The 71,044-nt window shown below is 41.7% G+C and overlaps 2 protein-coding genes and 1 long non-coding RNA gene across 6 annotated transcripts; 2 read left to right on the top strand and 1 right to left on the bottom strand.

The window, feature by feature from the left end:
• The first annotated feature begins 23,559 nt into the window (after nucleotides 1-23,559).
• Nucleotides 23,560-55,935, top strand: NAP1L1 (nucleosome assembly protein 1 like 1). 4 transcript variants are annotated; one of them, XM_090138964.1, is made up of 16 exons: nucleotides 23,560-23,714; nucleotides 37,693-37,725; nucleotides 38,358-38,446; nucleotides 40,725-40,827; nucleotides 43,135-43,276; nucleotides 43,702-43,782; nucleotides 44,026-44,154; nucleotides 44,663-44,734; nucleotides 45,382-45,521; nucleotides 46,765-46,910; nucleotides 47,023-47,042; nucleotides 47,680-47,802; nucleotides 48,744-48,776; nucleotides 49,150-49,200; nucleotides 50,928-50,999; nucleotides 51,826-55,935. In XM_090138964.1, the coding sequence occupies exons 2-15, from the start codon at nucleotides 37,709-37,711 to the stop codon at nucleotides 50,961-50,963; spliced, it is 1,182 nt and encodes a 393-aa protein (XP_089995090.1). In that variant the 5' UTR covers nucleotides 23,560-23,714; nucleotides 37,693-37,708; the 3' UTR covers nucleotides 50,964-50,999; nucleotides 51,826-55,935. The 4 variants fall into 4 exon arrangements, with proteins under 4 accessions (XP_089995090.1, XP_031445550.1, XP_031445548.1 ...); XM_031589690.2 differs by lacking the exon at nucleotides 51,826-55,935 and having other exon boundaries at nucleotides 44,029-44,154; nucleotides 50,928-51,650; XM_031589688.2 differs by lacking the exon at nucleotides 51,826-55,935 and having other exon boundaries at nucleotides 50,928-51,650.
• A 260-nt stretch (nucleotides 55,936-56,195) lies between these two features.
• On the bottom strand, nucleotides 56,196-58,667 carry LOC149919517 (uncharacterized). Its single transcript, XR_016465968.1, has 3 exons — nucleotides 58,374-58,667; nucleotides 56,840-56,949; nucleotides 56,196-56,278 (listed from the first exon to the last, which is right to left on the bottom strand). It is a non-coding gene; the product is annotated as an uncharacterized LOC149919517 (long non-coding RNA).
• Nucleotides 58,668-58,868: 201 nt separating this feature from the next.
• On the top strand, nucleotides 58,869-62,714 carry PHLDA1 (pleckstrin homology like domain family A member 1). Its single transcript, XM_031589691.2, has one exon. The coding sequence runs from the start codon at nucleotides 58,959-58,961 to the stop codon at nucleotides 59,433-59,435; it is 477 nt and encodes a 158-aa protein (XP_031445551.1). The 5' UTR covers nucleotides 58,869-58,958; the 3' UTR covers nucleotides 59,436-62,714.
• The last annotated feature ends 8,330 nt before the right edge of the window (nucleotides 62,715-71,044 follow it).

The following is a 71,044-nucleotide window of genomic DNA, read 5'->3' as shown; positions in this document are numbered from 1 at the left end:
GCCATTTACGTGATTTGCAGCCTTGTACTCAGCCCAAAGCCCATCTGTCATCCTGCCTGTAATTTAGTCTTGCTCTGAAGATGAAACATCTTTTCAAAATTCATCACGGTTAGTGAAATGGAGATAGCTACATTTCTATTTGGCCTTTTTTAAAATACTTTGGCTTTTTCCCCTATATGAGAGCATAATAACCACTAGGAAAAGCTATTTCAACAAACAACTCTTGATTCTCCAGTGTTCAGTTAGGACAGACCTCTGCTATTTCTTTCTCTTCCCTCTCTTGTGACCAGATGAAGCACTTGATTTTAGTACGGTTTTCTACAAATTTGAGGTTTCTCTTCAGCACTTTTAGCCTTACTAAAGGTGGAGGTAGATGTTTACGTGGGAATGATTTTTACTGAAAGGTGCTTTGTAATTGAGAAAAATAAAACTGGTGCTTATTCAAGAAAGGATCCTTCATTTGCTCTCACTCCTAGGGACATTATAAAACAATAATAGTGTAATCCTACTTATAGGCCCAAATATCTTTTACTAACCTTGGTGGAGCTCTGCATGTTCAGCATGGATCTGAAGCCAAAAGTAGGCACAGATTTTGCTTGACTGGAGCAGGAGAACATGCCTCCTCTCCTTTCATCTATCCATTTTTGCCTGCTGTTTTCTGGCTGAGCTCTGGAAACCAGCAGCACTTGGTTCACCCTCTCAACAGCCCCTCTCCACTGCCCACCACCTGCCCTTGCATGGACCCTTTGCCACCACCTCCATCCTCCAGCAGCTGCCTCCTGCAAGCTTCAGCTCTGCCCTTCTCTCTGGTGCAGCCTCAAAGAGTTTCCATGCCAAGTTTTGTCAAGGTTGTACAAGCACTCTTCAGTACAACTGGAAACAGAACTTGATTGTGCTGTCCTCAAGGTCCTGCTTTTATTTATTATTAGACTCTGCTAACTGTTTGGCTGCAGGGTTTGAAATGTGAACACATGCTAGCTCCACTTCAGCCGTGATAGTACACAAACCAAATGGAAATCTACTGATCAAAGCTCCTATCTATTTCAACCGGGTTAGGATTTCACCTAGGTGTCTCTTTGAAATAACAGTTTTGGTACTGAATCCTTGCCTCAAAGCTCAGGACAGGTCGGTCCTTGGGTAATGTCACTGGCACTTTTCACCCCACCCACTCTGTTGTGTTTCTCAAATCGGCTTTGGACAATGCACAAGAGTATGAAGATGACTTTTGTCTTCAACCAGTATCCTGCAGAGAAACTTTGACTGAGGACGTATCACTGGGTTTTAGCATGGATGGCATGTATAGGGAAATTCCCACACGAAAGTAATATATAAGTGCAAGTTTAAGTGCTGAAGAATGTGGCACTTTTTGAAGACGTCTTTCACAACCTCAGAACCTTTCCTGTTAGCGCAGCGGGCACCAACGTCCTCCAAGCTAGGTGAGAATTTTGCTACATTCCACTTAGCTCTGTAGCTGCGACGGTTTGGAAAGATCTGGGTCAGAATCAAAGACAAAGCACTTTTGCAGGAAAAGCACTATTTTTCTTTTTCCAGAATGCGCTTGTAAAAACGAGACAGAATATGCAGCTAAAGGAAGCTCCCTCTCTGTCCTCAGCAGAGCACACAGACCTGGGAAAGGTCTGCCTTGTCAGGGCACTGCAGCTCTGAGCCACCCCAAGAGAGGGGGATGCAGAGATCCAGGTGCTTTTCCCAGCACACCCGGTAACCTCAGAACCCCTGAGTTTCTTTCCTCTTGGTAGCAATGAGGCTAGCACAGCCCCTCACCAGGTGCTGTGGCTGCTTCTGATACTGTACAGTCACAGACCTGCATTAGCCAAGGACTGTTGGTCTGAATTAATCATCTGCCTGCATTGTTCCTATGGTTCCTCTCCACTTCTAGGTCCTATTTCCTTCTACCCAGTGTCAGCAGCTTTTGAAGTTTATGCAGCTACTGAAAGAGCGTTGGCCTATTTTATTTTGTCAATATGAAGATAGAGGCAGTGTTTATTATTTGAGCTGCAGCAGTGCCCTCTGAGATGTCTGTGGGAAGGAAGACCTGGAGTCTCATGTTTTTGTACCCACACAGAGATATAAAAAGGAAAGTGCAAGTCCTAGGAAGCAAGGGCACAGTGTGAACTAAAACTGAAGTTTGCTCACCAAAAGTTAAAATCTTAACTGTACAATGACACAAAGAAATAAATAACGATGTAGGATGTTTTGTACAGTGAAGCTGCATTAGAACAGTGCTCTTCAGAACAGCCCAGAAAAAAATGTGTCAGGACAGTAATTTGTTTGGGTAAGATCAAGTAAGGACATACGGATCAGGATCCTGACTTTGCAGGTCATGTCCAGCTCTTGGAAATACAGGCAAGGAACACGACACCTGGCTGACTCATCCAAGCCTGGGATGAGTCAAAGATAAAACACCTATTTGTCCAGAAAGGACAATTTCTCTTTCCCCCCACTCCCAGGAGAAACATGGTAATTCTGTAGGGAACACATACACCTGTGGGCTCGCAGGTCTGGGTGGGCCCTGATGCTTCTGCCTGTGAGCTGAGGGCTGCAGCACTGAGCAGATCAGCCAGCAGTGTAAGAAATGTAGGGGTTTGCCTCCCAGGGAAAAGCAGATTTTTAGAATTGAGGTCCAAGGAGAAAAGTGTTCTACATAAAAATATTTTCATGAAAAGTCTTTTATTCATATGCTGCGCTTCTTTGAGCAGCCCACATTTTGCCTTTCCTATTTGCTTGCTTGCCAGGTTCTATTAGTTGTTAAAAAGACCTTGCCTCTAAGGCTTTCTGTGGCCACTACACTGCTGCCCAGAATAGCAGTACTCTTTCTCATTCCTGAAATGTCAAAATGTATTTTTCTCCCTGGGATAAAAAGCAATTTCTGAAAAATAGTCTCTTAAATTCATAGCAAAAATGAGCATTTTCTTCACGGTGACCAAAACAGACTGTGATCTCCTATTCCTACTTTTATTTTCATGTTTTCATATTGCATATCTTTATGTAGCATTCATAGGCACAGCTCCAAAATATCAACATGAAAGTCTGGTTTGTAATTGAAGACAGTCTTGTGATTATTACTTACTCTTGATAGCATTTTACAGTCAGTTTTTCTGGAAATTTATTAGTGCAAGAATCTTTCAGTCCATCTTCTGAAGAACTGTTGCTCACAGTTCATGTTCTGACCTTCTGTCCAGCCAAGCTCCAAAGTCCACCCAACTTCTAAAAGTTGCTCTTTCTGGACTGCTGTTAGGAAATCAAATGGCCTCTACAAATTCAAATATAACCTCTTGGAAACAAAAGAGAAAACAAACCCACTTTCCCTCCCACAGAATAAGAAACCCCCTAAGCTCTGCAATGTCTTATTCAGTGAAACAGTCTGGAAGATGGGACAATATCTCACTGGAAAAATTTTTACAGAATACCAGAAAATAGTTTAACAAACCAGCTTACCATTATGTGTGGCATTTTGTCTGTCTTTAATTCATTTGCAACCATTGTCATAGATTTATACCACAAATCTGCTGTCAGAACAAGCACTGGAGACATGTACAGGGCAGCATCCTGCCAGCTGTGTTTTTGTGTTTCACAGCACAACGTGCAAGAGCAGAACAAGGCACCTCTGTAAGGCAGCAAGGATTAGAATAAGCTGCAGCATGGATTTCATCTAGTATGATAAGGAAAAAGGAAACAAACAAACCCAAAAAGGTGGACTATTTCTAAAACCAAACTGTCTCATATCAGAAATGTTGGAATAGTGCCAAATACTTTAGTCCCATATGTGCAGTCTGATATTCCTGTGCCCCTCAGTGTCTCCTCTCCTCTGCAAGTTGCACACAGAGCGGTGCATTTCTTTCATTCTCATCTACAGATGCTTCTGATGTAATTCTTGTGTGAGTGAAGAATAAGAAACAACAGCCGTGGTTTTGACAGCTTTGTCCTTCTGAGATGCAAATTGCCAGGGAGAAAACAAAATTCCATCTTTTCCACAGCTGTTCTGTAAAGCCATCAGGTATCAGCACACTTGGGGGCAGAGCAGCAGGCCTTGGTGAGCTACAGCGAACCAAGCTGGCAGGAAGCAGTCTGGCAACTACAACATGGCACTTGGCTCACATTAATTTGTCCTGCTGAGAAGCATGCATTATATATAAAGCCAAGACAAGACAAAAAAAAGAGTGGTTCTGAATGCCTTCTCACTTTGGAAACTCACCACCACATCAAGGCAGCAAAATTCAGTGGAGCTTTGGTATGGATTATTGCTTTCTCACCCTCCTCCCCATTCTGCCTCCATCCGCGGAGGTATTCAGGAAACGTGTAAATGTTGTACTGAAGGACATGGTTTAGTGGGGAAATACTGGTGGTAGGTTGATGGTTGGACTGGATGATCTTGGAGGTCTTTTCCAACCTTGATGATTCTATGATTTTATCTGTCTTTACTCAGAGATTTTGCAGGAGGAAACAGTCTTCACTTAATCGAAGATGCTCATTACAAATGTCTAATGCATATGGTGCCCTACCACCTATGAACTTTCCCAACAAATTCCTACACAGTAGTGCTGAAAATGCAGCCTTCAGAAAAAGAGTGTCTAAATTTCCAGTGCTGCCAGTCTGGCACCTCTTCTGAGCTCTAAATTCTGCTGAGGATGTAAATGGGGGTGGTGAGTGGGAGAGCTAAGTGCAAAACTGGTATCTTTACTTCCCATCAAAATGCTAAAATTAAATCTTTTTAGTAAGAACTTCCATTCAAGAATAGTTTCAAACATGAGAGACAAGTATGTTGTTACTAACAGAATAATTTATCATGTTCTTTATTTTTTTTTCTCTCAGTAGAGAAAAAAAACTGGTGAAGAAATTCTGGGATAATATGTGTATTTAATTCAAATACAACATTCCAAATATATTTTCTCTCTCTCTATTTATCTTGTAAGATGTGATTGCAATGTTTCCATCTAAAAGTTTAGCAAGTTATAAGTAAACAGATTGTGGTGTTGCAAACATTTTCTTTCCTATTGAGAATATGAATAGAAAAAGCAGTCTAAGAGGGAATGGGGACAGAATGATCTCTACAGCTGCTGCAAAGGCTGCCTGCTCAGAGTTGGAAGCATGTTTTTTTAATGCAACATCCAATCTTAGGCACTGAATGGATGAAATGAAGCAAAAAAGGAAGATAGAATTTGCTCACTTATAACAATTAATAATTTATAGCAACAGCATGCAATGTGTGATAGTGTACTAGCACAAGTTGAGGCACGTGATGTTTGTACATGGTGCAAAGGGTTGGGTTCTTACCTGGGAGTCCTCCTGCTGCTGTGCTTCCTCTGGGTCTGATCATTGCCTGGATAAGGACAGCAGAACCGAGTGACTCACCTTTCTACTCCTCCTTGCCAGAGAGGATTTTTCCCAATGTTTGGAAATCAGACCTCATAAGACCTACTGAGTCTGTGAAATCTTAGCCATTACAGTCTAGATGAAGGAAAGGTGGAAGAAAGGAAATTTAATCATCCCCATTACAGAGACAAGGAAAAAGAGCCCTGAAGGATTCGGAGCAGGCAAAATTAAATCTTGACTATTCGAGTCCTGTCCCATTGCTAAAATACCCACTCAGCCTTCCTCTCCACTAAAGCTCTGACTGTTATTCTCAACTGTAAGACAACTAAAATCTGACAAGGTTTTGTGGTGTATTTGTGTGTGTATAACAGATAATATGCCATGAGCAGAGAAAAGAGGAAGGAAGGGAATGAAGAGAGTAGGAGACAGATAAGGAATTCAAAACAATGTATGTCATTGCCATCAAAATACAGAATTACAGTATCAGATCTACACATTACATTTTTCTGTATGATACAGGAATTTGAAGGAGGATTTTTGAACCAGCACAGTTAACACTGAACTTGACGAGCTTGGTTTCCTATGGACTCACTGTAACTGAAGACACTTGCTGAAGGTTGTCTCAAAACACAATCATTCTCAAGCTTTCTTCTACTTGGGATGTTACCTCACCTGATCTGAGAGATGGCTCTTTCCCTGGTCTTGCTTATGTACCCTCCTGTCTGGTTTACAAAGCTGGTAGGAACTATACAGCATTTTTTGTTCTCCTTTTTGCTTTCAACTGAGCTGAAATCCACCAGTGGCTTACAGCATGGAGTGGGAGGAATGGCACAGGCAAGAGACAGACTGGTAGGCAGGCAGACAAAAAGTATGAGCTCATAAGTATGATTTTCTTCAGAAAGGAAGCTAAGGGTGTCTGGATTATTTCCCTAACATTATAGATCCTGCAAATTAAGATTTAAAATAATTGACACGAATATCACACCTAAGAAATGGTATAACATTCTTTCATATATCCCCTTTTCCTTCTTGCCCTCCCCTCCCCCTTTACCTCCTTCTCTCCTTCCTCCCTCCCTCCCTTCCTTGGCTGAAATAAATTAAAGGCAAAAATCTTTACTGGTTAGAGTTATTTGTTGCTTCTGCAGATAGCTGTTACTTCTGTAACTCATCTTGCTGAAGTTTCCTCCTATAAGAATGGATCGATTATGCAAGCCACTTGCAGTGTGGATCCCACACTTGGAAGTGGTTTCTCATCTGGGGATATGTGGATATGCAGCTGTAAAAAAAAGGAAGATAAACAAAACCTGAAAGTCCAAGAAATTCCTCTGTACTTAATTTTCAGAAAATTTATAGCTGTGGATGATTATGTAACAGAACTTTTTTCCATTGACAAGGTATAAAAAAGAACTGAAGGAACATGAGCGAATAGCAAAAGCACTGACCTGTGAGAGTTAAAAGGAAGGACCTGCTCTGTGTGATGATATCCTGACTTTAAGGACTAAATGCCCATTTTATTTCAGTTGCTCCATTTTTTTTTTCTTAAATAGTTCTATTGCAAATCCTTGTTCTTAGCTTTCTTTAGTTCTCACATAACGCTATGAATTCAATTATATAATTAGGAGGCTTTTTATTTCCTTATCCTTTCCAGGAAAGGATGTTCCTTTGAGCAGAAGCAGGTATCACATCTCCTTTCCACAATCCCTGTTCCTGTCAACTGTTTTTTAAAATATTTAGGGGCTTGGCTTTCTAAACCCTGCTTAAATCAAATTAAATTAAAAATACATGTTGAATAGTATCGAAATTCAAAGTGAAAGCAATTCATTTTCTCCTACTCCCCCAAAACCAGTTATGTTTTTGCCTTGAGTGCCTGAGAGGGGATTCACTCCAGACCCCTGGGGAGTCAGGCCATGAACACCAGCTCTCAAAGAGCAATTTGAAGGAGGGCAGAAGAGGTTTGTGATGTGACCATCCCCCCAGAGAGTCTCTGTTGTTGAGCTGGGAATGAAGATAAAACATTTGCACTGAGGATCCTTCCCGCATCAGGAAGAGTCAACACCTTGTGTGGCTCACCCCACCGAGAGTCCCATCTGCTGCAAGGCCTAGTGGCTCAATGCATCTCATAAACAAAGCGTTTCACTGGCAACATCAGGCCTCGTTTTGCTCATCAGCAGGTTAGTGGTATTCGGTAGCCAAGTATAACCTCTAAGAAACCCAAATTTAAGTTACAAAAGACAGAATCTGATGTTGGCTTTTTTGTTTGTTTGTTTATTTTTATAAAAATAGCTAATTGTAATCCAGCTATAAACCATAGGGTTATTTTAGAGGGTTTATAACTTCATGGAGAGGTTTATTTAGCAAAAGTAAAGACCCTCCTCCTCCTCCTCTCTGTTTGGAATCTGAAAATTACTAATCCTGAGAATTTTGAAGGAGGTGAAAAAAGCAGCCTGGGGAAGAGAAGGGAATTCTCACATTTGATCAACCCTCATAATGCTTCATTCAGATAACATCTGCCTCCAAGTCACTGTACAAAAATTAATTTTCCCGTAATCTTTGAATAGAAAATGTGACACATCTTAACAACTAGAAGGGATAACTGTTTGATAGATTTTGGTCTTTAAAGCCTTCTTGAAGTTTTTATGAGACTTCTGACCCAGCTCCTCACACTGCTAGCAATATTGTCACTAAGGAAAAAATAAAAGAAACAACAGCAAAACCAATAGCAATGATAATAGCACTAATAACAATCAATAACAGTGACAATGCCTGACATCTCTCAGTCTAGAAAACTAGATTTCAGTTTTCTCTTTTTATTTTCACACTTGCATTGTTTTCTGGCTTTTCATCTATTTTTTCCTCACCCATCTACATACTACTCCATTTACCACCTCTTCCTAGCACCTTCATGTCTCATTTCACTTGTAACTCAAACACTGGTCATGTAGTTGCTTTCCTTGATCTTTGCTTTTCACACCAGAAAGAACAACGTTTTTGTTCTTCTGGAACCTACTGAATCATAGAATCATAGAATGGCTTGGGTTGGAAGGGACCTCAAGCATCATGAAGCTCCAACTCCCCCTGCCGCAGGCAGGGCCACCAACCTCCCCGTTTAATACTAGACCAGGCTGCTCAGGGCCCCATCCAACCTGGCCTTGAACACCTCTAGGGATGGGGCATCCACAGATTCTCTGTGCAGCTGTTCCAGCACCTCACCACTGTCATAGTAAAGAATTTCCCCCTGATATCCAACCTAAATCTTCCCTCCCTCAGCTTAAAACCATTTCCCCTTGTCCTACTCTTTCACAGAGCTGATTCCCCTCCTGCTTGTAGGCTCCCTTTAGGTACTGAAAGGCTGCAATGAGGTCACCCCACAGCCTTCTTTTCTCCAGGCTGAACAAGCCCAGCTCCCTCAGCCTGTCTTCACAGGGGAGGTTCTCCAGCCCTCTGATCATCTTTGTGGCTCTCCTCTGGACCCTCTCCAAACAGCTTCCTGTCTTTCTTGTCTTGAGAGCCCCAGACCTGGACGCAGCAGTCCAGACAGAGTCTCACAAGGGCAGAAGACCTCAGTATGCTCATCTTGGATGCAAAGATGAGTAAAAACTTTGATGATGACAAAGCCTGAGTTAGTACTGTCTTGGGTCTGTGTGTTACTTCCCAGCAGATTTTCCCATATGTAATATAGGAATGTAACAGTTCCTGTTGAATTTGTAGGAAGAGCAGTGATTTAGGCAGGGGAATGAAAAAATGAAAGGAAAAACAAATATTCTTTAACAATGAAGCATGTCAGTGCACACAGAGAACTGTGTTATTCCAAGATTTACTATGTCTTAGTGGGATTTTGAGAAGAATGTGTTGAACCAGATGGCAGTGCTAGATTTTTAAGTATCTTGAAAGGCAGTTATCTGAAGACTGAATTCAATATTTGGTTGTGCTGATAGTGTCTGAAGGTTGATCACTACAGTTTCCTTCTTATCAAGTTATGAATCTTGCAAAATGTAGCAAACAATTATGAAAAAAGTATGACAAAAACTGATACAGTTTCCCTGTTGTCTTTTTAAAAGACTTGGAGTTGTCTTATCTGCTATACTTTTTTAGCTCTCCTTGCAGAAAAAACATGAAACATCTTTCTTATCCCAGCAATTTTTAACTTTTTATAAAAATGGGATCTATTTTCATTCTGGGCGACCAGACTTAAAAAAACTGGACTTAAAGCTGAGTCAGCCTGAAATGCATGCAGTGCTAGGGTTTCCTTATCCTCCTTCCTGTCACTGTATTTGAATTAACAAAAAGATGACCTGGTTATCATCAGGGCAAAACCTCCTCGTGGGTGTTAGCCATAGTTAGGCCATGTTAAATCCACAAAGATATTCTCAACAGAAATATATGAAAAATATGTATATTTATTAAAAAAGAAGAAGAAGAAGAACAAGAAAAAAAAAAAAAAAGAAAGCAAAGATTTTGGAGGATTCACATTTTCTAATGAACAGTTGTTTCACTGGAAAATTCCAGATCAGTCATAGCATATGGAAAGACAAGGTCATCATGACCCAGTGTTGTCATCTCCTGCTCTTTGGAGGATTAATATGGATCAGTAATAACTGCAGCAACCAGAACAATTAATAATTGAAAAGGTGCTAATGAGCGCACCAATGAAGTCAGCAGAGTCAGAAATTTCTTACCCATAGTATTTTGGTCTCTTTTTGATCCTTCTCACACCACGTGTTTAGAAAAAAAACCCTGAATTTTACTGCTTATAAGTTCCAACCATGCTTTAGTAAATGGAATTACATTTGATGGTACTGTGACTGCAGGTATCTGCCTGGCCATTAAAATCCTTCCTGAATTTCCCATCTAACTGCAACCTGTGCTTATCTTTTGAAGTTCCATGCAGTTCTCACTTAGGGACCTGAGACCATCTGTAGTCTGGGCATTACTTTATCCATGAACTATTCAAGTCATCAAGGAGGAATAACTGCACTTTCACTGTACATGACTTCCTTCTTCCCTCAGGCTGAGCAGTGCTGACTGGCTAGCTCTCTACAGGGTTTGCATGGCATCAGTAAGATCATGAGCAGACAGAAATCCTACACTCAATGCTCATTTACTAACTTCATCTCTGATGTGAAGTTGGCTTGAGCTGTAATCCAGAAAATCCTTGCTAGATGCTCAGACAGATGCTTTATGTGGTCCTCTGTTGAAGGCTCTGGGCTGGATGCTGTCATAATGAAATGACTGTGCTTAATAGGGGATCTCCTACTTCTCAGATTCATGCTGCAAGGGGACAGAATAAGCTACATGACAAGCATCGTATTGCTGGTTAAGGGCATAATAAGGAATGATAAGGCATAAGAAAATCAAGAACAAGGATGCAGTTTCATTTTCACAGCAGCTTCATCCTTTCCCTCTAGAAAACCCTTACAACATTATTCTTTTTACCCAAAATATCTATAGGGTTTTACTGGTGATACCTTAAAATAGAATTTGGCTCTTGTATATTTTTCACCATTGTACATTTCATTTATGGCACCTGCAAACGACACATTTTTCACAGATAGTCTGAATGTAAAGTACAGATTGAATGCAGGATCAAGAGACTTCTAGAAACCAAACAGTTCCAGGAAACTGTTGAAAAAGCATGTAATGCTCATTAAGTTAAGAGAGGGATACACAGCCTACATACCAAAAATTAGTGTGGCCATTAGTAGCCACTTGTCTACCTGACAACCTTCTGAGGGATACCAGGATACTGCAGAAAGGAGGAGACAGAAGCAATGTCAGCTGAAGTCAACAGAGCTACAAGCAGAAATTCTTATTTCCAGCAGGAAAAAAGCAATTTTTTAAAATAAGCTATTATATAAGATAATACATAATGTCTCCTGCAAGATAGAAACACTGGAGCAGAGCAGCACTTCTGATCTCCTGCCCATGAAGACAAATGGATCAACATAGTCAATATGGGAGAGATCTGGGAAGGACTGTATGTGAGTAGTTGATGGCATGCCATTACTTAGTAAAGTGCAGTGCATTTCTGCTCCAAGTGACCCACTTAATGACTGTGTACTGCCAGCAAACATGACTAAAGCAGATGAGGCAGATAAAACAAACACAACCATACTATGTAAGAAGATACTTCAATGGTATTGTTCAGTGGGATTAAACAATGGCTGCATATGGCTGAGCACCACACAGTTGTTCACTCATCCCCCCCCTACCCAGTGGGATGAGAGAGAATGTAAAAACAAATTAGAACTCATAGGTTGAGATAAAACTATTTACTAAGATAGGGAAAATGAAAAGGATAACAATTATGACAAATATGTATAAAAATATATATAACAACTTTTAGGACAAGTGATGCACAAGCAATTGCTCACCATCCCCCTGACCATTCCCAGCTAGAGGACCCAAGCAACAAAAGAAAGCCAGATGAACTCCCACCCCTTCAAAACTCCTTCTGCATGATATTGTATGGTATGGAATATCCCTTTAACCAGTTTATGTCAGCTGTCCCAATTCTGCTCCCTCCCAGCTCACTGGGCCCTCACTGTGAATAGCCTTGGGTCTATACAGCACTGTTTAGCAGCAGCTATAAACATTGGTGTATTATTGATGTTGTTTTTCTCCTAGAACCAGAACATAGCATCATACCTGACATTCTGAAGAGAACAATTCTGCCCCAGCTGAGATTAAGACACAGCTGCAAACTAACAGGATGAAAAATCAAAGCAGGGAACAATTCTAGCTATCACTGAAAGACAATGAGCTGTTCAGTTCAGCATCTATGCAGGAGTGCATCTAAGGACCAGGGCAAAAATGCGTCACTCTCCTTTGTGAGGCATCCTCTGCCTCCTGCTTACCGTCAGCCTGACAAATTAAAAATAAAGTTCCCTTTAAAAATTGTTGCTGTCCTGTGCCGTGTGTGTTTACCTGTGTAAGAAAGTGCACACTGTCAAAGTGAGAAAGTGCCATGCCGAGTCCCCAGGCTCCTGGGTGAGCTTTAATCCGGGAGGATTTTTAATCCCTGTGCAATGGCTGTGAGGGATGTTTGGCGCTGCTTTTTTCGCAGGTTCTCTGGAGCATGCAGACACCTCTCCCAGCCCATCAGCCAGTCTTGACAGTATCACACTAGCTGAAAGCAACACGTTAACAACATTTTACAGTTCAGGAGCCAGCTTCATTAATTTTTTTGCTGAGTAACGTACAAAGAAGGACAGCAAGCCTACAATCATCTATCACTGCCTGTGCTTCACAATTTTTTCCAGAACACTCTGAAGGCAGAAGGACAACAACAACAAAAAACAAAACAAAAAAAACCCCACAAACCTCAGTGATGAGTCAGGTACTGAGAGTAAAGAATGTATTTTTATGCACATAGGGTACAAGTAGCAAGTTAGTTGCAGCTAGTGAATTAAAATTCAGGTGGCCGCACATTTTTACTTCCAGAGAAGCTCTTCTCCCATTTTAGTTAGGTCTAAAGTATCTTTTATTATGACTACTGAGGTACCAGAGTAATTTCCAATATTGAAATACTTGTGCCACTGTATGACAACATGTGGGAGCTTCAGAAGTTTGGGCATTTTCCTCTGGAATCATTTCTTGTAAATACCACGTGTGCTGCCTGCTGCCAACAGGGAGTGCTGGGAGGGGTTGCTACCTGGTCATGTTGGTTCAATGGCAGCAGAGGTGCTCCCTGGACAGCCTGAAGCTCTCAAGAGAAAATAATTCATGTCCTGTGAAGAAGTAAGCACTTGCCTCCGTCGCAAAATAGGAGACAAAGGGCAGGAAAAGAGATTCAAACAGAAGACAGTTATTGTTTTCATGTTATTTAAAACTGCACATCTTTGCTCACAGCCCACAAGTCCCTGAAGATGCACTTCAGTGCCTCAGCCTTCTCAGCCTCCATCTAGCAGATGTTTTCAGTTTGACTGTAGGACTATAAACTATGTGTACTGGTAATGAGGAGGTCTGACCTTGGAAAACTGATCTGTTATTGATTACAGGAACTGAGGGCTAACCGTGCTTGGAGCTATGTATCAAGATGGGCCCGAGCTGCAGTGCAGAGACAATGCCAGCCCCGTGGGACAGAGGTTTTAGCTGGCTCTCGGCTGTGGCCACACCACATTCAGTGGCATCACTGATCAAGAGCAACGCTCTGAGACTGAGCTCAGAGGCCAAGCCAAGATCTGGAGGCGCAGCAGTCCATGTTGCACATTTTGTTCCTGGACAAAACACTGCCAGGGCTGGGCTCAGAGCACTGGTTAGGAGTGGGAATGTGAGCAAAAAGAACAGGAAAGTGGCTGGTGTGCTCAGCAGCTAATGAGATCCTCAGAGACTGGGAAGCGTCCAGGTGGCGGGCTATTGCCTGCCTGCCTCCTGGGATTTGGGAAGAATAGCTGGAGATTCAGATATTTTTGGAGTAAGTGATAGCAGACTCAATTTAATGAAGCAGGATTCCTCCAGTTCACTGAATGTCAAGAATGTACATTCGCAAAGCAGCGTTTCGTCAATTAGTATTTTACGATTCAGATTGAACTAGGGCTGGGGGCATTCTAGACATCTATAAATATCAGGAGCAGCACTTGCCTATGAATTTATATCCCATTAATATATGATTTAATTATTGTATTGCTATCTCTCCTCTCTAACACAAATAATTCCACTTTGATGTAATGAACTGTTCTGTAATGTGTAACATCTGCAATATTCATGACTAAATATCAATAGGGAACAAGGTAAAAAAAGTACTGGAAGGTAGCATGATAAAATGTAGAAGTTTATAGCAGTACATGCTTATGTTACTATTTTATAGTATCCAATATATTGATATATGGAATGCTACTGCTTGCATAGTTACAGGTAAATTTAAAATAATATGTTAGTCTAAGTGTAACAGCTCAGGAATACAATTTATTTCATAAACAGATTAATAGATTAGAAACTAAAAAAAAAAAAAATCTTCTCTATATTTCTGGAATTTACTGAAGACTTGTCATATAATTCATTTATATAATCCTGCATTTACAGAGAACATATCACTTTTATAGAACAAATTTCATTATGCCTGTCCCTTCCTAAATTGAAGGTGGGAATCATTCTTAACTACATCTGTATTGCTAGTGATGGCTGGTGCTTATAAATTATTTATGTTGAAATCGTATTATTATTCGTTGTGCATTAGCAGTGAATTCATGACCGGCTGATCAGCTATTAGGAAGTAATCAGAGAATTGGTACTTGGGTCTTTGACACAAAGGAAAAGTTTCTTTCAGAATCTCTTAAGGGATTTGCAGAAAGCCACTTTTCACCACTTTTGAGTTCCTTGTTATTTTACCCACAATCACTTATTCCTTTGGAGTTGGAAAACAAGCCTCTGCAAAGTGATTTTTTTCAGTAAGTTTTTGTAACATGTGCCTATTTGGATTATCAAGTCTGGTTTCTGTCCTTTCTTTCTGCATGGCTTCACTGCTGGATCAGATCCCCTGTTCACCCCATGGCATCGTTTGGGTAAATTCTTCATGCAAGTTCCAGCAAGTGAGTACAAAGCATTTTAAGAAGAAAGGACCCAAGTGGCCACTGAAGTCAACCAGGTGATCCTGGGAGCAGATGTCACCTTGACAGGTCCAAACCTGAGCCAAACAACCAGATGCCACATATTCTCCTTGCATTTCAGATCCAGGCACCACTGTGGAAGACGTAAAGGAAAAAACAGCGCTAGCAAGTAGCACACAAAATACAAATATGGGTGATCTGAAACAACTGTGTTCCAGATGCTTCGTGGCACCACGCTACGGACATGAGCTCTGACAAGTACAAACCACCCAGCCTATTCCTGCTTTTTGGCTTCCTTTTCAGGTGCTCAAAATAGTGCTAGAGAATTTGTGTAAATGTACACAAATTCAGAGAATTCAGTAAATGTACACATTTACTTTTGAGTCAGTCTTCTGTATTGTTAGTAGATCGAAGGAGGCATTTCTAGGGCACAAGTCATCTCACCTTCAAATAGACAACTAAAGCAGGTCAGGTGAATGGCACTGTACAAGAGCTTATCTTTGTCCACTATTAAGACCAGCCAAGGAAGCTTAGATACTGTAGCTAAGGACATCTGAAGTTAGGTGGAATTAATTTCACTCTTCATTTTTAAGGCTTTGCTTACTGTGGGTAGCAAATCCCACAGATCTCATCAAACTTCCTCTCTTTTGCTCTTCATCCATCCTGTGTAACTTCCTTGTATTTCGCTGCCCCATTTCTGCCCTTCATCTTTTTTAATCTAATGTAGCAGTATCACAGAGTTTTTAAGACTGGCAGGTCTGTTTATCGTAGTGGAAGACAGAGAAAGAAGAAAAGTAAAAGCAGCAACATTAGGCAACAAAACAAGACCACACATAAACCAGTTTCATCAATACTCTCAGCTTTTAAATGGTTATGCTTTGTAAGAAAATTGCCAAAATGAGCCTGTGTATATGACATGAAATGCATAGAGATGATAAGACTAAATGGTGCAGAAGCAATCTGCTCTTCCACAGAACACAAAAATGCTATATTTCTAACTAGAAGCCAGCATGTCCTTCTTTAAAATAAATAAACAGTAGACAACATAGCCAACTTTCACTTCCCCAATAGGAAGACTTTTTTTTCTCCATGCAAATCTGCCATGCAAATCATGGAGAATAATTTTGGTCTACCTTTTACATGAACATTTTGTAATTAATCAGGCAGATGTGTGAGTGCTGTTTATGTTATACATGTTGTGCCGCTGTTCTAGTAGTTTTAAATTAATGGTATTATATTGCATTTTTCATTGCAATTTAACTGGGATGTTTTTCATGGCTTCTTAACCTTACCTCCCCATACATCAAGTGCAACAAAGCTTTTCTGTAAATATCACAGAAAAGTCAAGTCTGGAAGGGAACTCTGAAGAGTTTCCTCAAAGCTGGAACAGCTAGAAAAGGCTGCTGCAGGCTGTGTCCAATTGAGGTTTCAATATCTTCACAGATGGAGACTTCATGATCCCTCTGGTCAACCTCTTCCAGTGCTTGATCATCCTTAGAGTGAAGAAGTTTTTCATATGTTTAAGTGGAATTTCCCTTTTTTCAGTTGGTGCCCATTACCTCTTTTCTTTTTACTGGGCAGTTTTGAGAAGAGTATAGTCTATTTCCATCTTATGTTCACAGACTTTGATAAGATTATTCCCAAGCCTTCTCTTCCCTAGGCTACGCAAACTGAACTTTCAGCCTTTCCTCCCAGGAGAGATGCTTCAGTCCCTAGCCTTCTTCATGTCTCTTTACTGGACCTGATCCACTATGTCCATGTCCTTCTTGTACTCGGGACCCCAGAACTGAACTCAGCACTCCAGCTGTGTCTCAGAAGGGCTAAGTTGAGAGGAAGAACCACTTCCCTTGACCTGCTGGCCATATTTTTCCTAATGCCATGTGGGAGGCTGCTGGCCTTTTTTTGTGTGGTAAGGGCCCACCAGGACCCCCAGTTCCTTTCCTGCAAAGCTGCTTTCCAGCCTGCTGTCACCAGTCTTGTCCTTGCACATAGGGTTGTTCCTTCCCAGAGATAGGATTTTACATCTCTCTTTGTTGAACTTCACAAGGTTCCTGCCAGTCCATTTTTCCTGCCTCCCAAAGTCTCTTTTAATAGCAGTACTACCATCTGGTTTAACAGCCAGCACTCTGAGTTTTGTATTAAGATTTGCAGATTTCCAAGGGTGCATTCTTTCCTGCCACCCAGGTCATGAATGAAGACATTAAACAGCATTGGCCACAGTGCTGATCCCTGAGGTTCACCACCAGTGACTGGCTCCTAGTAGGACTTCGTGCTGTTTGCAGTCTTCTGGGTCCAGCCATTCAGCTCATTTCCAGTAAACCTCAATGTCCATGGATTTAATCATCAGTCATCAGCTATCAGCTGTGTTTACAAAACACTAAGTATAAACAGACAACATACACTACTCTCCCTACATTCTCCAAGCCAGTCATTTCATCATAGAAGGCTACTGGGATGGGCAGGCACAATATCTTTGTAAATTCATGCTGATTACTTTTAACCACCTTCTTGTCTTGCATGTTTGCAAATGGTTCCCATGAGGATTTGCTCCATTAGCTTCCCAGGGAACAAGATGAGGCTGACTAGCCTACAGTTCCCTGCATCTTCCTCCTTGCCTTTCCTGACCATGAGTGACATTTGCCTTCTTCCAGTCCTAAGAAACCTTTCCCAATTGCCACAGCCCTTCAAAGATGACTGAGACAGGCCTCACAACACTCCACTAGGGCCCTCATGCCCTTGTCCAAAGCAATGCTTGATAAACTCCATGTCTCCCCAGTAACATCACTGATGAGCAACAGGAAATAGTTTGACCGTCGGACCTCAACAACATCCTGGATCTGAGAATCACTAAGCAGCAAACCTCCCTAGACATGAGGTCGGGTCCCTATGTTGGGCCTTGGTACCCAAGGGTTGAGCAACAGAGTGGGGTGGATCAAGCAGAGAGAATGTCAGATACTGCAGTGTTGACAAAAACTCTTAGATCTTTAGCTGAACACTCTTCCCTTTCCTCTTTCTACCACCCCACTGTAGCCTAAGGTCAATGATATAGAGGAAGCTGTGCAAGATTAAAGATAGAAAATGACGTTACAAAGAAGATTTAAATATCCACCTTCTCTTACAAATTTACTTCAGCTAGTTCATATCTCTTTTTTGACATTCTTCAGACAGCTTTAGGTATGTGAGTGATCAGTCTTTGAATGTCAGCCACCTGAAGTGCTGCAGTGTTTCAAACTATAATTTTGAGACACTAAATTATATAAAGCCTTAAGATTTTTGCTGACTGAAGTTGAATAGCTGCAATCCTTTCAACCTGTACTCTGTGATGTTTTGTGATGTTAAGTCTTCAGGCAAAAATATTGCCTATGTTGATGAAAAAACCCAAAGTTTTAGAAAAATATACTGGGAAAAGTAAGTAGCCTGCTTTTGTGTCTGTTTGTTCACCATCTTCTGAGAAATCAAGTTGCCGGGGAGGAAGGAACTAACTCTCTTGTGTCAGATCACGCTGACTAGAGCTGCTGAAAATCTTTTTTTTGAAGGGCAAGGTCAGAGATTAAACTGGTAATTGCCAATTCTTTGAAAATGAAATTGCTCATTCAAAAGAGTTAGTCTTGGTGAGTGTTTCAACTGTATTTAAAAAGCAGCATGGGACAAAATGTCCTGAAATTGTCAGGGTGTCATTTTGACTTTTTAAAATAATAAAATGCAAGATTTTAGATTTATTTTGATTTTTAATTGCAAAAATAGAATTAATACAAGTGAAGGCATACTGAAGTGGTAAAAAAATCAAAATAAAGCAAAGTTTATATAAATAGAATATTTAGATTTGTACCATCTGTGATTTCAGAGAGAGAAAAGGAAGAGAAGGATCTCAGCCCATGGATTGGGATATTGTCTTCTCCTCCCTTTTTGGAAAGCTACTTTTTCCATAGGGCTCAGAACTGTTCATGGCACAGGAAAGCTATTTCTTGCCCAGACTGGAGCTGAATATATATCTCATTCCTGTCAGGGGTGCTTCTGTGGGCATTTTTAGCTGTAACAGAGAGTTCTGGCAGTGGATAGTACACTCTGCTACCCTGGAAAAAAGAAAAAAAAAAAAAGAAAAAGAAAGAAAAAAGAAAGAACTCCTAACCATGAAATCTGCAAATGCCAAAGAACCAGAGAACTTTAAGGGAGTGACCTTGATCTTTTCATCTATAAGGTAACCATGAGGAAGTTGTGCAGCCTTTGGAGAATATATCACATCTTTACAAGACCACAGCAAAATAATCACTATATGAGATTTCATGGCATTTTATTGTGTGAAGTGACCAATGACAGTGGAAACAATCACCTGCCTGTAAAGAGTTTCTCTGTCATGTTATAGTTAGATCTGTTAAGGCTGATGACAAGCACTGCGTGAGATACCACATTCTTCTACCTAATGTCTTTTATGTAACAATTTAACTACTTTATATGCATTATGAAAAGATTTACTCCAATGTAATAAATTAATAATTTACCAGCTTCCACATACAACTTGTTTTTAAAAAGTCAGTTCTACAGTAATATTTCAGTTAGCACCACTGCGTATTTTTATCTTTTCCTTCCCCCCTCCCCTCCCCTCCCCTCCCCTCCCCTCCCCTCCCCTCCCCTCCCCTCCCCTCCCCTCCCCTCCCCTCCCCTTCCCTCCCCTTCCCTTCCCTTCCCTCCCCTTCCCTCCCCTCCCCTTCCCTTCCCTTCCCTTCCCTTCCCTTTTTCTGACAGAATTATTTAATGGTGAGTAAAATTTAAAATTAAAATTAAAAATAAAATTAAAAAAGCAGTAATTTTCAGCCCCCCAACAAAGGCCCTAAAAACACCAGGTGCACTGTACTCAACATTTAAACTTCTGTAGTACCTCTGAAGTACTTGTCCATCCATATTGTCACTGATTTCAATATATCTCTACCATTTACCTTTTTTTCCACAGTATCACTCCACACTGTACCCCTATTTCATCAGCTGTCTTGTAGGTTTTTTCCTGCTGCTTTTGATTTATACCTGCTGGATCTATGAGCAATCCCTATAATGTAAGACGAGTCACGATTTAATCCCTGGTGAGTTAAAAATATTAAGGAATGAAAGGTGCTGAAGGTTTATTATGTCAAAAAGTGTATAATCACATTTCAGCTTTTGATTTTTTTCCAAACCATGTCAGTTTTTCTTTGCCATTTATTACAGTATCTCAAAGGTTACCTACAATGGATTTCTTCAGTTTGCTGCTACCCTGCCGGAAAATACGTTCCCTAGGGAAAAACTTGCTCTCATTTCACAAAAGCAGAAGCAAGTGCAAAACAGAAATCAGTAAGAGGTGTTCATTCAGCTCTGTGCAGGGATTTGCATGACTTGCCATGTGATAGTTCAGCAGAACTTTCTATGCTGTCTGTGGCACTGTTTAAAAGCTATCACTTGCTTTCTGGGATTATGTACTTTCCTTTACAGAACAAGCAGTTCCTCAAAAAATAAAAAATACATGGAAGAGAAAACCACAGCTTTGTACTGTATCATTTATTGGCTAGCCATGTAATTTGGAATTGTCATTCTGTAAGAGCTGAAAAAATGCTTCTTGCAATCCAGTGTTTTATAAGCAATATTTCGGATTCACTGTTTTCATTGTGCACCAGTAATTCTAATACTTCTGCACTGAATTTCATTGGGTTTGAAATGGTACTGAGGAAAAGGCATTTCTTTGTGGCTCTTGGGGGACCTTAGGCTTTTTGCTCTGTAAGTAGTTCAGTGAACACGTTCTCATTTTCAGTGTCTGATGATAGATTCCGTGGTGATTATAACTAAACTGGCTACCACAGACAGGAGCAAAAAAGGAGCACTCACACCATCCCTCACTGTAACTCAGTGCTCACATGAGGTGAACTGCCAGCTGGTTTCCAGAAAGAGTAATCTTGGGCAATCAGTGCTGTGAAGAACTGTTGGGGTGAGCTGACCTGAAATCAGCTAAGGTCAGAAGTGAACATGTGGTCATAGTCTTTCCTGTGTCAGTGCTGAGAAGGGCCCGAGTCCTGTAAAACTGAGCCTTTGGTGGGTGCCAGGTGAGCTTAGTACTCAAAAGGGGTAACAAGGTATCCAGGTAATCAGGTTCAGGTCCATACCAAAGAACTTGGCATATTTCTGCTAGCATGAGGGGCTGAGAACAGATTAAATAATAAACAGGCCCGTGTTACAAAGGAATTCTTGATCAGAAGCATTCCAAGCTCCATGACCTACACATTTTCCTTAGCTATAGCAGTGTAGCTTTAGCTTTGCTAGAGCCTGACTGCATTTCAAGGACGTAGGATGCACGCTGTGCTCGGAAGGACTGAGCCTGGATGCGAGTGTCAAACCCATTTCTAGCGACAGGCTGTTACACAAATACTGATGGCCTTCTGCAAAAACTTCAGAGCTCGACACTCTCCAGGCCCCTCCAGGTACAAACCCACATTCATGCTCTGTCCCCAAGAGTTCTCATGGTCTCTGTCTAGAGACAAGTGCTGCTCTGAGCCTCTACCCACAGCAAACATGCAAGTCAGTGAAGCAAACTGCAGAGGGAAGGGCTCAAAAGTGAGCACAACTGATAAGGTCTGTGTACTCAAGGGACATATCAGATTCCCTGATATTTAATAGCTCCATGAGTAAGATACTCAAGCAGCGTGTGGATGAGACAGTTCAAACTCCTCTTCTGATTTGCACCAGTGATTTCACCTCACTGATAGTGACTGAAGTCACTATCCCCAGGAGTCCTGCCCTAGCAGCCACACTATAGGGAGTGTCTCTTAAAAAACCTTTTTGACTCTATGAAAAACAGTGTGTCTGCATTCAATGTCCACACCTGCATGTTTCTTACAGATGTGTATTAAAGCTTTAAAAAAGTTTACTTACAAGGCATAAGAAAACCTGCACTGGCATCTAATGCATTCTCAGGTGATTTCCTTTCCCTTTTTTTGTTTTTCAATGCAATACTGAGGCCATATTTAGCACTGAGTTTTGGATAAAAAGGCCGTTCCCTCCATCCTGGAACTAAGTTTGAATCTCTTTTGAGGGCTTATCTTACTCCTTGACCTCTGCTGTCAACTAGCTTAACCTCTGCTCAGTGCTTTTGGCTTTTGTGCATCTCATCTCTAATGTACCCCACTCCTCTAGAGGGGTCGCTGGGGCTCACCTCAGTGCTCTGCAAGTCATGAGGTGCAGGCTGCAGGAAAACAAGCCAGGCCAGCCTTCCTGTGAATCTAACCCTTCTGCATCGCTTGTTTACAGCTGATTGCCACTTTAGCTGATTGCATAAAGGGAATGTCTGCAATGAAACATAATCAGTGTTGCAATAAATACCAATCAATTGCTTGTTTTTATTAAATGCCTTCTGTACATCTTTGTTCACTTCATATTAACAAGCATTGGACACCTCAGAAAAGCAAATTAGCAATTGGTATGATTTTGAAATTGGAGCTACAAGAGGCTACAGGTACTTTTATTTTAGAACCACATGTTATCTGAATCTGTCTCTCATTTAGACTACGCTGCACAACCTTTTGCCTGGATCCTTCCTCTGCCTCCTTTCATTTCTGCGGTTTCTTCCTATGGCAAATTGCATGCTGTTACTCCCCTCCCCAAACTCAGTGCGCTGTGAAGCAGCATATCCCTGCATCTTCTGCACGAACCTTGCTTTTGAAGATTGGATATGTATTTTTTTATTTTTTACCATCTGCTTTTGGGGCCTGAGATTTCGCTGGAACATACTTCAGCAAAACTGGTGTGGCACTGTACAGCGGAGAAAGGATCCTTTATCTTTTGCAATCGTTAACACAGATGGCACTGAACCTATCAGGCAGATCCATGACTTTCTCTTCTTTTGCTGTCTGTTGCAACTTCCATTATTTACAAAGCTCCGTTTAAGACTGCAAACTAGACAGGTGCCAGAATTCAGTACAATGTAGGGACTCCACGTTAAGCAACCGATAAGTGATTTATCCCTACAGCTCTGTGCCATCGCCCTGCGTGTCCATCCATCCCGTCTGGCCCTGGTAATGGCTGAACTCCTCCGCTCGTCCCAGCCGAGAGAAGTTAAGAGGCTCATGGACGACCAGTTTAGAGCAGATTATGGATGCATCCTGCAAGCGTGCCAAGAGATGCTGTTGCTCAAGCCCACGCACGTGGAAGAGAAGCCCTAGAAAGCATCAGTTTCCATCGAGGCTCCGCTCGGAGTGAGGCGCCGTAGTAGCGCGGCAGCGGGGCAGGTTAGGGCCGTTGGGCCGCGCTCCGGTTGCCCCCGGCCGCCCAGCCCGTCCGAGGCCGAAACCGACGGAGCAGCGTTCGCGCACCGCAGCTCCCAGCGCGGCCTTTCGAGGCGAGCCGCTGCTGGCTGCGGTTTGCGGCGCCGCAGCCTTTGTGTTCGGGCTTTTACCCGCTCCGGCGAGCCCGCCCCGCGTGACAGAGCACCGCTCCTCGGTGCCTTCGGACGCCCCGAGCCGGAGCGCAGCGGCACAAAGAACGACGCCCGCTCTGAGGGGAGCGCCGCGCACCCGGCATCTCCTCGGGCCGGGCCGAGGAGATCAGAGCAGGGCAGCGCAGGGCAGGGCAGCGCAGGGCAGGGCAGCGCAGGCCCGGCCACAACCGCCTCGGCCAACGGCCTGCGCGCGCCCGGCGGGCGGGAGCGCGAAGAGGGCGCGCGCGCGTTGCCAGGAGACCGGGGCGCGCGGAGGAGGGGGAGGGGGGTGACGTGGTGACGTTAATTCTATATGAGCGCGAGCGGCGGGAGCTCGGGTCTTTTTACCGCCAGCCGCGCGGCGCCTCCGCCTCGCTCCTGAGTCACCGCCGGTCCCGGCCGCGCAGGTACCGCGTGGGGGCGCGGGCGGGGGGCGCGGGGAGGCCGAGGCCCGGTTCGGCGCGGCGCGCTGTCGGGCTCAAGGAGCGGGTTGGCGGCGCCGGCCCCGCTCAGAGCGCTGCCCGCCGCCGCCCACGCCTAACGCGCGTGGCTCCGCGGCCCGCGGTGAGCCCGGCCGGGCCGCGCGGCGGGAGGCGGGACCGCGGCAGCACGTGGGGCGGCGGGGCGCCGCGCGGGCCGGGGCCGGCCGGGAGGGATGGAGGCCGGGAGGGAGGAAGGGAGGGAGGCAGGGCGGCGGGCGCACATGGCGGCGGCGGGAGCCGGGCCCGCGCCGGGGCGGGGGCTGCCGCGCGGTGTCGGGCGGGAGCCGGGGCCGCTCCCGCCGCTCGTCCGCGGGCCGAGTGCCGCTGCTGGCCGTGCTCGGGGACCGCCGCCTCGGCCCCGTGCGCCCGGCGGTGTCGGCAGGCGGGTGGTGGCCGCGAGGCGAGGGAGCTGCCGTGGAGAGTGAGGAGCCGCGGCTGGGTTGCGCTTTGTATTCGTATCTGTCTGCGTGCCACGCGGGTCTGTCCGCTCTTGCGGGACGCTCGCAAGCGAGGCTTTCATCATTTCAGCTTTTTTCCCGTCCGCTGCCCAGAAGTGGGCGCAGACCCTCTGCACGCCGATACACCGATAACATGGCAGCATCTGCGCGGTTCGTCTCCAGGCACGCTGCAGTTCTGTGCGTGTCCATTTGGTGCTTGGAGTCCCGTGCGGTGTGCCGGCAGTCCCTGCTCTGCCTTCCCTCGAGGAAGGTGAGAGTGGAATGGAGCTGTGTGATGCACCGTGCGCTCACAGCTTGGGCTGGAGTTGGGTTTTGGCAGTGGGCACTGTGAGTTAGCGCCTGATTTGTTTTCATTGCAGTCATGAAATAAAGCTTGAGAGAAGAGCGAAGGCCGGAGGCTGTGTAGGGCTGTAGGTGTGTTCTGAGGGGAACATTAGCAGCTTCTGCTGTAACCTTCTTGGTGAACTCCTTAATGGATGAGAATGGTCTCCATTCTCTTGTAAATCTTCTAATTATCCTAACTTTTGGGGCAAAATAAAATTTGGAGCCTACACACGCTGGAATTGGGTGATGCAGGTGCCTCTGCCAGGCAAAAACTTAGGACTCGAGGCTTTGGGGAGCTGGGAATGCTGTTACCAGTGCCTAGCACAGGCCCCAGCTGAAGCTGCGTTTGTGTGCCCTCAGTGCTGTGTGGGAGGTACGTAACAGCAGTCTCCCTTCCTGTACTGTGCACACTGTGTGCTTTGGCTTCTGGTGATCAGGGACTGTTTATCTGCGTATGCAGGAGGGCCTTGTGCACGTCGCTTCTTTAAGCCCCGATCCTTTTACATTTTCAGGACAGCAAAGCGTTGGGACTGCTGCACACGTGCGGAAGTAGCGTGCTGCGGTTGTGCCGTCAGCCTGGTGCTACAGGAAGCGCTAGCAGCCATGGGCTGGCTGTGCTGCTGCTCAGACTGGGGGCTCCTGGGAGCAGGCAGGGGAATTGTTATGGAGATCTGCTTAGCGAGCGCCCTGAAGTGGGTGGTCTGGTTTTTCTTGGCTCTTACCTCCCATCCTCATTGTCAGCTGTGCGCAAGTGAAACTGAAAGCAGAGCATTGTAGGGCATTTATTTATATTGTGAAGCTTTTTATAAGAATTTCTACGACACTGAGGGAGACCCAAGTCTTCCAGGCAGACACCATTTCCTTTAAAGTAACAACACAGTTGCAGATCTCTAAGCAAACTTTGCCTTACTGTTCTGTCGGTAGTGTTGGCATAAAATCATTTGCTTAGCTCCCAGAAATTGAAGCACTTGTAACAGGGAGAATTTAATTCATTGTGACAGAGATTATATCCCTTCAGGGGAGTGAAATAGCTTGAGGGTTTGAGTTTCAGTAGGGGAAAATCTCAGGGGAAGTAAGACAAGTATCTTCTGTCTGCAATTTTTGATCAGAACCTTTGGTGAAAGCCAGTTTGTTCCAGTGGGCCAACAGGTATAATGGAGATGTCTATAGTATCTATTTGTTTTTATTCTTATGGCAGTAACCCAGTTCATCTTAAGAGTCCTTTTATCCAGCTGCAAAGATGGTGTGTCTCAAACAGAACTGTCAAAGATCTGATTCTACTTTGCAAAGCTTTAGGAGCTGGACAGATTGCTGAAAGTGGAGATGTAGGTGTTTTTTAAATACCTGTTTGTTTTTCTACATTTGTAAACACATTCTGTGTAACTTCAATGATGTTTTTTTCTTCCATGAATTAATACTGCTTTTGGATTTGTGGTATAGTAGGCACTCATACAGAAGATTCTACTTTGTTGCCGGAAGCAAGACTCCTCAATAGTGACTGTGTTTTGCTGGAGCTGTGGGGTCTTCTGAGTTGGCTTCTGGCTGAGGGCTGCCTTCTGTCTAGCTGCTCCTTAGGAACCAGTTAGTAAGTAACAGAACAGAACTGTGTTGTACAGGAAATGTTTAATCTGAGAAATGACTGCAGTGACTAATGTTTGTAGGTCAATTTTCATTTGTAAATTACTTTGAGCTGAGAAGTGATTATAACATAGTTAATGTAGTCTATCTGATCCTCGCTCCTCTCAGACGTCGGTGCACTTCCTCATCACCTGACTACGTTAACCTGCAGAGTAGGGTCAGTGCCTTGATGTATTTGTCTAGAAAACCAGATGTGCCCGGAAGGTGTCACAGAAGTTGTTGGGTGGTTCATTTGAAGACCTTCTGAATAATCAACTGTTTAAAAATAATGCAGGAAGTTCGTAACAGCATAGAATCATGAATATTTGTCTTTTCTGAATATGCAGTAACATGTGTTTCAGTCCACTGCTTTGTTCTAGATGGCCTTTAATACTATATTTAGAAATAGTGTTGGTTTTTCTGTGCTTCTTTGGGGATGAGTTGCCCTTAAGGGAAAGCTTCCTTTTAGGTATGCCTCTAGTTTGAAAAGCTGGCTTAAGCATTGAGAGATTAAGTTTGGGGGTGGGGATGGAGGAAGAAAAACCCTGTCAAGAAGAAAAGAAAAAACAAAAAAAACCCAAAAAACACCAAAAAACCACCAAAGACATACCCACAATGCTTATTTACATCCAAAACAGTTTTCAGTCTGTTTGCTTTTAGCTTCCATGTGTATTTTTATGTCACTTTTCATTGCTCACCTCTGAAATGCTATTAATGTCAGATTCCAACTATTACTTTTCTTTAGATGTTCGTGTTGCTAGGCCTTGAATCTCTGACACAATGTTCAGCAGCAAATACAGTATTTTTATGAAGGATATATTACAGAAACTCTAACGACCGTGGTTTTTATTGTTTCTGTCACCAGGCATCCAATTCAGATCTTGCCTGCTTTTGCATGTTGAATAGAAGTCTTTAGTGGGCTGCATGCCATTATACTTGAATCTTTGCAGAGCAATTTCTCAGCCTTTTGAATAATACAATTGTTTGAATTGCTTCTAATACATAGTACTTTAGATTTTAGTACTGTTTCTTTTAACTAGCTTACACTGCCTTTTTAAACAGTTGATAATTCTGTTATATTGTGCTTCTGGAAATTACTGATCTCAATTTTGGATGTGAAATATGTGCCAGTCAAAGCACTTCTGTTCCATGTATGTGCTAAGCAGTGCCACCAGGAATGTGCTTGCTTTTGTTGAACTGGTGAGATCTTCATGACTTGGCCTCTTGACTATTGTATCGCCTTGTTTGCTGTTATGAGTTGGTTGGGTACTCCTACTGCTGCCGAGATCACAGTTAAGTGAAATTCAGAAGAAAATGTTTTTGAAAAGTTTGTAAAAGTTTGTTCATGAAGAAGCTGGCTGCTGACAGTTTGGATAGGCGTACACTCTGCTGGGTGAAACACTGGCTGGATGGCTGGGCCCAAAGAGTTGTGGTCAATGGAGTTAAATCCAGTTGGCTCCCGGTCATGAGCGGTGTCCCCCAGGGTTTGGTACTGGAGCTGCTTCTATTTAACATTGTTATTAATGATCTTGATGAGAGGATTGAGTGCACCCTCAATAAGTTTGCAGATGACACCAAGTTGGGAGTGAGTGTTGATCTGCCAGAGGGGAGAAAGGCTCAACAGAGGGACCTAGATAGATTGGATTGATGGGCCAAAGCAAACTGTGAGTTTCAATAGGGCCAAGTGTCCAGTCCTGCATTTTTGTCACAACAACCCCAGGCAACCCTACAGGCTTGGGGAGGAGTGGCTGGAAGGCTGCCTGATGGAAAGGGACCTTGGTGTAGTGATGGACAGTTGGCTGAATATGAGCCAGCAGTGTGCCCAGGTGGCCAAGAAGGCCAATGGCATCCTGGCTTGTATCAGGAATGGAGTGGTGAGCAGGACTAGGGAAGTCATCCTGCCCCTGTTTGGGGCATTGGTGAGGCCTCACCTCGAGTACTGTGTTCAGTTTTGGGCACCTCAGTACAGAAAGGACATTGAGGTGCTGGAGCAGGTCCAAAGAAGGGCAACAAGGCTTGTGAAGGGCTTGGAGAATGTGCCCTATGAGGAGAGACTGAAGGAACTGGGGCTGTTTAGTCTGGGGAAAAGGAGGCTGAGGGGAGATCTTATTGCTCTCTTCCAGTATCTGAGAGGTGCTTACAGCAAGAGCAGGGTTGGTCTTTTCTCACTGGTGACAGGTGACAGAATGAGGAGAAATGGCCTCAAGTTGTGCCAGGGTAAGTTTAGGTTGGATATCAGGAAACACTTCTTTACAGAAAGGGTTGTTAAGCACTGGAATGGGCTCCCCAGTGAGGTGGTGGAGTCATCATCCCCGGATGTGCTTAAAAACTATTTGGATGTGGTGCTCAGGGACATGATTTAGTGGAGGGTTGTTAGTTAGGGTAGTATGGTTAGGTTGTGGTTGGACTCAATGATCTTTAAAGTCTTTTCCAACCTGAGTGATTCTATGATTCTAAGTAAGCTTTAAATTCCTTGGCCTTCTACAGGTGTGCTGTATGGTTACAAACGTTTTTTTAAATCCTTCACCTGTATTCTTTTGCCCTGTCATAACCTGTTGTGTGTATATACTACTGTTGTGTCAGATGTTACAATCAGTATTGAGACCCTTAGCAGCCACCAGAATGTATCCAAGTTAGATTATTGTCTTTCTTCTGTGAGTGCCAACTTGTTCCTTGAAAACTGGTTGTTTGGGGGGTTTGCAGTGTAGCAATGGCTTCATTTCCATGGGGAGAAAAATGGAACTGAAGGTAGCAAGAAAGTTGCTAAATATATTTTATGAATTCCAATGACTTCTCAGAGAGTGAATGAATTTTCTACACTGCATTCATCAGATGTTCCAGCAAAAAACCAGCAGTGAAACCGTAAGGAAGTGGTTCCTTTTTAACTTCTTGGATAAGGCTGGAAAAACATGTGTTCTAAATCAAATTTGTTAAAAACCCAAATGTTGTAGTGTGGAGTCTTGCAGATAGCGTGACTGCCAATATGGTTGTGTTTGATTCTGTTTGCTGTCTCAGTAGTCAACTGACCCTCTCCTTTCCTTCAGTTAATGCTTTGATGTATGTAGGTTTATCTTGCTCAGCTGTTAAAGCACTTTCTGCCACAAAAATGCTTTGTTAAAACCTGGTTTGTGTATTACTTGTTTGGCATTGTTAAGAAATTGATATTTGTGCCAACATAAACCGCATAGAGAAGTACTCCCTTTGGAATCATAGAATGGTTTGGGTTGGAAAGGACCTTTAAGATCACCTGGTTCCAACCCCTGCTATAGGCAGGGACACCTCCCTCTAGACCAGGTTACTCACAGCCCCATCCAGCCTGGTCTTGAATGCTTCCAGGGAGGGGCATCCACAAACTCTCCAGGCAACCTGTTCCAGTGTCTCGCCACCCTCACAGTAAAGAATTTCTTCCTGATATCTAGTCTAAATCTACCTTTTTCCCGTGTAAAGCCATTTCTCTTTATCCTGTTGCTACCTGCCCTTATAAAAAATCCCTTCCCAGACTTTCTGTAGGCCTCCTACAGGTGCTGGAAGGCTGCTATAAGGTCCCCCTGGAGCCTCCTTTTCACTAGGCTGAAGAGCCAAAACTTTAAGAAGCTCCAGATCTTTTCATACATGAAGTTTCCAATTTTTGCACTTCAGTATGGGAGGTGTTTCCCCCTTATCAGTGATGGAAGAGAGGATACTGCAATAGGCCAATAGTTTGTTTAGAGTAAATCCACGTTTTGTTTTTGCAGAGATGAATTTAAACTTCTGGATTACTTTTCCAATAAGGGAAGATTATCCTAAACAGAAATCGGTATGTTTTCTGCTACAGTATCTTGGCATCCAGAACAAAGACCATATTGTGTGTTTAATCGCCTTTTTGAACATGATCAGGGAGTTCAGATCAGTAGCAGAGACAAACTTGCGGATATAATACAGTTCTGATTTCAAATTGTAATTCTGTAGTCTGTTTTCTTCTTGTGTAGACTTTTTGGTTACTTGTATCTTTTCCTGCAAGAATAAAAATGCAGTATCTTAAACAACAAAATGCTACAAAACTAGAGAATTTCAGTGTTTGTCTGCTAACTCTTCTTTTGTTTCCTTATTTAAAGACTGGCTAAGGTAAAAGCTCTGAGAAGTGTTGCACACAAACAAAAGCAAGCCTTGCAGTTACTAATAACAAATGAGTTACGTATGTGATCATTCTGCTTTATGTTGAGGAATTAATTTTCTCATCATGTAACTGGAGTTCACATTGAGAACTTGAAGTGGAAATCTGCTTGCATGCCACAACATGTATTGTGCAGGGGCTTGTAAGTACTAGTGAAATAGTTGCAGTGGCAAATGGCTGCAACTGTTGCCTTCACTCGAGTAGTTATTAGAGCAAAAATGGCAGGTTGAAGGGCAGTGAGCAGGCCTTTGCAGTTAATTGGTTAACAATGCTGTGCTACTTGGGTCAGCAGTATCATGAGTATTTTATTCTCTTGTGCAGAGTTCCAAATCTTGCCATGTTAGTCAATCAGGAGGCAAGATGCTGTAGTGTATGTTTTCACAGTAACTCCAAACTTGTCTTACCCGATTCCTGAGTTCTTAAAGGTATCTCACTTGTGTGTCCTCCTTCTGACCCTGCTCATGCACATCTTGCTGTACAAGAGAAATATCTGTCACTTCTAATCTTCCAGTTACTCACCCATTGCTCATGAAGGGAAAGGGGTATGCACAGCTGAAGAAGAACCAGAGCCAGCTTTTCTGGCAATATTTGCCAACTGTATAGCTTTAGCTGACTGGAAAATTGTACTGTCAGCAAAGAAACTCGTTTCTGCCATTGACAAAGACATGCATCTCCCTTGGGGCGACCTGAGTACTTACCATGTTAGTGAGCATAGCAGTTATAAGTTAAAAGTTCTAAATCTGTTTTGTGAAACACAACTGCTCATTTGAATTTCTTGCCCTTTAATTCTGACTGGTCTTACTCAAGGTTCTGCTAACAGTTCCCATCTATCCCCGTGGCAGTGAGTGTTTCTGGCTAGTGGCTGCGTGGCTATTTGAAAGTAGTGCATGAGCTGATTGTTGTACAATAAAATAAAACAGAACAGATGGGTTTGGTCTGACTGCAAGGGTCCAGTGGCACCTTGTTTCTCTGAGGAACGTAGATACCTTGCACTGACCATTACATCCTTGGTCCCTTCATCACACATTGATTTGTTATATGCTAATGCTTTCTTAAGTGTTATCCCATACTCTTTGTTTTTTCTCTGCTTGCATTTGGGTAGGCAATCTTAATTATCTACTCTAGCTTTTGGTTTAAATTTAATTAAATGTATTAATTTTTATTCTTCTACAATAACAATCAGAAATCTTTTGTTAGCAGAAGAAATACGAGGCACTAATAACAGAAATATTCCCTAGAGAGCTCAGTGGCTAGTAACATCTTTCATCAAACAGATGTGTTGTCTTGATGTTCTAGTGCAGGGCTCCCCGTCTCAGTTGAGACTGGTATTTTTTTGACCTTCAGCTTTCCCAGGAAGACATTTTTCTGTAACATGAATAATATCTATTTGTAATAAATCTGTATGCCATGTTAACAATGTGTGTAATATCCTCTTGTTTCATCGCTACTTTCCATGCTAATGAAAAATGGATAATAAATACTTCATGAATTTGATCACAGAAGTACAAAGAAAATATTTGGTCTTCTGCTTAATTCCCTTTTGAAGCGGCTTTTTTTTTTTTTTAATCTTATACATTATTCAATTGTTCCTTTTTGAAGGAAAGCTAAATGCTCCCTCAACTGCTCCTAAGCTGTGATCCCTTCCCATGTAACAGCTCTTCTACTTGGCAGTTGGTACCAGAGCTTCTACTAACACTTGTGAAATGAATGATATATATGTATATATATCTCATCTATATATAATATAATCTATATATGTATATATTTAGGTCTTGGTACCTAACATTTTGGTGCAAAGTTACACATCTTACAGTAGAGTAGCATGTACTTTTTGAGCCAGTCAGCTACTTCTGTGTTTGAATGAAAAAGCAGTAGGCATCTGAGGTTCTTGGAGTTACAAACCTCTTGTAGCAATGAAAGCAAGCCACCTGAAACAATTATTTTAAACATCTACTAACAGTCTTGTGGTGGAACTCTATGCTCCTTTTGGTTTTTTGGGGGGGGCTGGTTGGTTCTAGTTTATGTAAAGAAAAATGCTCAAGTTGTTCTGGGCAAGAACAGCAGCCTGAAAGAACCATCAGGGAATGTATTCCTTTCGAGTTTCCCAGTCTTTAGTGAGCTGAACTTGGCTGGTATGATGTAATTTGTCTGGCACCTTTGGTTTCTGCGTGCATTGCAAATAGCAGCTCACAGTACTTAATCCTGATTTTTTTTTTTTTAAATACAACTAGCTGTCTTCCAGCTGGACCTCTCTTTTCCTTACTGACTTCTGACTTAGTCCACTCAATTTATTATTTTTCTATTGCACCTTCTTAATTGCACACAGAGCTCACTTGTTTGAGGTTTTCTGTTAATGTGTTGCTTTCAGTTGCCCAAGGCTTACCGGAGACAGAAAGAGGCTGTGGTTGCTGCGCTATGGATGGACTGACTGACTTGCAGTACTCAAGAGTTATTGACTGTTGAGGAAATTGGTTGTGGCAAAATAGTGGGCTTCTTCTAAAGATGTGATCAAACAAGACTTGTTTGTAGCCTGGATTCAGTGTTCTTGAAAAGCCTACTTGTGTCCCTTCAACTACTTGAGAAAACTTTAACTCATTGGTATTGCAAGATAATTGAGTAATTCTTCTAGAGGGGGGAAATTAGGTTTCCTGAAAGGGACAGAGTGGTACCATGCAGTCAGGTACCCACAAGGACACTAGCAGCCGAGGGCTGCTGGCACAGGGACGGCCTTCAGGGCTATGCTGTCAGCTGGCTCCAAGCTCACCTTGCTGGGACTCACTTTCCTGAGGCTGAGTGGATGTCAGGTAATCTAATAGCTACATTCTCCCTTTGGGTGCTCAGAGCCGACCTTCAGAAAGGAAGGGCTTCTCACCAGGACATTCGCTCCTAGCTGTAAATGGCTGGTGCTGTTGTGCAGGCTTGCTTTCTGCAGTGGTGAAGGGAGGCTGGGGCAGGGAAAAGTTCAGGTGGTTTGCCTGGGAAGGACTCACTGTTCACTGAGGCCTCACTTGTGCAAAGTTGCTTTGTGAAGAAACAGCTTTTGATTTTTAGGTTAATGTGGACAAGTGCACGATGATGTCATTATTAGTTTGTACATATATAGGACTCTATTTTTTTTTTTAAGAAATAATGTTATAACAGAAGTTAAAAGTAAAGTGTACTTTAAACATTATGACAAACAATGAACTTTGATAGAGTTTTGATAAGATTCAAGATTTTAAGGGGGTTCTAACTTTTTGAGTACATCCTGTAGAGTTACTAAAGCTGACCAACTTCGTGGTTGATTATCAGTCTCCTGACCTTTCAGTTTAGAGGAAGATCACCACATCGTGATGGCAGCTCAAGCCATCTGTATGAAAGTTTGAAACCTTACCCTTTAAAAAGCTTGTAATGTACTTTGCTTTTGTGTTTTTTTGCTTCCTTTTTGTAGTGTTAATTTCCTATGTGCTGTCTTGTGGAGATGAGATCAGCATTTCTTATCCCCCTTTTTGTTTTTATTTTATGAAAGTGGAGCCTTGGAGCCTCTGTATTTGTTGGTAATTCAGTGTTTCTGGCAACAGCAGTTCAAATAACAGGGAAATAACCTCCTGATTTGTGCTTAAAAAAAAAATAATATATATATATATATATATAATATTTTATAATATATATATATATTTTATATATATATATATATATATATTTGCCATCTGCATTTTGAGAAGTGGAAGCTATGCTGTTAAGTGTTTGTAAACCTTCCTGTGCATCTCCCATGGGCAGCTTCAAGCAGTGATAGGGTGAATGACTCTTGCCATGCATATCAAGGTGCAGCTGCTGTTCACAGTCTTAAATGTACCTACGAAAGGAAGGAGGGCTGTGTTGATATTCTTGTGGAGAGACAAGTGCTAGGAGTACTACATCCAAAGAGTTAGCTTTGGAGAGATGTGTGCCTCTACAGTTTTTCACTAGTAGAGCTGTGTTTGTAGAGAAGCTTGTGCTTGTTTAAGTAAATGACAATAAACTAAATGTGATGCAGCTCTATATCCATGCTGTTGGGATGCAGAGATTAGTCTGCCAACATAGTTCTGTTGGCGTAGTGCCTGGTAGCCTCATAACACAAGCACAGTTGTCTATAGCTGACAGATGAAGTGTCATGACAAAAGTAGTACCTCCTCAGTTTGGGGAAGAAATCTGACTGCAACAGAGTTGTGTAAGCAGAGGGCGGATTAAAGGATAAGGTATGACAAAAGCCGATGCCAGGAAAGCAAAAGGAAAAATAGGTGAAGAAGATATGAACACACTGAAGGGAAGTTCTGAAGTTGACAGCTGTTTGATATAGACTACTTGAATTTGCAAGCAAACTTAGAAACTTCGTCAAAAAGTCTTGGAATAAATTAGGCCATTGTTGGTAAAGGTATTTGCAGTACTTGCATATGAACTAGGAAGCAGACAGCTATGCATCTGCCCCTTGTAGGTAAAGGTGAGATTTCTGCAGGGTTCTGTGCTGCAGTGAGTGCTTTCCGTGTTGTCATTAGCATGGCCTTTCAGTGTGGTCTTGGAAAGAGGAATAGTGAAAGAATGAAGGCTGTTGATGTTAGATGGTAGTTCAGAATTGTAAAGACAAGGACCTGCAAGGAAATTCAAGAACATGGACTCTGCTGGTGAATCTTCACTTGCCACTCTTGCCTAGTATGGGAAAATTATTGAATCACCAAGGTTGGAAAAGACCTCCAAGATCATTCAGCTCAACTGTCCATTTACCATCATTATTTCCCACTAAATCATATCCCTTAGCACAACATCCAAATGCTTCTTGAACACCTCCAGGGATGGTGATTCTACTGCCTCCCTGGACAGTGCATTCCAGCACCTCACCACTCTTTCTGAGAAGAAATTCTTAACATCCAACCTGAATCTCCCTTGCTGCAACTTGCAGCCATTCCCTCTCATCCTATTGCTAGTTATGCAGGAGAAGAGACTGATTCCCCACCTCACTGCAGCCTCCTTTCAGGTATTTGCAGAGAGTGAGAAGGTCTCCCCTGAGTCTCTTCTCCAGACTAAACAACCAGCTCCTTCAGCTGCTCCCCATAAGACTTGTGTTCCAGACCCCTCACCAGCTTCACTGCCCTTCTCTGGACATGCTCCAGAGAATTTCATGCAAGAACTCTGAGCTGATTGTTGCAACAGAAAACCAGGATTTTAGTGTTTTATGTGAATGATAACATCAGCTCAGCTGCATGATTTCAGGGGAGGATGAGGACTAGTTTATGAAATAGAATAATTATAGGGCTGTTAAATATGTGTGCTTCTGAAGCCTACGTGTTTGTTTTCTGAACATAGCTGAAAGCTGGAAGAGCTTATGGGTGAATTTTTGCCATGTCATTGTTCTTCAATAGATATCTGCTAGTAGTTGCTGCTGGGGATGATATGGGTACTTATTAAAAGGTTTTCTTAGCCTGATGTGTTCATAGCTAAACTCATGATATCTCTTTTAAAAAAAGCTTTATTGAACTATAGAAGTCGGTCTGTTTCAGCAAATGTGTCTAGGTAATAGTGTTTCACCTATCCTGCTGGCCTGGGAAGACCATGTGTGCTGTGTGGTATATGGTACATATTTGAAAGATAGAAAGTGAGGTGATGTTCTAATGGAGATGAGAAATGTGTCTATAAGGAACAGCAATAGTTAATGTGATCGTCTGTCACCTTTGCATGAAAATGCGCAGAAGCCAGGTTCACTGGGCACTTTGTGCTCTTTTACAAATTGAGGCTACACTGGTATTGTTCAAGAAAGGAGGAGACATCTAAATTGTAATTGTTGTATGTTCCCAGTTTCTGTAGGTCTTCAGTCCACGCTATCATTCTTCTGAGAATGATATGCAAAGGAGACTGTATGGAACTTTTATAGGCAGCTTGTATCTGTGTGTAAACCTGAAGTCACAGAATGGGCAAACTTTGTCTGAAACATATGAAAGTTAAAAATGAATCAGAAATGTAACTGGAACTCCTTGATTTATTACTGAATTGTTGGGTGCTTGGCTTATGGTAGTGTTGCCATTCAGTTTGGTAGCAGATACTCTATTTTTCTGAAGTGGATTGATAGACAGTTGGTTCTTTAGCTTTTCCATAAGCTAGGGAATTGAATTGCTGTGATTGTGTGCAACCTCCTAAATGCTTAATTGTCAGGAAGATATTGTCTGCTTCCTTTCCATGTAACAAAGTAGAAAGTATATTTGGATTTTATTTAGAGTATAGGTGTTTAAATTTGGGAGAGTTAAGATTCCAATATCTCTTCATATTGAGCCTTAGTATCCTGATTGTAAGGAGATTATGCTCATGTTACACATTTTTTTGTCAGTTCAAACAAAGCAAAGCCAACTTACTTCAGTTAAAATTCTCATTGGAATACATGATAAGGAGCTGAATTTCTAGAAATAAATTTGTTTAACTGGGTGACAGCTAACATGAAGACTCTGAAGTGGTGGTTTCTATGCTTCTTGAACCAATGGATTATTCTTGGTACCTCCTAAACCACTGGACCTAAGCCAGTAGTAATGGTTTCCTAATTTCTTGTATATAATATTATTTCTGACTTTAGGCTACCGGAAACATCTTTTTTTTGTAGGCCATATTGAAAATGGAAAATGTTATCCATTCTGTTACACATTTGAGAACACAGGCATTTCATTGTATGCAAGCTTTACAGTGTTCTCAACATTTACTTTTTGTAGTTACTGGGTCTTGAACATGCTTATGGTGATACTGTGGTGTTAAGAAAGCTCTGGTAATTCAGTTTGTGCAATTTTGCTCTGTTAAATAGCTTTGTACAGTGGCATCAAATTGACTTTATAATGTTGCAGTTCTCTGGGTATTTTGTGGAACTACTTGGATTGGTTTTGTAAAGTTGGGATGAAAAATGAGTTCACAGAAAGACATGCTTATTGTTAAAAGATAGCTTTAAGAGTTGTGTCTGCAGTTAGGTGCTGAAAGTGAGTTAAGAGTTGCCAAAGAGTTTCTAGCATCCTTGTTGCTTCACTTCTTTCCTCAGATTCTATTTCATAATTTTGTTACTTTCAATTAGACAAGACTAGCTTTCCATCTGTGATATTAGTACAGATACAAAATGCAATGTGTCATCTTGCTGGTACTTAAATTTCAGTAGATCCATCGGTTCTAAACCATAGTGATGTTTTTCAGAACTTCAGTATGCACTAGAGTGACCTCCAAACATTTGCATGTGAGGTATGCCATTCTTTAGAATACAATACTTACTTATTTCTAAAAGCTAACATAGTTTGTTTCTTTTTCAGTGTTATGGCACTTGCCCATAGACTTTAAGTGATATCTAATACTGTTCTTGCATTTTTTCCTCTAGGGTTTGAAATCTGAGAATGGCAGACATTGACAAGTAAGTAAAATCTGTAGGTTACCAAGACTGTAACTGGATGCCCTTTTCTATGCTTCAGATAGCCACGATCTCCAGATACTTGAGGGGCAAGGTCTACTACAATGGGACCTTGTCATTGTGGCAAAATGTGCGGTTTAGGGCACAGAGAAGAGCTTGGGTTCCTCATGCTGATTGACTTATTACTTCGTTGGAATTCTGGAGGGAAAATTTATAATGTTACTTGTTAATATTGGTTCACTGTGTGTTGCTTTCTCTGTACTTTGCTTGTATTTTGTGGTGCCTGAAGTATTATTTGTGTGAACCTAATCTCAGTTCTCAAGGCCTGCACGGCTTGACGAAGAAGGGGAGTTTTGAACTTGTTCATGCTGATAGGAGCTGAAGGAATTCTTTTGTGAAAAGGCATCTTCAAAATCCTGAAAAGGTGTTAGTTCCATACAGCCTGAAAGCTGACAGTGAATTTATAAAGGCAAATTTGTCTCTAGCTATTAAAACTTAGAAGCATCAGCTTTTAATCCACAGAAATCTGTTTGCTTCTACCAATGCAATCTCTAACTTGAACTCTTTAAGCTTGTTGTAGATTAAAAAAGAAAAACCACAAACTTTTCAATCCTATTATTAAATATTCCTAACAGCAAAGAACAGTCTGAACTTGATCAGCAAGATATGGAAGATGTTGAAGATGTGGAAGAAGAAGAAACTGGTGAAGATGCCAACAGCAAAGGTAACTTTGAAAAGAAGGCTTTTTAAGTAGCTGCAAAACTGGTTTCTCATCAATGTTAAAAGGATTTTGTATTTTAAAGGGAAGTGCTGAATCATAACTACTGATACACCACTCTATTTGAATTCTGAAGCAATGACTTCTTTTCAGCTTTGTGTTTTTGTTGTCTCAATTGCATTACTCATCTTAGTCATGGTCAGTAACAGTGCTGGCAGTGCTGGCCACCTATAGGGACATATAACTGGAAAAGAGAAGATTGTTTTTTTTCTAAATCTAATGGCAGTGAAATGCTTTCAAAAAAGATCAATTGCATATATGTATTATTTTGATTATTTCTTAGTAATTTGCTGCTAAATTGGTTGGGGTCAGAGTTAAAATGTTGTTACCAGTCTTAGAAATAATAAATCCTTCATTCTTGCCCTGAAGAGCAAGTACTTGAAAGAAAAAGTAACAGTTTGTTACAAGAGATGATAGTCTGGATCACTGATAATGCCCCCTTCCATGATTGCGCAAGCAGAATGGTAATACTGAAAAAAGTTCTTCTCAAGATTAGGTTAGAGGCTTTGTATCTGCTGAAAGCGTTTTAAAAACTGGATTGCAAAATTTTGAATAAGACAGGGCAGCCAAAGAAAAGCTTTCACTAATTAAATGGTAAGTACTCAAGTGTCCCAAAGGAATCTAGAGATGAGTAATGTGTATTTTTAGTAATTAATCCCAGCAATTGTACATGAGGATCTGAGAGGAGTAATTACGCTATATGAATCTTGGAGAGAAATTGAGGTTTCTAAGTAAGAAACACGTTTCAGTGCTAGGGAACTTAAATGACTTGTGAAATGATGTTATCAAGCAATTATTTTGTTAGTTTTCTAGCAATTTTTTTGCATGCGCAATTTAAGTTTTGCTGATCTTTATCCTTTTTTTCTTTACCTGGTTAATTCTATTTCTAAATATGTTGAAGTTCTTTCAATAAACACTTAAGTGAAGCACTCCTGCTTTTGGTGAAAAACCTCACAGAGAATGTTTGTGGATCCAAGAACTTGCAAAACAGAAAATCTGGATTTCAGTTAAAGGGAATGTGGCTGTTGGTATTGACATGCCATCTGTATCATGTATGTACTAGGTTGGTGTTGCAAAGAATAACTGGCAACAGATTCAAATGGCACAGTTGAGTAGGTTTTTAAGTGTAAGACTAATGAATAGTTAGACCAGTGAAAACGTAGATAGCAAGAGGGGTGGTGTTGATTAATGTGGATTAACAGATAATTACAGCTTCCACTGCTAAAATATAAGCTGCATCCTTTTTTGGGTGTCACTTGAAATATAATTTTTTTCAATATGTAATTTCACTGCTAGAGCATAAAAGCAGAAGAGAGTATTCATGTAGTTACTCTAGCAAAGGGCATAGAAATAGAGAATCACATTCCAAAAAATGTAACTTCAGGAGGGACTGAAAAGCTTTGCTTTTATCTGAAGGCATCATTTAAAAGAATGCTATACAAACATAGTAAAGAATACAAAATACTTGTTTGCATACCTGTGAATGTTGAGGATGAGGGAAGAAGGCAAAACAACATGATTATAAATGATCTAAATTCTTATTAAAAATGAATTTAAGTTCCTTTCTGCAGGTTACTGAGGTGTAGACCTTGAGCTAAAATAAAAGGGTTGATGTTAATATGTGTAATGGGAACACAGGCTAGGAATTTGTGTTTTCCAAAATGTACTTCTACCATATGATTTGAAACAGTTATCCATTAGGGCAAATTACTTTTGAAATATGTAGATAATAGAGATCAAGAATTTAATACTGTTCTGTAATCAATAATATGTCAGACTGAGTTGACTGGATTGCTGTGCTGTTCCTTCAGGAAAAAAAAAATAGTTCTAATGAATAATTTATATTCTTTTTGCAAGAAATAATATGTAAACCAGTTCTATGCCCAAGTCTGATGCAGTCTATTTTCTTTCCATTTATCTGAAATGGAATGAAAACTTCAACTGTAGTGATAGGATGGACTTGTTTGTAGTAAGGGGCATAGTTTAGTGGGGAAATACTGGTGGTAGGTGGATGGTTGGATTGGATGATCTTGAAGGTCTTTTCCAACCTTAGTGATTCTATGATCCATGCATCTAAAATGGAGACATTTGAAATAATTCTGCCCACGTTTCTTCTTAGAATAATATAAAGTAAATTTACTATTTTTTCTTAGTATTTAAATCTCTTTCAAGCCTAGTATAGAAGATATGCTTTGCACTTACAGAATTTTCTTTTTAATTTTAGCTCGGCAGTTGACTGTGCAGATGATGCAAAATCCTCAGATTCTTGCAGCTCTTCAGGAAAGACTTGATGGTCTGGTGGGAACATCTACAGGATATATAGAGAGGTAAATACTTGTTCTAATTCAGTATGAGCAGAGTGATATAAATGTGCTTTCACTTTCTGAACAGTATTGTCTTTAAGATTAATAATCATAAACCACTGTACTGCCTAGGTAGCAGGAAACATAATCAGGCATTAATGCATTTCAAATTAGAAGGCTTTTTATTTGAGCCTTTTTGAAGAAAAGAATGCAAAAATGTTTAGTGTCTGATAATGTTTCATGCAATTGCAAAATGTCATCCTGTCCTGCTTTTATCAGTATATTCCTTATGACATCGTGCAGCAGGCTGTTGGGTGCAGATGCACGCTGCAGTGCAGAGCTGTATTTCCTGGTTTCTCTAGCAGCCTTACATGAGTTCTGACTCTCCAAGAGGAAGATACACTGAGATGTACTGCATCTTCCCAAGAGCCTCCACGTGATTTCCATCTCTGGGTGATGGGGAAGAGCTCTCTTGTCTTTTCTGGGAGGCCAGCCGTGAGGGCCTGCTGATAAGGACTCAGACTGACTCTTTCTCTCCTCCAGTTTTATTTTTGTTTCTTTTTTATTTACTGCTCCTAGTTATTCTGTATTATCTCACGTTCCTTTTAATAAATCCATTTCTCTTATCTCAATCAACTTTTTTCCCCTCTTCCTGTCCTTGTGTTTCTCCCAAGGGGAGAGAGGTGTTGAATGGTTAACTCTTCAAACCATGAAACATACGTACAGACATTTTTCCTAGAATGTGTTCTCAGTTTTGCCTTAATTTGAAACATGGACAAGTACATGGTCACTTGTGGTCATGCTTTAACAACAAATTGGGTATGTTGTATCAATACTTAATGTAGACTCCTTATGCATCAAAATTTGAAACAATCTGTTGCTTACTAATGCATCTGCTCTAACAGATTTATCTAGCTTCTCCATGTAATTTTTAATTGTGTGAACTTTTCACCACACATGAGTTGTAAAGTACAGAACTATCTGACTGATAGGATCCTGTGTCACTATTGATGTTAACTGAGATGGCTACTGAATAGCAGGATTTGTTCCTGCCACTCCTACCACTTTCCTTTATTACAGGCAGTAGCATAGAAGAAAAGTACAGGCAACTAATAGTCTACCCTAATAATTTTACAGGTCCAGGAAGAGCATGGAGTCAAAGGAGTACACAGGTTCTTTACACTGTGTTCTATATGCTGTACAATAAGGCTTTCTATATGTATTACATTGTTTTTCTGACAGATGTTAATTCATCTCTACTAATCTTTCAGGTCCTAGATGTAAGAAGTGAACGGAAGTCATAACATGAATTTACTTGGCATTTTCCCTGTCAGCTGTTCTCTAAGATACTGTACCATTTCTTCATGTATTCCAAGTCCCGTAGTGCTTTTTCTTGCAAAGCATTGCAGCTTTGCCATTATACCAAGTGCTTGCCAAACTTACAGTAGAAAAATAGCTGAAAAATGTATAACTTGAATCTGTGCTTCCTTAACATATGCATGCTGATCTAAGCATGCTTTACAGGGACCTCATATTTGTCTTGCCAAATGTTGTTTTAAGTTTGTTTGTTAAAAAAAAAAAAAATAGTCTCACCATTGAGGTGGCACAGAAGTCAGAAGGGATCTGGGATCCTAAAAGATGATTGTGTGGACTCTTAAAGAACTAGTGCATAGTGCACAAGCTGGCAGAGAAGCTAAACATGTTCCAGGAAAAGATCTATCTATCTGTTTGGGCTTAAAGTCTGCAAATTGTTTGGCTGCTCTCCAATAGCTCACTTTTTTTTACCTTCACCTGGGTACAATGATTTTTAATGAAGTTTTCTTTCCTGGAGTAGCATTCTCCTCAGCTGTGAGCTGGATGTTGGATTCTAGTGTGATTGTAACATTTGCTAGTGACTTGTATTCAGAACAACGAGTTTTATTTGCCACTATTGTACTTATGGTAGTCTGGTTCAGATTTCATGATCTCTTTTGCCGTTTTGGATTTGTTTTGCATTAGCTGCTTTTTTCCTGAAACTTTTTTTTTTAAGTATGGAATTTACCAGTGTAGTGGGTGTACAAGTTCTGAAACTTGAACTAGTTGGCACAGACTTGAGGGGAAAAAAAGCTTTCTGGCACTTGTGGAAGATTTCGATTCTCTAGTAGAGGTTACAATCTTTATTTGGATATCCTGGAATTGGAATTCCTATGTGTATTTTTTTCCTCTGTTTTCTAGTATGTAAAGTAGTGTGAAATCTGTTTTTTGGTACATGGAGAAGGGAGCTGGTTATGGAGAGGTCAATATGTGCATAGAATGCAGTGTTTGTAACAGTTCTGTCATTGTATTTTTCAGCTTGCCTAAAGTTGTTAAAAGACGTGTGAATGCTCTCAAGAATCTTCAAGTTCAGTGTGCACAGATAGAAGCAAAGTTCTATGAGGAAGTTCATGAGCTGGAAAGAAAATATGCTGCTCTCTATCAGCCCTTATTTGATAAGGTATTTAATGCTTGTCTGATTCGTACTTAAAAGCTTTAGCTAAACCAAAAGGGAATATAAACTTGAAAGCTTATGTATGTTCTGAATTACCTTGGCCTCCAATGTGCCTATTAAACTGAATTGACACTATTTCACCATGCATGTGAATATCAGCTAAGAATAAGGAGGAAGATTGTCTGTTCCATGGTTAACAAAGTCACTTTAGTATATTAGGCCTCATTGTGTTAACTGAGCAGATGTTAGGTGATGTTGGTTCTTTAGTGTATTGAACATTGGTAACTGCTCTGTCTTTCTAGAGCAAAAAGAAAGCATTTGGTTAAGTAGTTAATGCTTTATGTGAGACTAGAATCAGCAGTTTATTGGTTAGAGTACTGCTAATTGCAATAACTAGAACATATGAAAGTATCCTTGGTTCCATTTTTCAGCGAAGTGAGATCATCAATGCAATCTATGAACCTACAGAGGAAGAATGTGAATGGAAAGCAGATGCCGAAGAAGAAATTTCAGTGAGTATCATAATTAATTCTCATCAATATCTGCACCTTTAGCATGAAACTAGATTCAATAGAGTAAATACATTTTTTCTCAAAAGGAGAATTTTTGTAACGATTGACTGCATATTATTAACTGCATCCTTAAATAATCTGTGTGAAACTTCATGTGTACTATTATCAGCTAAAGACAGTTAACATACATGATGGAGGATGGTTTTTAAAGTTTAGGAAAACTAACATTTTTATTCTATCAAGGAGGAAATGAAAGAGAAAGCCAAGCTTGAAGAAGAAAAAAAAGATGAAGAAAAGGAAGACCCCAAAGGAATTCCTGAATTTTGGCTGACAGTATTCAAGAACGTGGACTTGCTCAGTGATATGGTTCAGGTAGGTAGTAGTCCAGGCTGCTTTGATGTTGCTTTAGTATTTAATGCAAGTGTGCTCTACAAGGAAGGAGAAGAAACACTTATGGTACTTGTCTTCTGGAGAGTAAAAATTGAGCCAGTACTTGGATGTCATCTGGTCACTTATTCAACTCAGAGCAGAGGGTACTCTGAAATGTCTTCTTATTTTGTTCTTATTTGTTGAAGTTATAACTTTGCATAGAAAGTCCATTAGTAAGATACATAGGAATGTTTGCATGAAATATGTACTATTGCTAAAATTTGTTTTTAGTTTGCATGAGATTTAAGCTGTGAGCTGCAGTGAAAACTGAGCTGCTGTTGTTGCCATCTGCTGGTCATGTTCATGGAAAAAAATGTTTCAATGCTTGGACAAGATTCTTGTTGAGATTCACTGGTTCTAAATATATGAGTGAAATAACCTTTTCATCTCTGCCGTGTCTTAAATCTGTGTACAATTTAATCTCATGTTTTGTTGACTTTTCTATTTACAGGAACACGATGAACCTATCCTGAAACACTTAAAAGATATAAAAGTGAAATTCTCAGAAGTTGGACAGCCTATGGTTAGTTTAACCTACTAAACAAGAGTTCTGCATTATCTTAAGGCTTGTATTTGTATATCAACAACATGGTCTGTAATAAGCAGTTGTCTTACGGCAATCCTGAGAAATATGTAGCTAGCTTCTTGTCCCCTGAAAAACTGTACAAAGACTAATCCTGAAGTGCCATATGAATGAATTTAAACTTAACCTTTGGATTTTAATGAGTTAATAACTTGACCTTCATATTTGATTATTTCATTTTACCTTTGAAGTTTGACAATTTGAGGCACTTTTTTTATGATTACTATAATATACTACAATTTCCTTTCTAGAGACCAAATAACTTGCAAAGATAAAAAAAAAAAATATATATCTCTATAACATAGCACCAGGAAACCTGTACATAATGTGAGATCTTGCGCTCACTTCTTAATTACTGCTTGAACCAATGACACAAGATCAACATAGTAAGTGTAAACATCTGAATACTTACTGTACAATTTGGGCAGCAAATTCTAGGATAAGTTGTGCATGCATCACTTCAGAGTTGGTAGAGATGGACATATTCATTTGAATGTTTATTTTTGATTTTGATCTTCAAGTATTTAGAAATTAAAGGTATGTGTTGCTAGATTACTAATGTTGTCTCTTTGCAATTCTTTCTTAAGAGTTTCACATTAGAATTTCACTTTGAACCAAATGACTACTTCACAAATGAAGTGTTGACAAAGACGTATAGAATGAGATCAGAGCCAGATGATTCTGATCCCTTTTCCTTTGATGGACCAGAAATCATGGGTTGTACAGGGTAAGTGCTAATGAATAGCCATAACTGTTTCTTCCTTATTATCCAAGTGTAAGCTTTTAGTTACCTAGTAACTTTTAAATAGCTGAGCTCAAATTTGAAGTTAAAACTTATTGGAAACTGCCATCTTATAACTTCCTATTAGTTTGAAACATCTAAGACTCCATTCCTCATGTATCTGTCTAGTGTTACTTTCAGTTTTTTATTGTTTAATATATAAGCACGAAAAAACTATATAGTGTAATCTAAACATTGATGCAATTTGTACTTACTTAAATAGTATCTATATATACATACAGTTAAATTTAATACTCTTTGCAAATTGTGTTCTGCAACAACTGAAGCTGAATTGGAAGCTGGATAGTATCCTTTTAGTGGGCCTTGATAGCTTTTTAAAAATCTTGTTTGATTATATTTTGGAAACCTTTTGTATTTCTGGCATGTAGATTTTTTGAGAAGTATTGCTGTTGTCCGGTTTATAATAGTTGAATGTTTGCCTCCATGAGCAGCTTTCAATTAATGTACTTGAGAAGCAGACAACAGTCTTATTTTCTCCAATTTTCTCATGATTTTGAAGATGCCACATTTGATGGTCTCTTCTGTTCTAAATTAGGCATAATTCCTTAGATTATTTAATCTGTTCTGTACACATCCATTGTGAACACTCTTCTGAGCAGTAACAACTAGAGTATCTCACTGTCACTTTGGGCTGGTTTTACCCATACACTACTGTGCTCTTACTTATCCTGAGTGATGCTTGCCCCTCCATTTCCCAGTCACTTAATGTAATATCTTGCTACAAATGTCCTGTAGGAATTAGTCAGCTTGAGTACATTTGATCAAACTGTATTGTCTCCCATAATTCAGACTGTTATTGAAAAGCATATCTCCTGGCAGAGATCCCCGTGAGATGACTCTGCCTTTCTGAAAATGATTTATGCAAAGCAGTGACTGGGAATGTTAAGACAGCAACTTCTTATCCTTAAACAACTCTCCTCTTTCCTTTGAATCTGTAAAGGATCTAGTCAAGAAACTTCTTCAGCCTTATTTTTGGGACTTCATTTACATTTCCTCAGAATACATTGTGTCAGTCATGCCTGTGGGGATGATTTTTTTTCTCTGTAAACAGCAAATAACCTTGATATTTCATGTTCAGTGTATTCCTTAAAGCTGTGATAGTTTCTGAAAGTATTGGTAGAAAGTGGAGATGTTCTAAGCTACAACCTTTTTTTTCTTTCTTCCCCAGCTGCCAAATAGACTGGAAAAAAGGCAAGAATGTTACTTTGAAAACAATTAAAAAGAAGCAGAAACACAAGGGTCGTGGAACAGTTAGAACAGTGACAAAAACTGTTTCCAATGACTCCTTCTTTAACTTCTTTAGTCCTCCTGAAGGTAAAAAAAAAATATATATATATATATATATATATTTGTGTATTTACATTAACTTTAAATGTCGTGTATAATTCATTCACTTATTTTCTTTTTCTTCTTTTTTTTCTCACAGTTCCTGAAAGTGGAGACCTGGTAAGTTGTCTTACCAGAACGGTTTTGCGGTGAGGGAATCACCAGTGAAAGGCAGTTATATACAGTGTGCTTTCTGAGATTTGTTTAAGAATTTAAATTGTTTCAGTTTTAACTTAACTTGGGAACATTTGTGATAAATAGATAAATAGTTTTTCTTTGTTAGAACGATGAAGTCCAGTTAATTTCACTTTAACAGCTTATTGTAGCAGAGAACATTTTTTAGGTGTGCAAGTGCTTTACATTGGGGTGATCAATGAGAGTCATGAAGATACTTAGTTTCACCTGGTTAGTATTTAGTTCTTAATGCTGTGCATGCAAACTGAAAATCTAGGGGTGATATTACATTTAAGTAGAAAAATGGTTTAGGTTATTATGTAGAGGAAGAAGGAAACTTAAACTCCAGGGCTTTGTATGGTTAAGTTTGCTGAAGCAGCAAACTCTGAACTCCGTAATGTGTGTAAATGCTTGAAGTATAAAACTTGATCTCACAATCTCAATTCTAAAATTGCCCTGAACCGAAAACTCATGAGATGGAGATTTGTGTAAATCTGTCCGCATCAAAATTTGTGCAACTTGTGTTTTGCTGTCAAATGTAGTTATCAACTTATGATTTAGAACATAAAATTGTTTTATGCAGGATGATGATGCTGAGGCAATCCTTGCTGCAGACTTTGAGATAGGTCATTTCTTACGTGAGCGTATTGTCCCCCGATCAGTATTGTACTTCACAGGAGAAGCTATTGAAGATGATGATGATGATGTAAGTAATGTTCTTTTGAAGTGCTAAAAGTCTCTATATAATGTTGCTTAAAGTTTTTTGTGAACTTCTGACTCCTATAGTTACTGTTAGTATCCTTAGAATGGGAGGTATCTACTTTAGTTCCAGATGGACTTCCTAGGATGTTAAATAAGGAACAGCATGAAGGTAATTAATCTTCCAACTGAATTCAGAGTTCTGTGGCAAAAGCACTAACAGATGCACACTTAGAGTGATGTCTGAATAAAAGTTTGTGTACAAGTCATTCCTAGAGTGAGGTACGCAATACTTGGATAGAAAAATGAGCTGCCAGAGAACAAATTAGTCTACTTATGTAACTGGTCAGCCTGTTTATTATACTTACATGGCTTCTAAGTTCTTGAGCTTCAGGCTTTCAGGAGAGCTCTTTTTAGAAAATGAGAGCAAATTTTGTTTTCAAAGCAGGTTCTTCATCATAAGCTTGAATTCAATGCATTAAAGAAGCTAAAGCTGAAAAACAAACCACAAAACCTAAGAACTTGATAAATTTACTGAATCTATTGAGTTGATTTAGCTAAGCTAGGTCCACCATTGTGCTGAATTTTTAGAATTTAGAATGGTAACCTTTAGTCCAGTACTGTGGCCGTTGATGGGTAGAAGATGGGAGTGACTGTATGGACTGCTTTATAGTTCAAGACACTTTGTTGGACAGAGTTTAATAATCTCTTCCAGTGTTGCACGTAAGGAATGCAAGGCAGGAAGTGTTCTCTGCTAGAGCATAGTTTGAGATTGAATGTTATTCATCCTGATTCATAAAGCTATTTCTAATCAGTTAAATATAGGATGTTCTCTTAAAGCATAGTACCGTGTGTATGGTTTCTGGCATCAACTTAAGTTACCTTACATGAACTGATGTCTGTAATGATTACGTTTATGAGAGTCAAAACTATTTCTTTCTTTCCCAGTATGATGAAGAAGGTGAAGAGGCAGATGATGAGGTAAGTTGACAAATTGCTTTGATTTAAATAGTATTCCTCCTGTAGTCTGTGTAGAATAAGTTCCATTATTTTTTTTTAAATCCTGTGAAAGCAAGTTTAAGTTATGCTTATGAATGCAAGATGCAACAGTGTGTGATCCAGGGTGAATATTTAATTACAAAGAAAACAACAACAAAAATAATACTACAAATCAAATTGCAACTGATGTTAAAAAAAAAAAAAGTGCTTTGTAGAGGGCCTACTAATACAATATGCATAAATTGAAGTGATAGTGAAAGTATTTCAGAGTAGAACTTTATCAGAGTTCTTGAGAATGGTTTGGGAAGCTGAATGTGGATAAGCTAGTGAAATATAAGCAACTGTTTTCTTTCAGGAGGGGGAAGAAGAAGCAGATGAAGAAAATGATCCTGATTTTGACCCAAAAGTAAGAAATTCAAAGAATGTTTCAAGTGTGCATATGCATTCATATTCTTATTATTTTGTGAAGGCTAAACATCAAGTTTTATTTGAAACATTTAATACAATAAGTGTTTTTTGGCTGAGGCTGTTTTGGTTCCAGTTCTGATGGTCTAACACGTGTAAGGCAACTTCTTTTTTTGTAAGAAACTAAGAAACTTTTTGTGGAAGTGACAAGCTCTAGTTTGAAAGCTCCTTTTTTTGTCAGCTTGTCTTGGAGCAGATTTCTGGTTTAGTTCAGTGATGTAAGTGTCCCATACTAGTAATCAGAAGAGTACAAGTAATAAACGCTCAGGTATGGGGAACTTGCCACAATCTGGTTGTTGTACTGTGCTGGAGTGGGTTTTGTTTTTTTGTTTGTTTTCAAGGGAGATGATAGCGAGCCTCTGTTTCTTGAGGCAGCAGATGCAAAACTTCAGGAATGCGTCTATAACCAAGCACTTGAATGTGGGCAACTAAGAGCAATGTGCAGCTTTGTTTCATGTTTAATGGTCAGAGTAAATGAGCTAAGCTCAGTTCACTGGAAAAGAGATTATGAGCAACTAAATTCTTAGCTTTCTCTTAGCTGAGGGAAAGACATCCTTAACCAGCTGAAAGCACCTGATGGCTGAGGGAAAGCTATAGTCAGAAAGTCAAGCTGTCTAAGTTGAAAGTGTGCTACAAAATATCCTTCCCATTTTGAATCTGGAGGCAGTATATTTTTCAGTAGGAATGTTTTGATCTAAAAGTAGTACCACCATAATTCTAGCAGTGTACTGGAAAAGATGTGGGCTATGGAACTACTAATAACAATGTGTGATTTGGGGGTGTTTCACCTGCAGTAGAGTATTCCAGTTCAAGGAAGTTTTGGAATCAAAATGAAACAGCTGCAAATTGGGCTTCTGATTTCCAACACTTCAATTGTTTTTGTAATATGACTAAGGGCAAGATTGTATGCTCAGTTTCAGAGAGAACTTCTGTAGGCTTCTAGAGAGGTAGACAGTAGTGGTACTATAGTGTTTTGAAAAGAATAGATAATTATAAGTTAATTACAGACTGAAAACTAGATGAGTTTATGAAAGCACTGCTGTCTGAGAATAGCTATCAACAAAAAGTAATGGAGCAAAACTTGCAACTCTTCACCCTCAAAAGCCTTTTCCATAAATTCCCATGTTACTGTGAGGTATTGTTTATTGCCTGCTTCAGTACAGAAGAGTTTGAAATATCTACTGGGAAATTTTCTAGCAACTATGATTTATTTCAAAAAATCTTTCCAGAGTGTTAAGAACATACCTTGATTTTTGTTTCATTGCAATGCTATATGTTGGTTCTGAAGTAAGGCTGTGCCCTTGTCAATCAAAATGAAGGCTGTGGTTTTTTTGTTTCAAACTGTTTAGAAGGTGTGGATGTCTCTGTGCCAGTGTTTGATACAACTTATTATTGCTCTTCTCCTTTGTCTAGTTTTGGTGTCATTCAGAGTATACCATCACACCTGATTCTGAACAGATTTTTATTTTCAATGCATGTACACAAAAAAACGTGAATGTTACTACATATAAAGGCATTAGTGATACTGGACAGTTAGCTCAGTTGAAGAGATGCAAAAAAACCTGACTGCTGGAAGGTGATGACGAATTATGTTAACAATTTGAATAATTCCTGAAGTATTGATATCTGTGAGCTGATATCTCTCTTTTTTTTTTTTTTCCTCAACAGAAGGATCAAAACCCAGCAGAATGCAAGCAGCAGTGAAGCAGTGTGTATGTGGCCTTGAGGATTACCTGCACTGTAATAGCCTAAACACAACTATTAGTTACTTACAGCCTTATGTTTTGTATCTTGGTAGAATTAAGTAACCAATTTGTTAAAAAATGGAATCAAACACATAAGAACCAGTTTAAAATGTAGGTTCAATCTACCTAACATTTTAACAGTATAATTTTCTGCCAATATGTAGAATGCAGTAAATCCCCTAAAGCATGAATGTTAATTCATTGCTACATAGTTTGGTTCTTGTGAAGTCTTTGTCATGTAGCTATTAGACTGCAGCTGTGAAGATTATCAGAACTGTTAACCGAGACCAATATTTGTTTAGAGAAAGCTCTCTCCTGAAGAACCAACCAAAGTATTTTTCAGCCCAGTAGTCTGAACGGGTTTAAGTCTGCTTGCACTAGCTGTGCCTTCATTACTTTGTTATAGAAATGGCAGTGACTTGTACTAACTAGGAGATGATGATGCGTTTTGAATTTGACTACTTGAGAAGACTAGTATAACTTGTTTAATTTCCAATGAGACCACATTAAACATTCATAACTGTCAGCTTGTTTATGCTATGGGTTTTGTATTTTATGTGACATAGTGATCTACAAAAGAAACCTAGCCATCATATTAAGGTTATTGTTTACCACGGGGTGTGAATAAAACCTAGTATTTTCAGAAGCTAGTCTTGTTTTATTATGGTGTGTATCTGCATGTGTAAACTGATAAGGTGCATCTCATGCTGCAGTTAGTTCACTATGCTAAAACAGAAACTGGGAAATTATTGAAAAGTAAGTTCTATAGCATCTAAAAACAGTAGTTTGGATAGATTTTGATCCATATCTTTTAATTGCAGTGTGATACCTGTGAATCTGAGCTACATGTTTCAATGGTTGGTCAACACTGCCATTTTGAGAAGACAATTGTTTTTAGAAGTGGGGCTAGATCTGAAGAACTTGGATATTGCCATGCCTGATTCCAATAGAGAATTGGAATATTGGTGTGAAATCTGGAGTGAAGAAAGTAGTGTGGATTTCCAGTCTGCATAGACAGAGCTACGTTGTCCTGAACAAAATCTACTTTGTAACCTAAGAGACTGCTAAACATCTGGCTGTATTTTAATTTGAACGTGGTGTTAAGCATCTAAAGAGGAGGAAACAAACCCCAAGGAATTCTTCCTTCCTCACCTAATGTTCTATTCACTATGTTTGTTTGCATGATTTGATTCATTTGTTGTCTATACTGGATGCTCTCTGTCAGCTGAACCATGTGCTAGACCTGTCTCATTAGTTTTGTCTCTAGGTGTTCTCATTGTGAATTTGAATGCGTTCAGATTGAGGAGATTATGAACTGATATCTTTCATGCAAGTTGTTCCCAGTCAATAGGACACTAATGTACTCTAGATTCTTGTTCATTACATAACTGTAGAAGTTCTGACCTAAATAAGTATGCAGATAACTTTTTGAGGAATGGGGAGATCCTCAGGACAGTGAAGAAGAGTCCAGCTAGCTGTGGATGTGTTTTTACAGTAGCTACTCTTTGCCACTAATATAATGAGGTAGGCATAAAGAGTTATGGGACTGAAAAGAGCAGGGCAAGCAAGAGGCAAACTGCTATGTCAGAATGAGGTTGTGGAGGCCACGTTAATCTTGCAAGTTTCTTGCTTAGAGGATAGGTAATATGTAATGAAGCTTATCCCAAGTGCTCTTCTTAATCCTCAGCCCCTCTGAAATGAGGATGGTCTAGTGTGCTCAAAACTGTTTTTTTTTTTTTTTTTAATTTTATTCCTTGGTGTCTTGAATATAGTGATTAATTACAGAGTCCTTGTCAGATGTCATCTTTCTCCTTTCTCCTCACCAGATACCTATGGGAAAAGGAACTCTTGTCATCTATAACTGTATAGAAAACAAATGTGAAAGCTGTGCTTTTAAATGTTTTTCTGATAACGTATACATCATAGTATAGAAAAATATAATAACAGGAGGTGAACAGCACTATCTCTAGTAGTTGTGTCTTAAAGTAGATGTGGTTGTAGTCTTGTGATAATATTAATTCTGATAGAATGTGCTTATCCTTTGAGACACTAGTGCTGCCAGGTGTTTCACTTGGCTATCTTTGTCTCTTTGAATGTCTCCCAGGATCAAGTGAAAACCAAGTACTGTTTGTTTCAACTTGAACTTCAGGGTATGCAGAGACCAAACTGATATTTAGCAGTTACTAAGGAAGGGCTTTGGGATTCATACTTCTGGACCTAAACATCTGAAGTCCTTACTTAAATCTAGTCCATTTTTCTAACAGTATCTGGCAACAGTCTCCCAGATGAAGAAAGTGCTGTAGGAAGTCCTCCAGCACACTTCAAGCTGTTCTTATGAAATGTAGCTTGTATTTAAATTGCTTTCTTATTTGATATCTTATGCAATGTGATACAATATTTGAAAAGAGGAGTTGATAAATTTTAAAGATCATCCATGAATTGCAAAATCCAGAACTATGAATGTGTGTCTGGGCAGATTTTGGTAAGTTGCTCTCTAAACTGACTAGGTAGTTCTTGGGCTCAAGTTGAGGTGCCAGTCCCTGAGGTATTGGTTTAATAACTGTTTTGATGCTTCACACAGTTTCATGATCAACAATGCTCCTGTTTAGCAGTTCTGAAAGGCAGAATGGAGCAGGAACGTTATGCTTTTTGCAATGATTTGAGCATTGTGACTCATTCTTGTCACTTCCTGTGATTTTATACCAGCTGTAGAGAATCTATTTATTTAGTATTTCAGGAATTATCGTTACCTATTTCAGATTAGGAAAATGTGTCACCAGAAATTGAATTTCTTGAAGAGTTGTTGAAATAGTACACTAGAACTTAAATGAGGGTTTTCTGTCCAGTTCTGGTCACTAAGCAGGCTGCTGCTCATTATTTCTACGCTTCTGGCAACTGTAAGTTAGATCGTGAACACTGAAAGATCTGACTTCTCATACTGAACTTTTCTATAACTACCTTGATAAGCTTAAATTTCTTAATTGGATTATTGGAACCAGTGGTTCCCAAGCTATGTAGCAAGTAGCTTAACTTTTTAAGGTTTTAATTGCTAAGTGAAAAAACCACAGCAGAATGTAAGAAACTGTGGGAATGTAACGTATTCATCTTTGCCTTCAAGCTGATATTTAAACTTTCTCTCTATTAAGTCCCATTGTTGTAGGCTTTGTTCATAAATTAGTAGAGCGTGAGAGCTAATCATCAGTTTGTCTAACAGTAATTTTTCTATTCAGAAATGTCTGTGCAATGGTTGTTTCTCAGATACCTTGTGCTAGATGGGAGAATTGCAGTGTGTTCTTCTCAGTGACAAAAATGCTGTACTTGGTATGCATTGGGCACTTTGCTAATGAAGACATTTCTATATATGATGGCTTTGATGGCCAGCTGGTTGGAATTTGAGTTGTGCATGCTTCTGAAGAAATGGATTTAGTTCTACAGCAATTCCTGCTTCATTCTGTGCTTTCAGTTAGGGTACAATCCCGTGAAAATCTTTTCTTGTACAGTCTAGTTAAATGGTTGCTACTCACCCAGCCTTCACTTTCACTTCTGATCTGCTCAGTTGTGTTTATGATGCACAGATTCTCAAATTTTCAAGCAGTCAAAGTAGTTACTTCTACTTTCTAAAGCTTATCTGAAGCAAATAAATCCATTTGTTGGAGTGGGAAGTCCCATTTTCATGCCCTCTCAGATCAAGAATTGGAAGCTTGTCTGCATAGCCAAATCAAGTGATAGCTTCCAAATTATCACTTATTAAATGTTCTGTTGAATATGTTAGCCTTCTGCATGTAGCCTGCATCCTTCAGCTCTTGCAGGAAAACTAGAACAAGCAGCGCAGGCAGCATGGAGCACACCAAGCAAAAGATAAAGCTGTTCTGCATTTATATCTGCTTAGTGTATACTAAAAGTGGGTGTGCATAGAGCGTGTAAGGGTTTGGTAGAAGAGCTTTTTTGTTTTAATAAGTATCTAAACTAAATACCTAACTATGGTGTGCTGAGATGGGAAGAGTGGTCCCCTCTGCTTCTTCCTTATTTAGCTGTTGTTTGATGTACTTTTGTATGTTCAAGTAAGTGTTGCAACTATACAACCAAGCTTGATGTTTAATCCTAGTGTTGATGAAAAGCAGACTTTATGTTCTAAATGCACAACACATTTTACTTGAACTTGGTGCTCAAATCTGAGAATCTTCATGTCTCTTAAACCTCTTACAGTCTGGTTTTGCTCTATAATATGTACTTTACCACTTTGTGACATGTTTGGAAGACAGCTGACTATGGATTGGAAGGGGCTCTGGAAAAGTCAGGCCTGAGCAGCTGCAGTGCTGGTGGTCTGTGTTTAGATACTGCTATGGCTTGTAGGGAATGTGAAGGCCTGGGGCAATACAGTTAATAGTTTTGGTCAATGTTTTATCAGTTTGTGAACTTTCTAAGGCATGCACAGGTATCAGTGAGATGGAATTTATAAGAGACTGCCACCAGATTCCACACTCAGTGCTTCAAGTGTTCTGTCAGCAGGAAGTTCCTGGAAAATAACTTGGAGATGGTAAAGGTCAGAAAAAATGCTCAGTAACCACTTATTGTCTAATTGTTTTAGTGGCGTACCGCAACACTTGCATCTGCCATGTGTTTCTCAACAGTAGGCTATTCTGTCTTCCTTCCATTTAGCAGTGTCTGGCTCATGCTTCTTTTAGTTTCCCTTTTTGCTGCTGTAGCTATTTACTTCTCTGTAATAAAGGGATGATGTTGAGGGTTATCACTCCATGTACATTCAACATCCTTCCAAAATTAAGAGTTGACAGTTGATACAGTGCTGCTGCTGTCTGCAGTTCTGTTATCCAGGAGAACACTAAAATTACAGGCTGCTTAGTCTTTCACAGTAACTTCCCAAAACAGTTTTTATCTTGCCTGAGGGTTTAAAAAAAAAAAAAAAAAAACAACCATGCTTTAAAGAATAATTACAGCAAGAGTCATTAAAGTTTACAGACACAATTTATTCTGCTTGAGCCTTTAAGCCAGGAAGTTTATGATGCAGAAGACCAAGTATACCTAACAGCCAAGCATCCCTGTTACCACTGCTTAACCTTGTATGTTAACAAAGAAACAATCAGGAATAAGTGGATCTTACATGTAGATTCTTTCAAGGAAAAGTGGCTTGTTTCCTTTGTTGATTTTTTTTTTTAATTTTTATTTTTTATTTTTTCCTTCCTTCAGATGGTAGTACTTCAGGTTTGACAGTAGGAGGCATCTGTGCATCAGCTGTTCCGGAAGAATTTTCTCTAACTGGGGAACAGATGCAGAACAAACATAGAATTTAGTGGAACTTAAGGAAAGCTAGCAGATCTGAAACATATAATATGATTGCAATGGTTTGAAAACATGTTTAAAGAAAAGAAAATCAAAACCTCAGTGGGATGTTTAGTGGGTTTAACCATGTTGAATGTGGGTTTTCAAAACAGGAGTTATAAGAAACAGCATTTCAGGAAGATCTGTTTTGAATTCCATGTAGGAAAAAGACATTTGTTATCCTTTGGTAAATTCTGCACAATAAAACTGGGATATTGTGTTCTTTTTGCCATGGAACTCTGTCAGTGTTTCCTCCAACCCAAGTCCCTTAAGTTCTGACTGCTCTGGTGTTTTTGGTCAAATGTAGTGTATTTAAAATGGCTGTTAACATTTGTTGGCATAGAGAATACAACTTGAAATGGATGTTTTGCATGTTTACTTCTGATCCACATGCTGAGATGAATTTCACCAGGAATAAATGGTTGTGAGTCTCTACATGAGCAGAGTATGTCCATCAGTGTTTAGAGCTGGGTTAAAAAGCTGACACTCATCACTTACCGCAGTGGAACTGAGAACTTTATATCATGGAGGTGGAATGAACATAGTCCCCTTCTCCTACACAGTTGATGAAATTCTTCAGCCTTCTTCATCCATCTCAATTTTTTCTCCTTTAATTAATTACAGATTACTACTGGCACTGAGAACAAATGATACTGCTCACATAAAAATGAGAGAGATTGTGTTAACGTACTTAAATACTATGGTGCAGTGTTGCAGGGGAGGAAAAGTTCCTGAATGCCTGCTGCAGAAATAATATGTAGGGCTCTGGCTCTAGTTTCTATACTACTGGCTTGGGCATTTGCTAGGAAGCAAATGACCATCACTTGTAGTAATGGAGCAGCAACCAGAAATGTATAGGGGAATTGTTAGGAGCTTGTGCTTTATGGGTTTAGTTCAATGTCCCGTGCCTTTATATTTGATGTAGATGAATACGTTTTAACTTGACATAAGACTGATGTATGTTAAGCTTTGATAGTTTCAAAACTAAGTCCATGTTCATGTGACAGTCAGGAGAAAAGTAGATGCAAAGCACATGAGAAGCCTGGAAGCTCTTGCTCCATGCAGGCTGTGAGTGTGTGTGAGCAGCAGGAGCTGAAAGTGCAGATCCTTGGTTGGGGCATTTGGGTTCAGGTGGCAATGAGCTGCAGACTGAGACAATTGCAAATGATGTTTGGTTCTTCTTACCATGTATGTGCCTCCATTACAATAACCACAAGGTGGTTGTGAGGATGAATTCCATTTTTTAGTGTGCAGACTGAGCTGCAAGGAGGAAGCACTGTTGTCCAGTTAGGCAGACCTTTACAGTACACACCCCTTGTTCGAATTGGGGCCAGTATGTTACCTTTGTTCCTGACTTGACTTTCTTCCTAGTTACCACAGGAAAGATAAAAACAGCTAGAAGAGTTGGTTTTAATTCCTTTCACTACCTTAATCGTTTACCTCTCAGCAATTTATCAAAATTGACTTGGAACTTCGAGAGGAAATGACTGTAATTTGCAAGATACGCAGAAGAAAACTTTAAAGAGCTTTATCAGAGAGAAACTCCATTAAAACAATCATTAATAGTGAGTTTTTTTCTAATGTGCTCCTACTGACCTGTGCTATATGGGACTTGCTTTCTGCCTGCTAAAATCAGTGAGAGGAGGGAGTGTTTATTGTTGCTTTTGTATATTATTTTAATGACCTTATGTTCAGTAACACACCATTTCCAGCATTCAGTTTATGGTGGCGCTGTCAACTAACGTTAATTAACTTTAATTTACATAGCTTTTAATTTATGCTTGATACCACAGGCTTTTAAAATAGGTCACCGCTTGCTGTAGGTCACTTGGCTTTTCTACTCACATGGTTTCAAGGAACCGAAAGGCAATCGAACCACTATGAAGATCTGTGGTAACAACAATCAGAAAAAAGAATCTTCTCTTTGTGAATTCGGACTTGTTGTCTGTTGTCGAAGTTTGCCCCTAGTTGGGGGCAGCGGGAGGGATGCGTGCATGTACTGTAAATCATATATATCCTACATCCTACGTACCTGCTGTAAGCTGCTTCTCCCGCCCCGAGATCAGCTTGTCACTAAAACAACGGTAACGGCTGTGTGCGAGGCTCCGCTTTGTCGAACAGTCACGGAGGCTGTAAGTGCTGCGGTGCTGCGAGCCGCCGGCGCCGCTGCTCCTGGCTTCCAATCAGCGCCGCCCGCCCGCGGCGGTGGGCAGCCGTACCGCTCCCCCGGGGCCGGGCTCGTCCGTCGCCCTCAGCCGGCAGCCGCGGAGCCGCTGTCACTGCAGGGCGGTACGGCCGGGCTCGGGACTCCCGGGCGGCGGCTGCGGGTCGGGGCGGTGCCGGGCTCCTCCGCTGCCGGCGGGGCCGCCTTTTCCGCTGGGTGTCACTCTGGGGTGGGAAAGGCGCGCTCAAAAGCCGAGGGGCGGGAGAAGCCCTCCGCCACAGCTCGGCTCCGCTCCGCTCCGGCAGCGCTCCCGCCACGCCGCGCCACGGGCGGCCGCCGCTGCGCTCGCTGCGGGCCGGGGCGCTGCGCCTCGGGGCCGGCGCCGGGCGGAGGGTGCTGGGCTGGTGCCGGCTGCGCCCCGAGCGCTGCCCCCGCGGGCCGCCGGCCGCGAGGATGCTGGAGGGCGGCTGTAAGGCGGTGAAGGAGGGCGTTCTGGAGAAGCGGAGCGACGGGCTGCTGCAGCTCTGGAAGAAGAAGCGCTGCATCCTCACCGAGGAGGGGCTGCTCCTCGCGCCCCCCAAGCAGCCGGCCCCGCCGCCGCCGCCGCAGCAGCAGCAGCCGCCGCCCGCAGCGCCGAGCACCGAACCCACGGCCAAGATTAAGGAGCTACACTTCTCCAACATGAAGACGGTGGACTGCGTGGAGCGGAAGGGCAAGTACGTGTACTTCACGGTGGTGATGGCCGAGGGCAAGGAGATCGACTTTCGGTGCGCGCAGGAGCAGGGCTGGAACGCGGCGATCACGCTGCAGATGGTGCAGTACAAGAACCGCCAGGCCATCCTGGCCGTGCGCTCCACCCGCCAGAAGCAGCAGCACCTGGCGCAGCAGCCCCACGGCCCGCGCCTCCGCAGCGCCTCCAACTCCGCCTAGCGCCGGCGGCACGGCGCCCCGATCCGCTCCGCGCTGCCGCGCCGCACTGCGCGGGGCAGCGACCGCGGCGGGACCGAGCGCAGCGCCTGGGGACGGAGCCGGACGCGGCCCCGAAGCGTTTCAGCCCTTTTATTTATGGACCTCGGGACGGAGCCTCGGGTGTGACGGGACTTCGGGGAGACGTGATGTACTGTAACTTTATTTTAATGTGTTTTATTTATTAGGTTGTGGGGTTTTTTTTGTTTTGTTTTGTTTGTTTGTTTTTCCGAGGCTCGTTTGCAAGGCATTTCTGAATGTAGGCCGTAGCCAAAAAGCAAAGGAAAGAACGATGTATATGTGCTGGCTGCCTAAGGAAAGCTCTGTGTGGTTTGGCCACACGCAATTTGGTTGAAAGAGTTCTTCATTTGTGCCCCTGATACACTGTATTCCACAAACATGGGGGCATGCAGCGCGTGGTTGGAACGTGGCTGGAACCCGTGCTGCGAGTGGAAACTCTTCTCTCCGATGAGAAGAAAAATTAGGATTTAACAATTCTCTTTCAAAACATATAAACGTGCGGTGGCCAACGACAACGTTCTGTACACGCTCAGTAATTCAATAAGAGTCACGGGTGGTGGTTGCCAGGAGGTGAAACCCATCTGATGGGTGTGTGAGCCAGGGGGCCCAGCCCCATCTCTGTGGTGTGGGGTCACAGCCGGGCTCTACCTGGCTCTGAGGCTGTTGGGGAGTGTTAGGAGCGTTCCTTAGCTCTTGGGGCTCCGTCTGAGTGTGCTGCAGGCTCACCACCTTGGTTGGATTCTCATGGCAGTGTTTCAATGTCTTGCGTTAAAGCAGCCCCTAGTTTAAAATTCATCCTCTATATGTCGTAGTGATCAAATGGATTATTTTGGTCACTGTTCTGTAAAGTGAAAGTTTCTCTATTGGTATTTTGAGGCGTGTGACCTGCCTCTAATAAGCGCTGACAAAGCCATGAAGTTGGAGAACAAAGGTGCATCCCATAGGGTCTGTTGGCAGCTGGCTGTGGGGAGCTGCCGGCCCTGGGTGCTGTGCAGAACTGGACTGAGCTGGGGAGCGGGGAGCAGCACAGCCCGGCCTTGTCATGGGCTCAGAGCTGTTGGTGGGAACTGATGTGTGAGGAGAACAGCAGTGAGCCCCTTTATGAGCGTGGTGAACGTAAACAAGATCTCTTGAAGCCATGCATCCAGGACTTCTCTGCTTGTGTAACTGAGACGTGGTCTGTCTCTAAAACCCTGCAGCCTCATGGTGCAGGCTGTTCTCTAAGCTCTTAAAGGTAAAGCTCAAAGCTGACACTGATGGAGAAATCAGAATGCGCTGCTGCACAAAGTGGTCCTTTAGAGCCCAATGCGCACCCTCAGCTCCAGCTCAGCCCCGTATGGAGCAAATGGTGATCTCATATTGTTCTCCTCTTCCACCCCTTGCTGCAGGTGTGTGGGTTGCACCCCGGACACACAGACCTGGTGCTGAGTCCTGCCCACTCCTCTGCGGCCGCTCCTCTGTGCTTGGCTCTGCGCTGGCCTTGAAAACACTATGGCCAAGCTGGGGGGGCAGGTTACAGCTGTCCTAACAGAGCTGTCACTTGGGGACTAATTGAAGATGAAGGTGCCCTGCATCTTCTAGGATTAGAATCGCTGTCTTGGCAATCACAATAGCCAATTTCCACATCTCTGTACATCTGCCATTATCGTTCTGCTAATGCTTGGATGTTAGAGCTGCGAGGGGATTCTCTAATGAGCTAGTCAGAGACTTAAAAATAGGCTGTAATTTGTAATTTGGCTCCTCTCTTCAGTCATTAATTACGGTGTACTGAGCAACTAATTCACCTTTCCAGATAGACATATCGCTGGTAGCTCACCTACTAAAGTGTGTTAGCCTCCTGAAGAATAAATGTACGTGATGAAAAACGTTCCTGCGTGATCAGAGACATGCACGTTTCTCTGGCGGAGGCAGGTAGCCATATTCTGTGTGAACATAGAACGTCAGAGTTCCACCGAAGTCCATAGATCTGCTGTGAAGCTGAAATTTCACTGCTCTTCTGGAGATGTTTGTAGTTTGAAAACAAAAGATGACCATTTCAGTGATGTAATTGAAACTGAAGGTTGAAAAAGCGAAGGAAATTGAAAATGTCGAGGTTGATGGTTCAAGGTCAATGTTGTATTTCACCTCAGGCTTCCTGTTTTAAGTTGTTTTGAAGGATGCTCTCCAAAAGCCATTTGGACCGCTGAGTTCACTGACAAACTTTTGCCTGTTACCATTGCCCACTGCATTGCCTTCGTGAAATGCCAGAGTCAGACAGCCACATCACAGCACCCACCTCGGGCTGTGCCTGTGTCTCAGCATGAACCAATGGGCCAAGGACACCCAGTGTCTCCTGGTAACTCCACTCCTGCTGCAAACCAAAGGGAAGCAGATCAGCCAAGGTCCCCTGGGGACAGCTGCACCATGTGGCTTGGGCCGTGTCAGCATTAAGGAGGCTGCATGGTCTGACGTCGTCAGCCCCATCGCTTTCTCATGCTCTAAATTCCCCAGTGTCCATGGCTGATAGCCATTTTAGACCCAGAAACTGGTTTGATGTTATGCAGTGAGATAGTTTTGCTTTTTTGGCTTCCCTCTGTTCCACTGCACAGTCTTCATTGGAGCTGCATGATTAAGTACTGTCTGTCATGCCTGGTAGGAAAAGGCTCTAATAGCCATCCCTGAAGATTCTTTGCCAGAAAAGGAGTCATTATCCCGTTACAAAAAAGAAAACAAACAAACGCACACAAACACTGTATGGTTGATGTAAATTTCTCAGAGTTTAAACAACAATGCTAGTAAAACATGAATGGGAGAATGCTTGGTATGGGTAGCGAAATTGTTGACAATTGTCAATCAGAAGGTTGAAACTGTATGTCTTTAAAAAAGAAAAGAGTGTCTGAGGGGCAAGATTCAACAAGAAAATTCAAGCTGTGGTGCCTGTTTTGTGCCGAGAAAATACAGAAATTGGGAGGGAAAAGAACGATTGAATGGATGTGGTCCTTGTGACATCCTGAAGTAATTCCTCTCTTATGGCTCGTGGTATGCACATGCCAGCTTCTGGGTTATAGCTGCGGCGATGTACCAAATGTTTTCTGGCATAACCTATTGTGAGCAGAAATGTCAGCGTCATCAAAAAACTTGTGTGTAAATATGACTCATAAATGATTTCTGAGAGATGTGATTTATTTTTCATATTTTTCAAGATGCATTCCATTTCAAATAAAGAGGTATCTATTGAAAGAACTCTCTCTGTGTTGGACCGGTGGTTGTTTGGGCTGTTTTCTCGCTTAAAAATGAATAAGGTCTGATCTAAGCTTTTCTTGTGTCCTGGGGCCTAAAAGGAATGCTTTTAACCTGTGTTAAAAACCTGTGAAGAGATCTGAAAAGACCCATTTAGCCGCTATAGCTCAGTTATGAGGCTCTGAGCCCTCCACTTGCTTCCTCCTGTGAGATGTGATCACCCACACCCAGTCCCACCAATTTAAGTAATGCACTGTCTACTTGGCTTCAAAGTCGATCCACACACAACAGACCTTAAGGACACAGTCCTGGGGCTCGTAATCTTAAGCCATGAGTGCCTCACCTCATAGGACAGCAGGAATCTAAAGTGAAGCATTACATGTGCTGTGTTGCCCTTTCCTTATGCATCTGAAGTGTTGTGATTGAATATGAAGTAACCTGAAAGTAATCCAGAAGACCGCTTCCAACTTTGGGTGTACCTTCCTACCAGTGACACATTTTCTTACAGCTTTGTGTGAAAAGAAATGAGGTACAAAGAGAAAAATATGGGGTGGCTGCTGCTACTTCGGGCTCTCTGCAGGACTGTGGCTGTTCTGATGCCTCAGACTCCCATGAGGTATGTTTGAATTGCAACAGGTGTTGGTTTCTGAGCCTTATCTGAAAGCATATTAGTTTCAGTTATCCATTGAGCACGTAGATCTGGGCTCACTGGTACTGCTTGCCTTCCCCGGATATGTGTCAGCAGCCTCTGCCATAAGAAGGTTACTGTAATGAGAAGATTCTCTTTTTCCTTAGTAAACATCTGAACTATAGGTATATTAACTTCAGGTATTGCTTATGCATCAAATATTGAAGAATAAAACCCTCACAAACACACCTCACAGCAGCTTTGAAAAGCTTGCAGTTAAGTATCTCTGGCTTTACTGCCTACTCAAGTGCCCACTGTAGCTTTTAAAGGTGTCCCTTATGAGCTTTTAACAACAATAAATAAGCATCTCTAAAAGGATATAAATACAGTGGAACAAGAATTTCATTATTTGACACAATTCCTGTTCCTGCATCAATGATGATGCCTTTACAAAGGGGTATAGAAGATGCATTTCTCCGTTTGAAGTTGTGACTAAAATGATGTGAAGTAAGGTTGCCCACACTTTCATTGTACGCGTGCAGTAGACCTAGAAAAGGGGCCATTATTTTCCTACTGGAGAATATTGTTTTGAAAAGGTTTTCTCAAGGCTTTTTTTTCTGATCCAAAAGCAAAATAGAACGAAATCTGCATTGATTTATAAGTTTCAAGGCTTAGCAATTAAAATTTGTGCGCCTGATTCAAAATTCAATAGGATTTTCTTCCAGGCTAAGACTGATTTTGGCTGATAGTAGGAATAGTGGCTCATTTTCCTCTTCTGTCTAGAAAACAAATGAATGCAACCTCAGAAGCAAAATCTCTGCCCATAATCTGTGCCAATAGTGGCATGCAGTGATTAGTGTTACACCAACATTCTGGCCTTTCATCTTTCCTAATGCACTGAGAGAGAGCAGTAAGAACATGGAATAATGCCCATGTTTTCAAAACAGAATAAAATATTACAGAAGACACATTTGAACTGCTTTTATTCCTCTCAAACTAAATCTACACTGGAATGATTTCTTGTAGTTTCTTCCAGATCCATTGAATTCACAGCAGTGCTAAAATTAAACAATTTTCTTTTTAATTGAACCCAAATCATTGTTAACCACAAAGCTTCACTTGCCTGGTTGCCTCTTTCTGAGCAGCAACATCTCAGCCCTTTTCTAGCAAATGCCTAAATGACTTTCCTCACCTACCTAATTTATTTATTTTTAGAACAACTTTTGCAAAGACTGCTAACTGGAGCCTTTATTTCTAAGCTGCAAAGCTACTAACAGTACTGTGGAGGCTCTGGTGTTCTTGCTAAGTTTTGGGTTTTTTTTTCAGTCTTTCTATTGAGAGATTTTTGCCTTGTAAGATAATGACCCTGGAAACACCGCACAGCTGCTACCTGATGCTGACAGCATTGCCTTCTGCTCTTGGTGTTGAAGTTAAGAGCTGAACACTCCTAAGTTGTTCTGACACCCAGAAGACCTGGGAGGTGCCTGGGACCTCACAATGGGATTCAGCTACTGATGAAGTCTCGCCCTAATGCTGCATGCTGAATTTCCAGAGAAAGTGGCATCACTTCCAGGGCAAAGGGCTGGGAATGAAATCATCTTACTGGCTGTGACAGGCTCAAAGCCCATATTCTGCATGAACCATCTGGTTTGATCACAGCACTTAAAATCTGTCCTGAAGAGACTTTGTAGGAAAAGCCATAGGTCTTTTGTTTAGGGTTTTGGAAAAAAATATCAGAGAGATTTTTCATCCCAGCACAGGCTAATCACAGGCACTGCAAACTGGCCAAAGTCATCCTGAGAGATAGCCAATGCCAGCCACTAGCTGCATGGAAAATGGTTGGTTGAGTGGTGGTTTTGGTTTATCTATTGTGCAAAATGATGATGTGACAACGTCAGATTTCACATAAATAAAATTTTTATCGACCCTGCTTCATCATCTTTGTCTTGCAGTAGTTTGTAATCAGCCATAGTAGATGAAGTGCCCCAGTAAATACATATAGGGTGACTAACTATTACAATGAGACATACTGTACTCTGTGGTTAGTAGAATATTCTAAATGAGACAATTTACCACACGTTTTGTAATGCTTCCAGCAAGATGAGGAAATCACTGCTTTTGTTTTTAAGATCTTGTCAGTGTTTTGTAAATATGTCTGATATTTATGACTGTACATATGGTTTTGATTATAACTTGCAAGAGACTCAAGTATTGTGTCATATACTGTTTAGGAGGTGATTCTTTCATTAACTGTCATTTTGGACCATTTTTTTGTCCCTTGGTACATCTTTTGCACTACTGCCTCCTGCAAAGCTGAAAACACAGCACTGAGCAAACCGGGGCTCTCTCAAAGCACCAACACAGCTTGTCTTTGGCTATGGTGCAACGCTGGGACCCTCTGAGAGAAGAGCTGCCTGCATGCTGTGGCGTGCTCTGGGCACCTGGGCCTGCAGGCCATAGCTGCTCATGCTCGTGATAGCTCCTCCCCACAGGGACCTCAGCCTGCTTGTCCATCAAATCTCCACTTTCTGGAAGGGGGGACAGGGGACTGGGGCCCAAGATCATGCAAGAGTAGGCCAGGTGCACAGGACCACCAGGAAGAGTGGTGGTGCTTGGTGCTTGGGCCCTCCCACCATCATGGGGATGGTGGGAGGGCTTGGCCCACTGTGTGGGATCTGTCGGTGCCTGTGGGTGGCTACAGCAGGGCTGCATGGTTGTCTTCCAGGAGGGGTTTGGAATCATCTTGGGTGGCTGCCACTGCTGATCACTGCCCACCCCAGTTGCTGAGCAAATACCCTCACAGAAGTGAAGGGAACTGAAGTTATTACCCATGTTACCCAATAGCCTGAGCTGTTCAGCTCCTCTGTTTACCACAGATTGCAAGGGCAAAGAGAGGTTATCAGCCTGTGACAACTTGGAGGGATGGTACAGGTACGAATTCAGCATTAGAGCACCTTTTCTAGCACTGGAACTGCCTTAGCTAAAACACACAAAAAACAAGAGAGGAGACTGATTTTCTGTTTTCTGCGTGTTTTATTACCATTCTACTATCACTTGACTGTTCCATAACAAAATCAGGAGTTGTAAGGGAGATTCTTTGAGTCAGAAATGCATATCCCAACAAATGATTTTCCACCAGAAAGAAAAAACAAACAAACATGAAAACCGACAACAAAACAAAGCAAAACTTGATTGATGTGGAAGGCTGTAGTAATACACTCTCTTAGCTCTCCACTGCAGGGCACACCCTGTGCTTGTACAACTGCCTCCTGAGTCCCCCATGGGACCAAAAGCTCACTTCTTACCCTCTTCTGCCAGCAGTTGCTGCAACATGCAGATGACCTTGTTAGGGGCTTTATCTGTGTATGCAAAGTAAGATGAGGAGGAGAAAAATTACTCCCTTCTTTAAAAAATCAGCCTTGAACTGGAAGAGTTATTTCTTTATTGGCTTTTTGGGGGGCTGCTACTACTCTTTGCCAAGCAAGGAGTGGTGCCTCAAAGTGGATTGGTTGTGTACTGGCTGCTTTTTTCATTTTATCATGTGTAGGTAATATTTCCTGTTCCACTAAGCCACGTCTCCCTGGTTCCCATTCCTAGTGCTTGGCTCCTAAGCAGAGTCACAGTTCCTGTCACAAGGCAGAGGCTGCATGGTGATCGGTGTGGAAGTGATGACTGGGACATCAGTAGCAGGGAAATCATGCTGACAGCCTCACTCCCTGGCAAAGCGTGGTCTGCATTCCTCACCGGGGCACACAGCGAGCCTGGGAAAAGGCTGCAGGATCTCCAAATAAGTCCCACTGTCCTTCCGGAGTCAAGGGGGCAGGGAGGGACAGTCTCTGATTGTTTCCCAAGCTTTGAGCAAGCATCTCTTTCCATCTTTTATACAGCAGAGCCTAGAGAGCAGTGGCTGCAATGTTGTAAGTGCAAGTGGAATGATCACAAAGAGCATTTAATGGCTGAGAGGCACTAGGACATTGTCAGTGATGACAGCCATGACAGTAAGTCATTTCTTGTCCCATTCTTAGTGCTAGGAAAAGCTACAAAGCAGAAGAGAATGGGTGAGTGCATGGATGTGTCTGGGATGAAACTATGACCAATTCTGCAGCTAATCTGTGGGCCAGCTCCTGGTTTCAGGAATTACCCTACAGGCAACTGAGAGGTACATATGAGAGGAGCAGGAGCTGCTGCCCCAGTGAAGCTACTACAATCAACTTTCAGCAATTTGGAGATTGTTCCTCTGTCTTCCTGAGAGCTTAAGCAGCTTGTCCTGGTTCACAGCCATCTGGTGTTGTGAAACTGTGATGAAGAAGGGACTGATGCCTTGCTCTCCCCTAGTCCTGAGCCAGCTGGGCAGGAGGCTTCAGTCACTGAGGGTGGGAGCTGAGGATAGAAGCCTTCCTCTGTGCCACTGCTGCAAAGGCACTGGTGCAGATGGAAGAGAAAAGGTCTTGTTTGCTGTGGTCTTGTCACATACAGAATGAGTGCTAGCATGGCCAGAGGAACTCCTCCAGAAAGCTGAGCAGGTGTTTCCAAATTATCTTCATTCTTGCAGGTTTGCTGAGTTTGTAATTTCAGAAACAACTTGGCCAACCTGCCACAAGCTGGAGCTGGGGAAGGTGCTGTAAGCCAAACACTTCAGTAAATGTTTCAGTCACATCTCAAAGACAGCATTCCCCTACCCTTCAGACAGAGTCCTTGCCAGCCTGGATGCAGGTCTGGAGTATTTGTGCTTGCCACCAGTATTTGCGGGGCTGGGGAAACTGAGATGCATGTTTGACAGCAGACAGTGGTAGCCTTTCCCTGGACATATGGACCAGTCATGAACAGTAGGGAAAGGTGTGTTTTGAGCAGCAAGCAGCACCATAGTTAAATGCTGATGATACAAAACAGAGGAGTGGCTGGCACACAAGGAGGCTGGTGCTGGTGACACCTGGACAGTCTGGAGAGTTTGGCAGAGAGCAACCTCATGAGATTCAGCATGGGCAAGTGCAGAGCCCTACCCCTGGGCAAGAATAACTGCACACATTAGTACAGGTTAGGGACTGACCTGCTAGAGAGGAGCTCTGCAGAGAAGGAGCTGGGTGTCCTGGTAGACAACAGGTTGGCCACGAGCCAGCAGTGTGCTCTTGTGGCCAAGAAGGCCAATGGTATCCTGGAGGGTGCTAAAAAGAGCCTGGCCAGCAGAACGAGGGAGGTAATCTTCCCCTGTTATTCTGCCCTGGTGAGGCCACATCTAAGGGCTCCCCAGTTCAAGAAGGACAGGGAACTTCTGGATAAATTTCAGTGGAGGGCCAATGAGCTGATGAGGGGCCTGGAGCATCTCCTTTATGAATAAAGGCTGAGAGACCTGGAGCTGTTCAGCCTCGATGAAGAGAACAGTGAGGGGGAATCTTAACGCTTATAAACATCCAATAGGCAGGAGTCAAGCAGATGAGGCCAGGCTCTTTTCAACGGTGTCCAGCAACAGGACAAGCAGTAAGGGGCACAAACTCGAAAATGGAAATTCCATACTAATATGAGGAAGAACTTCTTTACAGTAAGAGTGACAGAGCACTGGAATAGGCTGCCCAAGGATGTTGTGGAGACTCTTCCACTGAAGATACTCAAACCAGCCTGGACTCTTTCCTTTGCAGCCTACTGCAGGGAACCTGCTTTAGCAGGGGTTTGGACTAAACAATCTCTAGAGGTCCCCTCCAACTCCTATGATTCTGTGATTCTGTAAAGCTAAATTATCTTTACAGGAAATAGTTTTTCTCCCCCAGGTTTTCCTTAATTCTCCTTGTTCCAGCCACCTACAAAAAAAGGTATTTTCTTTCCAAAACAGAATTCTAAACAATTTGATCATCTTCCCGTTAGCTGAAGTTCTACAGCAATCTCTTCTGCTACTGAGGCTCAGTGCACAATGGTAAGTGCTTACGCAGGTATCCTCAATGCAGTATTTAATTGTTATTCTGGGCAATGACATGACTCTAACAAAATGTGAAGCTTGCATAAAAGGAAAGATTACATATCCACAAAGCTGGCAAGGCTACAAAGATCATTTTGTCAGCTTTAATTTCCTAATGTTTTAATGTACTGAATCTTCTGAGGATGTAATGGTTTATTTTCAGAGCATTCGCTTCAGGATTTTTCTCAATGTACTCACTCAAATGAAGTCAAAATCTTAAATCAAGCTGAATTCTGGACAAGTAATGCAGTTTTGCTGAGTTCCAGCTATGCGTAATTTCTCCAGCCCTCTTCTTTCTCATCTCTGTGTTTAACACACAGCTGGGAGAGCTCTGCACACCACGATGCAGGCAGCTGCTGCATGCCTTACTGATGGGGTTGTGTTCTGTATGAGTGCTGCAGCTCTTGGTCAGCTACAGGTACACAGCCATTGTCTGTGAGATCTGCCTGTTAATCGGATGTTCCTGAGCTTCTGTGACCAGGCAGCCTTCTGAGAGAAAATCAAATCGAGCTTTGCCTCTGCACCTATCATTGCTGTCTCTGTGCTGCGGGCAGAAATGAGCTTAGGTGCACTAAAAACAAGGATGGGTCTAAAAGCACTGCTTATTTATGTGATATTCCTAATGGTTCTTTTGATCTTGTGCCTGGTGGCCTTTTTTAACCTTGACTGTATGCAGCTGCTGTTACACCCAGCAGCTCCCCAATCCCTGCCTGGAAGAGGCTGGAAGAGGCTGGCTCATGGTGTCAAGGGCTGGTTCTGAGAAGAAAAATGCTTTTATAATCTAAAGAATTCCCAGTTCATGGAGAAATGCGTGCCGGAATATCAGCAACTCACTCAGTGTGATACACGTGCTGGTGCCTTGCTCCAAGAAGCATGCGGTGGCTTTCACACCCTCAAAGGTATGTGCAAATAAAGCACCAGGGCTGAGGAAAAATGAGTGCACTGAGCAGGCAGAGATGTTAATAACTGCCCCTCTGAGAAGCGTTAATGTCCTACATTTTCATGCAACTTTGGATGTGAGGAATGTTTGTTGCTGAGTTTTCCCTGCTGGAAGATCGCAGAGCTCTGGGATTAGTTCAGTTTGCAGCTGGCCCTAAGAAAAGTGTACAGAAATAGTGACATATGCACCCCAGGGCGAGCTGTGGTAGCCGGGAAGGGAGGACTGCATGGTAGGTACCGGAGGCCAGGAGCCTACACAGGAACCATGGCTTTAGTGGGGGAATGGGGAAATTGCTCAGGTTCTTCCTCTGTTGTCTCCTGCAAAGACTTCACTGTGGAGTAGGAAGGTGCTGCTGGCAGTCACGAGGCAGGCTGATGGGAAGCTCACAGCCAGGGAGGCCACACAACTCACAGCCACTGCTCTCATTAGCTGGGTGCTTCCTTGGCAATACCATCCCCTGATCGCACAGGACTGGGGGGGACACTACATATTAATGTTTGCCCTTCACTCTGAGTCTGCCCGGAAGCATGTGGAGAGAGCCGGTCCTTCAGCAGGAGTAACATATTGGTGAAATGGCTGAAGAAGCATTGAGACATCAAAAGCAGCAGCTCTTCGTAGTGATCTGGAACCTATGGGACACCTGGTCCTGTCCATGCCACTCCTAGGGCTCCCTGTTGATGTAACCTGCCCAAATGTTTAGAAAAGAAAAATCCAAACTAAGCCAACGTGGCAGTTAATGAAATAAAGAATAAAGCTCTGGAGGTGAAGCTATGACACCACAGAGGTCTGTAATAAAATTGCAGTGAGGGTTTTGTCCT

This window comes from Phasianus colchicus, chromosome 1 (assembly GCF_987193195.1).
Source record: "Phasianus colchicus chromosome 1, bPhaCol1.hap1.1, whole genome shotgun sequence".
Classification (NCBI taxonomy): Eukaryota; Metazoa; Chordata; class Aves; order Galliformes; family Phasianidae; genus Phasianus; species Phasianus colchicus.
Note: the sequence above shows the minus strand (reverse complement) of the source record. Positions and strands in the feature narration are given on the sequence as shown.

What these genes read in the sequence shown, in the direction of transcription:
- NAP1L1 (XM_090138964.1), top strand. An exon ending in TCTACAGGATATATAGAGAG is followed by an intron (nt 40,828 to 43,134) that starts GTAAATACTTGT and finishes TGTATTTTTCAG; the next exon opens with CTTGCCTAAAGTTGTTAAAA. An exon ending in TTGAAGATGATGATGATGAT is followed by an intron (nt 47,803 to 48,743) that starts GTAAGTAATGTT and finishes TTTCTTTCCCAG; the next exon opens with TATGATGAAGAAGGTGAAGA.
- PHLDA1 (XM_031589691.2), top strand. Translation starts at nt 58,959, where the DNA reads ATGCTGGAGGGCGGCTGTAAGGCGGTGAAGGAGGGCGTTCTGGAGAAG.